Source organism: Periplaneta americana, chromosome 16 (genome assembly GCF_040183065.1).
Source record: "Periplaneta americana isolate PAMFEO1 chromosome 16, P.americana_PAMFEO1_priV1, whole genome shotgun sequence".
NCBI classification, from domain to species: domain Eukaryota; kingdom Metazoa; phylum Arthropoda; class Insecta; order Blattodea; family Blattidae; genus Periplaneta; species Periplaneta americana.
This window is the reverse complement of record NC_091132.1, coordinates 1,665,225-1,737,313: the sequence shown is the minus strand read 5'-3', so window position 1 is coordinate 1,737,313 and position 72,089 is coordinate 1,665,225. Positions and strand designations below refer to the sequence as shown.

Here is a 72,089-nt window from a genome sequence, read left to right as displayed (position 1 = left end):
CTCTTGTTTTTTAATATGTTGCAAGATTTCAGTTTGGTTCTTCATTTTGTTTACATTGCGATAGCCGTCTGGTACTTAGCCCTTCAGTTTCACCGTGCTTGTTGTCCAGGCATTGAAACTGACTATTCACATGTTCGATATCTCGGGAAATTGAACTACGTAGGATACAGTAAAATTCCCGTCAACCGGAAAGTGGTTTAACCGAAACGCGTAAATTAATTTTTATAAATGAATGTAAAATTTTACTACAGTACCGTAGTGGAAAATCAACATTTAGATTCGGTAAGACTGCACGCACCTACTGCACGCATTGTATCAACCTGTTTTGTTAAATACACGTGATGCTTTCATGTACACAACTTTACTTGTGAGTCAGTTTCTAACCTTTGAACTTTAAAAAGGGTTATACTATATATTTATTAACCGAAAATTGATCGGTCCCCTTTATTTTGATCAGCAGAGGTTTTGTGTAGCCTACTACTTTGTTTGTACTACATTTATTGAACTGTTGAGTGCTGTGATCTTTCTTGACGTCGGAAAATTTCATAGTGGGCGAAATTTCTTGCATTATTCTGTGGTTTATTTATTTTTTTTATTTTAGTAGGTTATTTTACGACGCTTTATCAACAGCTTAGGTTATTTAGCGTCCGAATGAGGTGAAGATGATAATGCCTGTGAAATGAGTCCGGGGTCCAACACCGAAAGTTACCCAGCATTTGCTTATATTGGGTTGAGGGAAAACCCCGGAAAAAACCTCAACCAGGTAACTTGCCCGGGCCACCTGGTTTCGCGGCTAGACGCGCTAACCGTTACTCCACAGTTGTGGACTATTTTGTGGATGAATATTTCTTTTTAGCGGAGTGAAGTCAGACGACTCTACCAGGGGAAGTCGAACACAGATCAGAAATCTGACGCGGGTGGAATACCGCTGCTATATTTTGTCTCAGTGAGGGATGGAATTCTGTGAAACTACTTGCTTTTGTTCCGATCCAACGGTAACAATGGTTATGTTGATTCCAAAGTTCCAAATCGTTCCTTCGTGTATTTGCATTGTCACAGTCGAGTCCAAAATGAGAAATATGGCTTTGGGAAAAAATACTATCCGTTTCCCCTGCCACACCTCACTAAATGATTCACTATTATTTTCTGGTGAGATTGGTGCATGAAATCTGACAAGTTTCTGATCCCGTCGCTGCATGGTCAGCAGCGGCAACGACTCGACTCCTCGAAGTAAGGACTGTTAGGAGGACGATGGAGCGATCAGTGCACTGAGCAAGGGTCGAACATTTATGGCGGTGCGCCAGAACTCAGGAATAACTTCAGTATTGAAAAAAAAATGTCAATAGATAAACAAATTGCGTCCAATCTCATTTATTTGCACTATCGTCGTAACAAAATAAACCTGTCTGTACATGTACAGTTAATTTATTCTCCGAAATACATATATTTTATTTCGAAAAATATAAAATATCCACAGATAACTACTTAAGGAAATTTAATCGAATCATTCTGGCAAACGAATTTAAGGAATTACAAGAACTTATTGTTTTTGTCAATGGAATAATAAGACCAATAATTGCTATTGGATTATAGTAAACAAATATTTATTATGGTTTGCACACTGATTGAGTCAACATTTATTAAACAATAGGCTTATATTATAACAACACCTTTGTTTTAATAAAACAATTCGTGACAATTTTTCTCTTCGCCTAGATTCAAGCAGGGTATCATACCAAATACTACTTTCATGGACAATTCGCACAGGAATACTCTAATATAAAACAATTTGTTTTTATCTCTTCGGACAGTATAAGAAGACCTACGTATCTTCAGAACTTATTCTCTGCAAGAAGGGGCTTTATTTTTTCCTCAATTGTTTTTACAATATCCGGATTAAGAGATTTCGATGCTGCAAGCCGTAAAACAGCTTTTAATTTGCATCGTTCATATTTGCTTCATACATTTCATTGTATCAGGATTTCTGACACCATCATTGCATCTAACAATCACTGTGCTTTGTTTCCACTTAACACTTTATTTGTTTAGTTAATTTTCCTCATCGTAGTTAATTTAAATAATGAATTATTTTTATATCAATTTTCAGTCTTAATGACTTGCCTAAAATAAAATATGAAAAAACGTAAATAAACTTACTATAAATTGAAATTGGACAAACGTTTTTGCCTTTCGGTATTATCAGGTTTACATAACATTTTCAATATTTAATACATAGTGTGAAAATATCTGAATCCATTTTACATGTAGGCTACACAGTTACATTTATAAAATGTCAGTACTAAAACAAGAATTGGTCCGTGTCTGACTGTGACGCCAATAGTTACGCACATTTAAATTGAACAATGTTGCTTTAGCTGTCATAAATGAGGTCGTTCAAACAGATTTATTTAAATCTTATAAATTCAGTTATTAATTAATATTTTGTTAAAATGCGAATAGGCATTACTTATAAAATAACCAAGTGATAGATGGTTGTACAAAGCATATGTTTAACCTATTATTAAGCTATAAACAATCTTTATCTTAAACGGATGTAACTATTACAATGCATTCTTTGTTATACTGGCATTAAATATTGGATAGACATTAGGTTATTTTGAGAAGATTAACTCCATATGTAGATGAAATTATTGGGGATCATCAGTGTGGTTTTAGGCTAATAGAACAACTATTGACCAGATATTTTGTATTCGACAGATAATGGAGAAAAAATGGGAACATAAGGGTACAGTGCATCAGTTATTCATAGATTTCAAAAAAGCATATGACTCGGTTAAGAGAGAAATTTTATATGATATTCTTATTGAATTTGAGATGGGCAGGACATGTAGCACGTATGGGCGAATCCAGAAATGCATATAGAGTGTTAGTTGGGAGGCCGGAGGGAAAAACACCTTTGGGGAGGCCGAGACATAGATGGGAAGATAATATTAAAATGGATTTGAGGGAGGTAGGATATGATGGTAGAGACTGGATTAATCTTGCTCAGGATAGGGACCAATGGCGGGCTTATGTGAGGGCGGCAATGAACCTACGGGTTCCTTAAAAGCCAGTAAGTAAGTCAGTATTCTTATTGAATTTGGTATTCCCAAGAAACCAGTTGGATTAATTAAAATATGTGTCACAGTGGAACGTACAGCAGAGTTCGTATAGGTCAGTTTCTGTCAGATGCGTTTCCAATTCACTGTGGGCTAAAGCAAGGAGATGCACTATCACCTTTACTTTTTAACTTTGCTCTAGAGTATGCCATTAGGAAAGTCTAGGATAACAGAGAGGGTTTGGAAATGAACGGGTTACATCAGCTGCTTGTCTATGCGGATGACGTGAATATGTTAGGAGAAAATCCACAAACGATTAGGGAAAACACGGAAATTTTACTGGAAGCAAGTAAAGAGATAGGTTTGGAAGTAAATCCCGAAAAGACAAAGTATATGATTATGTCTCGTGACAAGAATATGGTACGAAATGGAAATATAAAAATTGGAGATTTATCTTTCGAAGAGGTGGAAAAATTCAAATATCTTGGAGCAACAGTAACAAATATAAATGATACTCGGGAAAAAATTAAACACAGAATAAATATGGGAAATGCCTGTTATTATTCGGTTGAGAAGCTTTTATCATCCAGTCTGCTGTCAAAAAATCTGAAAGTTAGAATTTATAAAACAGTTATATTACTGGTTGTTCTTTATGGTTGTGAAACTTGGACTCTGACTTTGAGAGAGGAAAATAGGTTAAGAGTGTTTGAGAATAAGGTGCTTAGGAAAATATTTGGGGCTAAGAGGGATGAAGTTACAGGAGAATGGAGAAAGTTACACAACGCGGAACTGCACGCATTGTATTCGTCACCTGACAATTAGGAACATTAAATCCAGACGTTTGAGATGGGCAGGGCATGTAGCACGTATGGGCGAATTCAGAAATGCACATAGAGTGTTAGTTGGGAGGCCGGAGGGAAAAAGACCTTTACGGAGGCCGAGACGTAGATGGGAAGATAATATTAAAATGGATTTGAGGGAGGTGGGATATGATGGTAGAGAATGGATTAATCTTGCTCAGGATAGGGACCAATGGCGGGCTTATGTGAGGGCGGTAATGAACCTCCGGGTTCCTTAAAAGCCAGTGAGTAAGTAAGTAAGACGTTAGACTACATATTTAAATTTGGATAGTCATTCTATATTTTAAAAATAGGCCTTGTTTGACCACTGAACTGTACTTGGGGAACTTTCGTACAGGGCTATAATTTTACAACGTATTGAAAAGAGTTCCAAGTTATGAGATATTAATACATTTCGTACCATAGGTAGGCGTAGGCTACGGACTGCTTGCCACTAAGATATAGGCCTAAGTGAAGAATTTGCGTCCTAGAAGGCAGTAGAGATTCTTCTCAGTTCCAGAATGCATTTCATACTCTTTTGTGAGAGGTGTATAGCTTGAGATCAGTTTCTGCGGTTGGTAAACATTTACTTCTAGTGTTTCACCAGCTGTACCGTCGATGTGAATGTTCCTCCGATCGGCGAGTCACGAGGGGCGGCGAGAATCTAGGTCGAAAGAGAGACAACGGGTGAGTCGCTCTCTTTACTCAAGGCGTGCTCTTATCGGGCATCGAACGTCGGCCTCCAGCTGCAGCATTTGAAGCTCCTCTTAATTGCTAACCCACTTCATCTTCAAGGTTTTGGTTCTTTGGCCCCTTCTAGCCTCTTTAAAGCTTATGGACTAACATCGTGACGTGGTATCCATAATTGCAGTGACATGCTAACCATACGTTATCTCCATTCTGGCTATTCCATATGAAATCGATCAGTAGAAAACCTCGCATTTTTTATACACTAATTTTTTCCCTATTTATACAAGGTGCTGAGGAGAGTGCATTTTCAAAAATATACTATCGAAATTCAAACGGTTTTCGTATTATTGAGCGATAAATTTAGCGTATTTTATAAAAACAAGCCTCTTTCAGCGCTCAGAACTCTGGAACCATTTACTGCAGAACATTGAACGAGAGCTTATTTTGAAGCTGACATTTGGTAGGTTATGTTAAGAAGTAATCCTTATTTTTATTGTATACAGAGAGACAGATAATCTGATTTTACTTGCTTTTAGGCTTTTTGCTCATTTGTAAAAATGTAAAAAAAATACTGAGAAAAAACCTTGCATTATTAAGAGGAATTCGGCATTGTTTGCTTAGTGGTACGGCAATAAGTTTCGAGGGTATTAAATAGATTATTTTCACACGCCTAGACTTGAACGGCGCAGTACCGCACGCACTGGCAGAGGGATGATGATAAGCGAGCAGTGGGCGTCATTTTACTCCTGTGTTTATAAAAAAACCTGTGATAAAGCTAGCACAGCCATACGCTGCTAGACGACACATCACATGTTTGTCTCCTGGCCTTGTTTATCTCGGCTAGCTCCCGCCTCACAGTCAGCTGGTTAGTTCACGCGCGTACTATTTATTTTCTTTATTTGATATTTTCAATACTTTCTTATCAACGTGCCATCAGTAAAAAATATGTGTTTATTTGTACTTTCAATGCGGAATCTACCCATATATTTTAAAGATATTTTTTCGTGGGCAAGGGTGTCTTAATGAAGAAAAATCTCAATTTCTCCATTTCCATAAAAAGTAAGAAAAACTGTTTACATGTCAATATAAACTTTAATTTCTCAGCATCAAAATAAACCATGATTTTAATCATTGGGTGAAAGGGTTTCGGAGCCACAACAGTTTAAAGTTGCTAATTTTATGAAAATACGATAAATTTAAATATTTTTAATTTAAACACTATGAAGTTCTGATGCCTTAAACTTTGCACAAAGCATTGGATCACAGTTGTCTACGGACAGAAAACGTTTCATTGTATTTAAAAATTGCAATTTCAATTTTCTCTATATTTCGGTCGATTTGAAATGGAATAGCCCTTACTGGTTGAATGAGCGTTTATTACGTCTGCTGGTATATGCGGCTGTGAGGCCGGCAGAAGGCCATAGTCGCGTCGCTGTTTCCGGCGTGACTTTTCCTCTTTGCTTACGCCTTAGGAAGGAAGTGAAGGGCGAAGGCTGTATAAAGTCTAGGTAGGTAGTATCGTTCGCCATTTTTGTTCTTTCGTTGCCGAGCTGCCAGACGAGGAATCTATATGCCTCACCGTTAAACATCATGTCGTAGCTCCTATGATAATAAATCAAACACACTGTAATGTTTAGAATACATAGAAAAATGTCTAATGAAAACATAGAAAAAAAATTCTAAATCAAATCTTTTGTGGAAAGTGAGAAAGAAAATTATTAACTTCGAAGTGAGCCATCCAGAAAAGATATTGACATATTCAAAAGTTGATAAGCGACAAATTTTTCACGTTAGATAGGGGGTCAAAGCGAGGAAAAATGTTTAGACAGAATGGAAATTACTTTTAAAAGTGGCTTCTACTCAAAATCTTTACTGGTTTCAGAGCTACGGCAGTTAAAGGAAATGCGTTTTTTTTTCTGGCGGACTTTCGTATGTAGAGTGACAACTTGTCTCATTAATTGAGCAGTTTGAAGTTTTTCCATTGCTAATTGTCAAAATTATAACACAACGTTTCGAAGAGTGGATCTTTCTTCGTCTTCAGGTGAAAACCTACTGCGGGGATAATAATAATAATAATAATAATAATAATAATAATAATAATAATAATAATAATAATAATAATAATAATAATGATTACTGAAATATGAAATCGGTGATGTATGCATTGGAGGGGGAAAGGAACTGGCCACCCTACCCCATTATCTCCTGGCGTAGTTGCCTCATGAGTGATGCCTTATTGGTGTTAATTAAGAGGTTCAAACCTGTCTTCGGACAGTTGACTAAACAAACAATAATAATAATAATAATAATAATAATAATAATAATAATAATAATAATAATAATAGTGACAGTAATACCAAAAATAAATTTAAAGTCTACTAAGATATACTTTTCGTTTTTATCAATTTCGAAGTATGTCATACTAGTATTTAATCAGCGTAGATGTTATTTATGTACCGTACTAAAAAGATTTTAATTACATTTCAGAATTCACGATTAACTCCAAAACCTTAAGCAATGGAAATATTTTGAAAACAAATTTGAAATCAGAGCGATGATTTCTATCAGATCCGCAGTTCTAACAGATAAAAGTTGTCACTCTGCATACGAAAGTCCGCCAGGCAAAAAAATGCATTTCTTTAGCCTAAGTCGGCTTAACTCGCAAACCATTAGGAGCCATTTTTAAAAAGTAATTGCCATTCTTTCTAAACATTTCTCTCGCTTTGACCCGCTGTCTAATATGAAAAATAAAAACGTTTGTCGCTCATCAACTTCTGAGTGTGTCAATGTTGATTTTGAAATGGGTCACTTTGAAGTCAGTAATTTTTTTCTCACTTTCCAAAATAGATTTTGATTTAGAATTTTTTTCTATGCTTTCCTTCGACATTAAACTTACTTATTTCTTTCCTTCCTTCCTTACTTACTTACTTACTTACAAATGGTGTTTAAGGAACCCGAAGGTTCATTGCTGCCCTCACATAAGCCCACCATTGGTCTCTTTCATGTGCAATGGTAATCCTGCCTCTATCATCATATCCCACCTCCCTCTTCCATTTTAATATCATCCTCCTATCTACGTCCCGGCCTCCCCAAAGGTTAGACATTAAACTGTGAATCCTAAAAGTTACAGCGACGCGACTATAGTAGATTTTGACCCTCCAATGTGATAGCAGAAGAGTATTGTACAAGAAGGCGACTGTACATGTGATACAAAAACCATTAACGACACTCGCAGCGAAGTGCACAATTCATCACGAGTTCGACAACCGACCACGTGACCTCGCTGCCTCCCGGTCTGTTATTGCTTGTTTTATGTGAATCAGTAAGTACCTAAGTAAGTCCACTGTTGCGGAGTAATGGTCAGCACGTCTGGCTGTGAAACGAGCGGGCCGGCATCAAATACTGGTTGGGACAAATTTCCTGGTTGGCGATTTTTCCGGGGTTTTCTCTCAACCAACTGAAGCAGAATTTCTGGGCAACTTTCGGTCTTGGACCTCGGGTTCATTTCCCCATCATTAATTCACATATCATCATCATCATCCATTCAATAGTTCGGGTTAAGTTCACGGTACGTCGTGCTGTACTTGTACAAGAGCGCAGCTGTTTCGCTACCCAATCATTCAGAGAATAGAAGTGGTGAGCACAATAATCCTCAGGCTGCAGCGTAAGCTTTAGGGTCCCTCCTTCTTTCATTCATTCATTCATTATATTCCATAGATCTTACATGAGCAATGAAGCTTTAAGATGTGGAACAAGTCAAAATTTTACAATATTACAATTACAATTTTTACAAATTTTTACAGTTTTACAATTTAGTCATTTTCGACAATTTTTACAATTTTGTGCAATTTTTTACAATATTTTGGCGAGATGTAGTGAGATGAGGTGAGGTCCGAGGATTCGCCAAAATATTACCCGGCATTTGCCTTTTGGTTGGGGAAAACCTCGGAAAAACCCAACCAGGTAATCAACTCAAAGGGGTTGATGCCGAGGACTCGCCATAGACCATCCGGCTTCAGTCCCACGGCTGGGGAAAACCTCGGAAGGAACCAAAGACCAAAGGGGGATCCAACCCAAGCCCGAACGCAGCTCCGGATCAGCAGCCCAGCGAGTCTGCCGACTGAGCTACATCGATGGCTCTACTAAAAGTATACAATACATAGCCAATCAGATTATTAAATTTACAAACGCAAACGATCATTCATAAGTTGAGCTATATTATAATACAAAACAAGTAAGTTAATTAAATTTAAGGCATAAACAATTCAATCAGTTGTGATATACAGAAATTGATAATACATATCATGCAAACTACTTAAAATTACAAACACAAACAATTTATCAACAGAGCTGTACAGATTACTATTCAATTTAAAGCATATACAATTCATCGGCCAAAACTATACAAATATATACAATACAAAGTAATGAGATTAATTTAATTTACAAGCATACTTTCATTAAGCTATACAAATTTGTGCATTAATATAAAGTATATTACAAGAGAGAGAGAGAGAGAGAGAGAGAGAAAGTACTTCCGGTAAGTACGTAAGTAGTGTTTTCAATCTAGGCGCCCGACTTATTTCTTGATTAAGCCTTTAATGTTACAACGCATGTCTCAATAATTATTTCATCCTAGCCTGGTTAAAAATGTCCATGTTTCAGAACCGTGGACAATCTGAGTATTTGAACGTTTCTTTGGTATAAATTGAGGGAAAGAAGGCAGAGGACGGACACTGGAAAGTTTTCTTTTCTCAATCGTACTATCAGGGACTGGAATGCTTTACCTGCAGACTTACTAAAGGCTTTACCAACAACCAAAAATGTATTTAAAAATAGGCTTAAGGACCTTACTAATAGACGGTAATTATACACAGTATTTAAAGGGTGTAAATGATATGTTGTTATTGAAGTGTTGTATCAGTGAAGAATTATGTTGTGTCAGTGAAGTGTGTTGTATCAGTGAAGAAGTATGTCGTGTCAGTGAAGTGTGTTGTGTAAGTGAAACGTGTTCCTGTCAGTGAAGCTTTATAGTTTATAGTGGCAGTGCAAAGTATTTGAACAGTGAAATGTTTTTGAAGTGTTAGTGAAATCAGGATAGAATCAGTGAAATGTGTCGTAGTTCCATTGCAGTGAGTGAGTTGACAGCGAAATGAGTGTAATTTGAAAGGTACTTGTGCAGATATGAACATATCATACTCGTGGGTTCTAGTTCGATCTTAGTTTTAAGATACAAATTAGATTTATTTCAAATGTTATTTTAAGTGATCGTTTCATTTAACTTAGTATATTCCCTGTTGTTGTTGTTGTTGTTGTTATAAATTATTGTTAGTATTAATTATTAGTATTATTATTAATTGTATTTTTAATTAATAAGTTTATTATTGTCATTATTGAGTGTAATTAGTTACCACTGCCACCGGGTATATACCCATTGCAGTGTAAATAAATACATACACATACATGTTTCAGAACCGTGGACAATCTGAGTACTTGAACGTTTCTTTGGTATAAATTACTGGTATTACTACATTAAAAGTAATATCTCAGGAAAATATTTAGGTGAAACGCAAATATGACGCTAAACTTCACCCCCAAAATAAGTCGAACTTTGGTTAAACTATTTTGAAAATGGTTAAAAGAAAGAAACTGAGAGCAGCACGCACTTCAGTGACAACGAAGCATGGGGCGCGTTAGGCTGTAAGGTTGCGCACTTTTTAAGAAAAGTGATCGCTCGCGAGGTCCGTGAGCTGGGTCCCATGTCGGCGCTCAGCTGGCACGGGTCTCGCTCCGCTCCGCGCCGTGCAGGTAGCCGTTCCTGTACAACTTCCTTGATTGCGATCGGGTCTTGGCGACTGGAGCACGCGAAGCTCGTGCGCCCCGGGGGGCCAGGGGGCAGCGCGCCACGAGACCGGCGGACGACCGACCGGCCGACCGCTGCTCATTAAAATCTACAGCGACGGCCTCTTCGCAATGTGCTCAGCATCACGCCGGTTAATGACTGCATTATTATTATTATTATTATTATTATTATTATTATTATTATTATTATTATTATTATTATTATTATATAGCATATATTCCATATGTAGATGAAATTATTGGGGATCATCAGTGAGATTTTAGGCGTAATAAATCATCTATTGACCAGATATTTTGTATTCGACAGATAATGGAGAAAAAATGGGAGTATAAGGGTACAGTACATCAGTTATTCATAGATTTCAAAAAGGCTTATGATTCGGTTAAGAGAGTAGTTTTATATAATATTCTTATTGAATTTGGTATTCCCAAGAAACTAGTTCGATTAATTAAAATGTGTCTCAGTGAAGCGTACAGCAGAATCCGTATAGATCAGTTTCTGTCAGATGCGTTTCCAATTCACTGTGGGCTAAAGCAAGGAGATGTACTATCACCTTTACTTTTTAACTTCGCTCTAGAGTATGCCATTAGGAAAGTCCAGGATAACAGAGAGGGCTTGTAATTGAACGGGTTACATCAGCTGCTTGTCTGTGCGGATGACGTGAATATGTTAGGAGAAAATCCACAAACGATTAGGGAAAACACGGGAATTTTACTTGAAGCCAGTAAAGAGATAGGTTTGGAAGTAAATCCCGAAAAGACAAAGTATATCATTATGTCTCGTGACGAAATATTTTACGAAATGGAAATATAAAAATTGGAAATTTATCTTTTCAAGAGGTGGAGATGTTTAAATATCTTGGAGCAACAGTAACAAATAGAAATGATACTGGGGAGGAAATTAAAAGCAGAATAAATATGGGAAATGCCTGTTATTATTCGGTTGAGAAGCTTTTATCATCCAGTCTGCTGTGAAAAAATCTGAAAGTTAGAATTTATAAAACAGTTATATTACCGGTTGTTCTTTATGGTTGTGAAACTTGGACTCTGACTTTGAGAGAGGAAAATAGGTTAAGGGTGTTTGAGAATAAGGTGCTTAGGAAAATATTTGGGGCTAAGAGGGATGAAGTTACAGGAGAATGGAGAAAGTTACACAACACAGAACTGCACGCTTTGTATTCTTCACCTGACATAATTATGAACATTAAATCCAGACGTTTGAGATGGGCAGGGCATGTAGCACGTATGGGCGAATCCAGAAATGCATATAGAGTGTTAGTTGGGAGGCCGGAGGGAAAAATATCTTTGGGGAGGCCGAGACGTAGATCGGAAGATAATATTAAAATGGATTTGAGGGAGGTGGGATATGATGGTAGGGAATGGATTAATCCTGCTCAGGATAGGGACCAATGGCGGGCTTATGTGATGGCGGCAATGAACCTCCGGGTTCCTTAAAAGCCAGTAAGTAAGTAAATAAATATTACTATTATTATTATTATTATTATTATTATTATTATTATTATTATTATTATTATTATTATCATTATCATTTCTGTCGTTTCCTATATGATATTTTATAGCATTCAACCCTGTTAAAAGTTAGACTACAAGGCCGTCAGCAAAATATTGTCGAAATGTATGGTGCAATTCAAGCATTCATAACAAACATTGTCCGTCGTTGTGGAGTAATGGCATGTCTGAACGTAAAATGAGTGGGCCCGGGATCAAATTCTGGCTGGGAAAAGTTCCCTGGTTAACGTTTCTTGTGTGTAGTGGAGAGCCGATATAGTTGCCATTGACAAGATGAGTAGCACAGGCTCCATCATAGACCAGACGATGAGATTTGAAGTACCTGTCGGCCAGCTGGAAGCTGTTGACTTTCAGAAAATAACATATATGAATCAACGATAGCATACTTCCAACAAAAATACAACACTGACAATTTCTCCGTCATTGGGTTGACGATTGGAAGCCGTGACACCATTCCAAGGCAGTTTTTAATTTTCAAAAAAAATTTCGCCATCCCAAAGCAAATTTCTTTAAAAGTAGCCCTTCTTGCTTTGAACAGATATTGAAATATTAATTGAACAATAATTATTTATTTATTTATTTATTTATTTATTTATTTATTTATTTATTTATTCATTCATTTATTTATTTATTACGAACTGAAGATCAAATTATAGGTCTACAGTCCTATTTTATAATAATTTTAATGCTCGACCATGCCGAAATGTAGTAATTATAGACCTGGTAGCAGTCCTTTAATGGACCTCATTAAAGTACACCTATTCATTAAAGTTCAGGTGTTCAACCAATCAGAAAACACCATTGTTGCAATATGAAAGCGCAAGTATCGATTATTCTCGGATATGCAATCGAAAGACAACTATCAAAACGTCACGGAGGCTGGAAATCCAATACTGTCGCGGAAGGTTATGTTCTGTTACTATAATAATTAGCGTTATTTGTAAATAATATTCAAATAAATTCAATTTGTCATCTCGTTTTTCAATGTCTAAATCAATTTCAAGGTTATATCAAGATTAATATTTATTTTACTCTCTAGATTATATCAAGGTCAATGACATTTGTTTCTCGGAAAAAATCAATACTTTCGCGTCTGCGCACATCTCACAATTTACGAGATATTGCACAAGGTCAGTTCCGCTCCCCAGTCAGATAAGAATGACATGAATACTTCTGAATAATTTCAAGTTAGAAATATGGTCGAGCATAAAAAGTCGTATGAAACTTGCTTATAATGGTAATTAAGACGCTCGTATGAAAATTATGAAACTCGCTTCCGCTCGTTTCATAAACATGCTCGCGTCTCAATTACTACCATTATAGGCTCGTTGCATAATGTACTATTCTCATACTATCATCTATTAGCAAATTGGATCTTTGTTACTGTTACAACTATTGTATCAAGAAATTCAAAATTGTATAGTAGGCCTATTCTTTGTTATTTAGGCAGTCTGCTATGGCAGAAAGTGCTGGGTAACTTTCGGCGCTGGACTTTGGACTCATTTCACTGGCATTACCTTCTTCAGTTCACTCAGACGCTAGATAACCATAGGAGTTGATGAATCGTCGCAAAATAACCAAATTAAAAATATATCTTCATGGAATACTTAAAATACGCAATTACACTATTTTCCTTGCTTAAAATTCTCTTCGTAGCATACTTCCTAATAAATGAATGATTGTGTTGATATTATTGAAATTCTAAAAGATAAATTTTGTGAACACAGGCCTCCTGACTTAAGACTTGTGGACACGACATTTTTCGTATATTGATAATATCTCGGTAGACGTAAAGAAAAGGCTAGAATAGATCTTAAGAGAGAAATTACTGATTTAAAACAAGTTAGCCGCTGTAAGGAATGCTCAAGTTTTCAATAATTTGTGTAAAAACAAAAAATACCAAAACCTTCGCTCCTTAGGAAGCTATGTTCGCTACAACGCAAGTTCGTGAGCACCTGTTTAACGTAAAATCCAGATATAGATCCCGACTGATACACAATCATCTTTTGGATCAAGTGCTGCTTATGGAACTCCACATTTTCGGTCAATGATTTTCAGAGACCAAAATATATTAATATACATTGACGTTTTGTCGTGTGTAATGCTCAGTATAGAAGAAGAAAACCTATTAATATTGTCGTAATCTGAGAAATACTAATCAAGCATGCAAAAAGAAATTTATTAATGTCATTAGCTGAGTTGATTTGGAGAATAGTTGTGAACAGCTCGTAGACACTGGGTAATTTGTAACTTGCACATACAAGAATATCGGAAAATTAAGACATCCGTCACTGATACAGAACATTCCTGTTTGCAGCTTTACATCTCCTTCCCTACGGGTTTGTGTTCGAGTGAATCGGAGATCTTGTTTCATTATTTTTGCCACCGTTGCTATAAGTTATTTATTTATTTATTTATTTATTTATTTATTTGTTTATTTATTTATTTATTTATTTATTTATTTATTTATTTTATTTATTTATTTACTTATTTATTTATTTAGTTATTTATTTATTTAGTTATTTATTTATTTAGTTATTTATTTATTTACTTATTTATTTATTTATTTATTTATTTATTTATTTATTTATTTATTTATTTATTTATTTATTTATTTTATTAATTTATTTACTTATTTATTTATTTAGTTATTTATTTACTTATTTATTTATTTAGTTATTTATTTATTTAGTTATTTATTTATTTATTTACTTATTTATTTATTTATTTTATTTATTTATTTACTTATTTATTTAGTTATTTGTTTATTTAGTTATTTATTTAGTTATTTATTTATTTACTTATTTATTTATTTATTTATTTATTTATTTATTTATTTATTTATTTATTTATTTATTTATTTATTTATTTATTTATTTTCCACACAACAGTTATGGAAATATTGGGTATATGGGTTATGTATATACATGGATATCAAATGAAATACACTACAGTTATAATGTAGGCTTACATAGCTTCAAAACCTGCACCTAAGTAGCCTTCTTGTCAGGCTATCGGACACGTGTGCCTGAACCGCCCCTTGTTCCATCGGCTAGACTGCTAGAGCAAATTGTGTAAGCATTGTTTTGTACTTTTAAAATGCCGTTTACTATTGGGAAGACAATACAGCATAGCCTAATTATTGACACTTGTGTAGTTAAATTGTGACTAATGCATTACCAAACTGCGTCTGCTACAGTGACGCTTCTGGTTTGTCTTCGTTAACGGATATTAGACATGTTCTAGTGAAAACTTCTTCAAAATAAACATTTTACGCTATAGACATTTTGAACGCATTCACAGCCACGTTTCGTATGTCACTTGTTACCTGCGAAGAAACAAAATGTCCTACATCGGGAGCTAGCTGAGTTCTGACTGCAGAAGGATTGCAGGCAAACTTCCCGAAATCACCTGTCAGCATCGGAGCAGAGAGTGGCGGAGATTTCTATAGGGAAATTTGGAAACATCGCGGCTTGAACCAAGGCCGACATCTGAGTTGGTCATGTTGCCAGCGCCTGTGACTTCATCCTGACGGACATCAGGATGGCATTGATTCAAAGCAGTCGACTTAAAAAACAAAGGACCTTCGACATAACATTCAGGTAGTTTGTCACACCAAGTGAAGCATTTCTCCAGCCGCTCCTGTGCGTTTCGGCGAATACGATGACATCGGATGAAGGAGTGTGCTGCGTACTGAAAGTCATACGTCCGAAGGAAGTCAGCAGACTGTGAGCACAGGCCAAGATTGTACGGTACACCTTGTTTATAAAGCCAGTGTTTATTGCAGCGGTGGCGAAAATGTAATCGTGCGCCGAGCCACTGTGTAACCTGCAACGTGCGTAACACCTATGTAGGGAGGCGGACACTCGAAGGGGAAGCGAAGCAACTGTCTGACTTATTAACGGATTTTCATTTTCCTTACGTCAAGCACTTAAATATAATTTTATACAGTACAAGGCTACTAACAAATGTTTAGTACGTGTAACGAAGAAAGAAATGAACAATAAATGAACAATATCACAACCTAAAATTAACTGTCTTCAGAATGTCTCTGCGACAAAGTTTCAAAATCAGGAATTATGTCACTTACTGCCAGTCGTAGTTGATCACGCAGGTAGCTAGCTCGCTTATCCCCACCATAAGCTTCTTACTACCAGCTACAAATGCATTTGGTTTCACAAGATAACTAATGACCTGTAGTAGTGGTAGTGGTGGTGTAGTAACAGTTGTGGTAGTAGTTCATCTTATTTTTGACATATTATTATTATTATTATTATTATTATTATTATTATTATTATTATTATTGGGCGGCCGGGTAGCTCAGTTGGTAGAGCAGCTGGCTACGGACTGGAAGGTCCGGGGTTCGATCCCAGATGGTGACAAGATTTTTTCTCCTTGCCAAACTTTCAGAACGACCCCGCGGTTCACTCAGCCTGCTATAAAATTGAATACCGGGTCTTTCCCGGGGGTAACAGGCGGTCAGAGCGTGGTGCCGACCACACCACCTCATTCTAGTGCCGAGGTCATGGACAAGGTGCCCCCCAAGTGCCTTCATGGCATGTTACGGGGATACCTTTACCTTTATTATTATTATTATTATTATTATTATTATTATTATTATTATTATTATTAGGCATGGTAAAATTCTATATATTATTTTAATGTACCGAAGTACATATGATATTTCCATGCAGATATTCTGGTCATCATACGATGAAAGAGTAATGGAACGGAGAAAAATTCTCTCCGGCGCCGGGAGGAAACCCAAGAGTTGGAACTTAATCTGAGACGATTCTGTCCGGCGCCGGGGTGGGTATCCGGTGTGGCTTAGAGGATAAAGCATCAGCACGTACAGCTGAAAACCCGGGTACAAATCCCGGCGCCGGAGAGAATTTTTCTCCGTTCCATTACTCTTTCATGGTATGGTAAAATTCGGTACACTATATTACAGCGATGTAATAACCAATTGGGGGGATACTTCTTGTATGGCTAACGACGACGTAGTCAAGTAAGAAGTAACGTACGGTAATTTATTAATTAAGGGGTGGAAGAGTTTACTGGTAGGTTTCACGGAGTACTCTGCAATTCCCTATCCCTTTCTGTAAGTTATTTCCTCATTACCACCGCGTTAGGCAACGACCGTGAGGTTGGAGATGTCACTCAGAGGTTGTTAGGATGATCTCGTCGGCGTTGCCTGTGGTAATGACTGGTTTCAAAAGTTGTCACACATTCGTACACGCCCTGGCATACTTGATGTACGTCGGACGCGCCTGTCCGCTCGAGATGAAAGCGAAAGTGCTCCCGTACGTCATACAGAATAGAAATCTCTGCCAATACATAAAAAAGTTGTAACTGAAATATATTACTACAGAATTCCAATAAACCACTCTTGGCGATTCTACTTCACAAGAGCACTTGTTAAGGTTGTACAAACAGCAGCGCGTGTGTGTGTGTGGTGTAACACAGCACGTTTCATAGAAAGTTACTGCCCGGCTGGCTTTAACTAATACCTGACGATCGTTAATGGATGAGTTCACCTTCTGGTCGTTTTCCGTTCTCGTTATGCGAAAGTACAGTGTAAGTAATATGACTACTTAAAATGTGAAATAATGTATAAATTCGCCCTCGTGTCAGTTGATTTATTAACTTGCGAGTTTAATCTAGAGTAAAAAACACATCAACACTTCTAGCAATACCTAAAAAGCATTAAACAAGACAACATTTTCCAATTTAATTTTGAATTGTGATAAAGTCCGGCAGTCCCTGACATCAATAGGTAACGAATTCCAGAGACGTGGTATTTCTACAGTGTAGGAGGATGAGTATAAAGACTTTCTGTGATGAGGGATAGAAAGAAGTGCTTGATGTCGGTTTCGAAGAGTTGTAAGAAATTGAAAGCGCGATAACAGATAATTCTGAGTAGAAGTATGCATGATTCTAAATAGAAGAGACAGTGAATGTATTGTTGTTCGTTCCTTCAGACTCACCCATGAAAGTAACTGGAGGGAAGGTGTTATATTGTATACCTATAAATTCAAATTGCTGTTTGTACATACCTATAAATTCTCTCACTGTGCGATGTACACAGAAAGTACTACGAGGCATCACACTTGTATTGTCATCTGGAGGGTACAATAGCTTGCTGATACAAGTGAATGAATGAATGAATGAATGAATGAATGAATGAATGAATGTTAGCCATGATGTCCCATGTTGGGCACAGGCCTCCTATGATGGGGTTAGAACCCCCTCGACAGGGATGGCTCAAGTGTACTCGCTTGGTGAGCCAATCCAGGCGAGCTTGTCGTGTACACTACTTTTATGACATGGTTAATAACCCTGTTAGACTTCAACTAGTCTCAGCACTCTGTTCTTTGTTCATTTTTTCTTGCACTACACACATTATACTGACACCGGCACTTTGACAAACACTTATTGCTATTTACACTATTTACCTGACACTTTCTCAACACTGACTTTACTATTTACAAAACTTATCCTACACTTTCACTAATACTGACTTTACTATTTACAATATCTTAACATTGATTACGTCATCTATTTACAATGACCTTCCCTAGTTCTTTCCACAAAACTTTGTTCTTTGCTGCCCTCGACCATTGTTTCCCCACCTCTCTGGTAAACATGTCAGACCATCTGAGCCGTGGTCTTCCCTGTCCTCTCTTTCCGACGTAGGGGTCCCACATCGTGACTTCATGGGTCCATCTTGTCTGATGTAGTCTCGCCACATGTCCCCCCAGGTCCACTTCGTTGCCGTGGCTCGTTCTGCTGCGTCAGTAGTGTTCGTCAGTCTTTGTAGTGTTTCGTTTGTCATTCTGTTGATACAAATACCCCTCGTAAATGTCAGATGTTTGAAACATTCATGTAGGTCTAATGCCTCGGTACTAGTAAAAAGGTGAAGATGGCCCGTCACAGCGTATGGTTCATGGGACAAGAACGTAAGGCTCCCAATGTGCTTTCTCGCCTTCAGAATAACACGAAGGCGATGTGGACAGCATCATGCTGCGGCCGCCTTTTTACCCCGGAAGAAATCGGTGCTCAATGTGGCAGGAGGCCGAGTGCTTCGATTGGCTTCGTGGAATAAGCAGTGAAGTGCGTCATTGCTTCTGTTTGGATGCGAGGTGTGGTCTCTAAGGTCGCCGGACCTTGAGCAGAAGATGCCCTTCCTTAACGTTTGTAACAGTTATGCGTGAGAGAAGTACGAAGCAAGTTCTAAAATATTTCGAGAAGTAAACCATTCTTCATCGCCTATTTTCGTAGATAAAAAATAATGTCAGAAATTATTATAATAATTATAGGTACTTCATGCAATTTTGTGAAGATTGATCGCATAGCTGTTTAAGTCGCACATTCTGTAGATGGAATGGATTGCCTTACTACAGAACTTCTAGATTATGCTTTTTAAGGTGCAGTTCAGAAAAAAATTGTTTGTGCGAGATCGTGCGTATTTGCTTGGTTTCCGCACAAAACCAATCCGCAGTAAGTCTAAAATTCCACATTCAGTATTCCCAACCTAACACACATAACAATTTCCCTCTTCTTACCGCTTAAGTGACATATTGATTTTACTGCTTTAGGCTTTTAACATATTATTTTTAGAGATGTTCAATATAGTAATAATTATAAATTGGAAACTTACCACTGCACTTTCACCTAAATTGCACTGTTAATTATTGTTTTTAAATATTTGCAAAAATTAAGTAAACTCTACAACTCCACTAAAGTTACTGCATTCGTGATGCATGTAACATTAAGGAAGCCGTTTGTTTTAAGTTCGCATTTATAGACTGGGGGAAAAAAAGACAGACGTATATCACGGCCTGCTGGAGTATAGTAAACACAGAAAACATTTTAAAGCAATAATGTTGAAGATAGATATTTTTGTTTTGCAAATTTGCCGTCATTGAACAGAAACCAAGATGGAGATTTCATTGCAAATAATTATAAATTCCTCTTTCAGGTATGTAATAAACGATCTCCGCACAAAATAATGTACGATACACGAGCGGTATTTTTTTCTTTCAATTCTCGGAAATTAAAAAATCTCAACTACGTTTCGCTTTTTCAAACTTCTCCTCGAACATGAAAACTTCAACATACCGCTCTTGTAACGCATATTACAATTGTACCTTGTAATTTCTATGCCTATAGCCTATAGGCCTAAGTGTCTTTCCGTATGTACGTCATTTAAGACAGTGATTCTCAACCGAGGAATTACCACCCTTGGGGGGTTGAAACAACAACTAATGTGTGCCGTAAGCATAATAATAATAATAATAATAATAATAATAATAATAATAATAATAATAGTAATAATAATAATAATAATAACAATAATAATTTTTGAAAGTTGTATGACAGTTGATACATCCTATTATTTTGCGTTAAATAAAAACATAATTAAATTATTTTCTTCTTAAATTGATACCAAATTTCACATTACTACGTTCTGCATCTACTTTACACCTTAGATCAAGGGTCGCACTACAGTATATTATGATACAAGGTTGGAAAGTGATTTTTTACAAAATCGATGAAAAGTTTAAAAAACGAAGAGAGCGAGTTTCTCAATTTCCGAGATTTTGTAATACACTTCACAAACGTATATTGTACAACATTTTTTGCACGATCATATTTTTAATTTGCCAAATACAATATAATTTTCATTAAAAATTTAGAGCAATGTTATTCCAAAGCCTTCGCAAAACTGCACTGTAATGGTAGCTAAGCAACAATAAGTGCACTGTAATGGGTCTATTTCAATATAGTCTTATGTTATGATGAATGGTTTCCCTAGCAACAAGTTTCTGTGTCGGAATTCTAATTTTTAAAGTCTAACAACATTAACTCTAAATACAGCAAAAAACACGATCGTGAAAAAAAAAGTAATTTGAGATGGAGCTCTCATCATGGAAAAGGTTGAGCAACACTGTTTTAAATGACAGTTCACAAAATGTGATGAAATCCGCATGATACAGGGTCTGATTTGTTATGAAACGCGTAAAGCGTGTAATGAGATGTGTCATGTTCGTCGCACTATGGGTGTATTTTAATTTCATGAACTTTTTAGCACCCTGTATGTGATGCAATACTACAAGAGTGGACGACACAGATCGAGTCTATCTTAACAGTCGCCATCATCTTGTTAGCGTGTAACAGCTGGGCCTGCCCACTTTATCACTCTCATTGCATCCATTCACCGGGCAGGGGTGCACAGCCAAGCCACTGGAGACAATTGTGATCTACTTTGAAATTGGCAGTTAGTGGGCGCTCAGAATGCGTTCAGTTGAAAGGGACGAGGGTCTTTTATTAAGTACTTTAGTCGTTTAACTCAAGTAACTTATGTGTCTTTGAAATTAAAAACTGCGTCCACGCAGGCGTATAAAACATGCAGCAATTTACAAACAATGGACGTAAGGAGCAGCACGAGACGAGGAGCATGGCAGAGGATTAGAGGAACTGAACGTCAGGCAATAATTGTAGAAATAATGGAAGTTCCAGTTGTAATTTTCACGACCGATATTGTCAACAAAACATTGCGGGACATGTCGAAATGCCATAGCAGATACTCAAAGTATATCAAACTTATTCTAAGTTGAGTCGTGGTATTGTAACAAAATGATTCACCAAAAACCGCACTTAAATATACAGGATGGAAGTACAATTTTTTTTTCATATTCAGATTTAGATTTATTTAATAATAACATATACATAAAAACGTTACATTAGAGTACCCCGTAAGAGCAAAGCTCGTGTTCGGGGACAGTTCCGTTACATAGATATATATACTTTGTAGACAAAATACTTAAGGAAAAAGATCACATAAAGATGACAATAAAATTAGTAAATAATAATACTAGTAATAACTGAGTGAACAAAGAGACGATGTTGAGATTGGTGGATTAATATTAAATTATTATTAGTAGTATAATTAGTGCAGGTCATGTTGATATAGTAACCAAGATAAAATAGAAAAAATATACTTAGGATAGAAATAACCTTGTTTTACAATACATGGTACACAATATAAATACAGGAAAGTCTGTCATATAAATTTTTAAATTCTGGATCTGAAAATTGCATTGCTTAAAGTAGTCAATTCTGGATGAAATTTTATTATCGAATTATATAGACGTGGACCATAATTTGTACTGTGTAGTAAAGCAGCGGATGTGAAACATTTAGGTTCAACTAATTTAAGAATTTCATTTCGTCTTGTGTTATGATCATGTGGCTGAGCTACAAATTTCATTCTATTTTATGATAGAATTTCAATAAAGAATATTTATAAATTTGGTCAATTCTAAAATCATTCAATTCGGAATGGATCAAATTTGTTGGATAATCCAGTCGCCTTTTCAAACAAATTTTGATTATACGTTTTTGCAACATAATTAGAGGAAGAAGAGCAGTTTTTGTAATGCCTCCGCATCCAGTTATACCATACTGGATAACAGATTCAACTATAGCCAAATAAACCAAACGTAATACATGAGTAGGCAAGTAATGGCGAAGGTTTACAAATTTGTAAATTGTTTTACGGATCCTGTTACATAAAAAGGTGATTTGTCTATCCCATTTCAAGTGCTGATCAACAATAATTCCCAGGTATTTCACATCTACAGATTCTTTCAGGCAAGGGCTTTTACAGGTTGTACAGAGTTTACAAAATGAGTTGTGGATTTGCCTTGCAGATTTCCAGAGCGAATAGCTCATGTTGTGTGTGACAAAAAAACTATAACACCATATTGGTGGAAAGTTCATAATTTCTTTTCAGAAAAAAAAATATTTTTTTGCCAGATGTTTAACAACCTCTTATTCGGTAACTATTGCGAGTAGGATCTTGATTTTTGTCCATATCGATAAAAATTCTAATAAAGAGTAATTTTTATTACAATAGCGTGCGCGGTTTTCGTGTAAATTTAATTTTAGACACCCTTAATTTCAAGCCATTGCACGATGCGAGCAAGTGTCAACGTCTTGGCTGGTTGGCAGCTTACGTACCGAGACTCACGGAGTTCATTGACCTCTTACATCTGTATCACGAGAACAGTGTATTAGCGACGATGTTACCGGACTGCAGAAACTTCAAACTTAATTTTCTAATTAATCATGCATTTAATCATAAAACGTAATATAGGTTTTGTATTCATTTAAGTGTACCCTATTGTCCCTTTCAATCAGCTAGGTTATTTCACTTCCACCCTGTATATGCAGTCATGTGTCCGAATCCTTATCTGTTAATTCATTGACAGTCGCAGGGTGGGATGATTTCATTTCTTAATCTTTCTTCATGTGGTCGCGCATTGTTTTCGTGTTGATTTCATCGGAGTTCAATCCACTGGCTCCTCGCCGGCAGCACCAGTTTCGTGATGAGTGGAGGGTCTCCCACCCCACTCCTCGTCTTTAACACATCCCGTGTTGAAAGCTTTTCTCGCCCACTTCAACAAGTTATCTCTGCTTACCACTACCAGCCCTGGAATCCTGCATGATGTTACCCACGGGTTTTCTGATATTTGGCCGCTTATGGACAAACACAGACGCCGCAAGTCTCTCCTCCACATTAAAATCCTTCGCCTTCACCTCACCATCTTGTACTCCTGAAATGGCTGGAAATTTCAGTGTGTTATAGTTTCCCTCAGGTCCGCCAGATGTCTCCCGCCATGATCACACCTTGAAATTTGTCCGATAATGTCACACGAGTAAAGGCTGGTTCACAATAAACCGGAAGCGGAAACGATAACGAGAACGGAGGTATTGTTAAAATGTATTTAAATATGAGCATTCACAATTAACTTTCACGTTCCCGTTCCCGGACTCCGGCAAGCTTCTCGTTAATTATTATTGTAAATGCTCACATATTTATTTTAACAATATTCCCGTTATCGTTCCCGTTCCCGGTTTAGACCAACCTTAACTCGGATGCAATTTTCATGGTCAGATTCGTTTTTTAGAAAAGTAAACAAGTAGCTATAGTGGGAATTTTCTCGCACTCTGTACTGTACTATAAAGAGAATTGGCATTCATTGGCGATTCCATCTGTTTGACATCCAGCGATGGGTTTAGGTTAATTTTCCAGGCGAGTGAAATAGTAAGAGGGGCCGGCTGGAGATATGAAGCACAGGTTACATAAATAGTAATGTTTTCCGCTTCAGTTAGGCGCTAGCTAGCATGTATAATTAGTTCATATTAGGCCTATAGTATAAGTAAAGAGATAGGTTTGAAAGTAAATCCCGAAAAGACAAAGTATATGATTATGTCTCATGACCAGAATATTGTACGAAATGGAAATATAAAAATAGGAAATTTATCTTTTCAAGAGGTGGAAAAATTCAAATACCTGGAAGCAACAGTAACAAATATAAATGATACTCGGGAAGAAATTAAACACGGAATAAATATGGGAAATGCCTGTTATTATTCGTTTGAGAAGCTTTTATCATCCAGTCTGTTGTCAAAAAATCTGAAAGTTAGAATTTATAAAACAGTTATATTACCGGTTGTTCTGTATGGTTGTGAAACTTGGACTCTCACTTTGAGAGAGGAACATTCCTCACAGGGGACTTCATTTCCGGACGGTAATTCCCCCGGTATTCATTGCTGTGAAATTGGTCCGGCTTACAGTAATTGGATTGCTTTCCTGTCATAGAAGAATTCAGTACTATCGCACACAATCTATGGAAATGATTTAATTAGCTTGGAATAAAACATTCTGCTGTGCCTGCGTCATCCCATCAGGTAGACTTGGAATGAAAAGCATCACCTACGACAGACTGGCGTAACAACCAAATAATGACGTGTTGGAACTGAGGGCGTATTTGGAATATGAAATGAAAGCCGCTTGGATTTCAGCGTTTAGGAAATGTTCTACCCAAGGACATAACGGCACATAATTATAATCGGCGAAAGACACTACATGAACACTTCGATTTTTTAGGCAAAAGACATTGAAACAAGCTGGAAGGCTCTAAGGCTTACATAACAGATAGTTCTGACTCGTTATAATTTATCTAAAGAAAAGGATCCAATAACCGCAGTCTTGTACTAGCTTTCACTTCTGTTTGATATTCAGTGGCAGTAAAGTTTGATGTAATTACTGCTACTAAAATTCAGCGTACACATTCTGTATGTGTTAGTGCAGCTCAAAATCCGGCCTTCATCACCAAGAATAGCCTTCTCTTTCCGAAAAAATAATAAATAAATACTTAGTAAAAATATTAGGGTCATGTACACTGCTGAGGAATGTATTGTATATTGTTTGTACCTCACAAGTAACTAGTGAAGAGATCAGGATCATGTACCTCTGTCTCAAGTGCCATATAACATTAACCTCATCCAGAATCTGGTAACAAAGAGGATTTTTCCGTTCATTTATCCATGTCCATGTAATGAACGGGGAATTTGTAATGAATTAAAAGGGTAAATAACTACAGGTGGTCAATATCAATAGCACGAGACAAACGTCTGTGGAAAAATGCCCAGAGGAATAAAATAAAGAAGAAGTCTTCTGTAATAACAAATATCTATCTTCTATATATATATATAATTTGAACTGGTAATGGAAATTACGGGAAAACGGCTGAAAGGATTTTAATGAGCGACCCCTCATTTTCATGCCTGGCATCCAAAGTTTTTCAGAAAAGTAGTAGTTTTCAGTGAAATGTCAATTTTCCTACATAATTTTCCTATTTTCCAAAATCCATCTGTTGTCAGTTTTGAGAACTAATTTTATTGAATCACGGCCGACTTGATTCAATTTCAGAACAAAACACACATTACAATAAACAATAAGCTATTACACGAAGGCCATGACCTGCAGGATTGCCGACATATTTAGAGCTCAATTCAATTTATTATTAAAAACTGATTCTGCAGTGTATAATTTTCTGGGTACAGCTGTGTATTGGATATTCAAATCTACGAAACTTGAGGTGGTTTGATGACATTATTACCATTAGAAATTAAATATTATTATAGTTAATATCATGATGCATCTATTTTTCATTAATTGTACATAATATTGATGCTATATTGATGACATGAAAGTAAAACGTTTTATGGTTATGTAAGTAAATGTAGAGAATATCTTAATTTAGATCTTCATTTCTATAATTTACTGAGTGGCTGCTATATATAAGTACAAAACTTAAGATAATAATATTGTTATTAAAAATCAAATATTTTTTATACTTAGTGGGGTTGGGTCTTTTTCATATATTTAACGGCGGTGTAGTGCAGATATTGATATGTGTCATTGTCTTCAGTATTGGCTCGAGAGAGCGCAAAAATTACAGTTTCTAAGGAAAGATCAAAAGGTATTACTTACTGATAAAATAAGAGGCCTACAAAATTTTGTAGTCTCCAGATCATTTCAGATCTCTTAGTAGGATAAAATGATTTTAGGCTCTACATTTCAAGTTCTACATGCAGCAGCTATACGAAAATGCTATTGTTCAAAAGCTTAGCAAACCTGACATTTTTTTAACTTTTGCCTACAATCCACAATGACCTGAAATAGCTACTGCTATCGTCCTGACATTGATACTTGCATTTTCGCGTTGAAACTCAAAAATTGAAGTTGGATAGGTTCAAGAAAAAGTATCTGGCCTAAAAAAAATCCATTCAGAGGGAGTATGTTTCATTATTATGGAAGCAAATAACTATCAAAAAGACAAGTATTCTTCATTGAAAATAAATCTGAAAAATTTTTATTTGAACGTCTAACGAACTTAGTTTGCAGCAGCATTTGCTGCACAGGCCACTAGTAATAATTATTTCTCATCGTAAACCTTTTGTTCCCATTTGTATAGAATTTCACATCTTGTTGGCATAGAGCACTTTCCATTGATCTGGATATACTTCACTTGAAATTATAGTTTGTCATGTAGCTAAACATTCATCCCTGTAGTCCACACCTGTGGAGTAACGGTCAGCGCGTCTGGCTGCGAAACCAAGTGGCCCGGGTTCGAATCCCGGTTGGGGCAAGTCACCTGGTTGAGGTTTTTTCCGGAGTTTTCCCTCAACCCAATACGAGCAAATGCTGGGTAACTTTCGGTGCTGGACCCCGGACTCATTTCACCGGCATTATCACCTTCATATCATTCAGACGCTAAATAACCTAGATCTTGATACAGCGTCGTAAAATGACCCAATAAAATAAATAAATAAATAAATTCATCCCTGTAATTCCGCTTCTGGTAGATTTCTTGTTCATTACTCATATTTAAATTTGTTCACTGTATTCAAATCTGCGTTGTATTTTTTTCCTAATTGGTCCATTTTTCCAGATAATGGCCTTAAGTGGCATTTTAACAATTTACATACATACATGATAGACGGTCTCATTTGCTTATTTTCGGCGTTACTGGCTACAGAATGAAATACACAAGTGTCTGAACATCATCTTAGTCAAAGAAAAAATGACCGACTGCCATACGCCAAGTCGCCTTCGGACGACTTCTGATTTCCGGAGAGTTTAGGTTGGTTTACACGTGAACGTATTTCATGTGCAACACTCCGCCTTGTTTTTCCCTTGTTTTGTTTGTTTGTTTGTTGTTTTTTTCTGTCTGTTTATAGGTCAAATTTTATGAATATCTGTAATAAAGCTACATATCCAAGGAGTAAATTAGGTGCAAAGTAAACATCCTTTCCCTAGTCGTGTGAACCAGGCGCTGTCCGAAGTACACTTGGATAAATTCACGCTACAGGAGATCGATCATTTTTGTGTCTATGACTGAACATGCAAGCACTGTTTGTTTTAATATAGAGCCTTTAAAACTCGCAAAATAAAGCATACTGAGAACAAATATTTAAGAACTTCTGCAATGAATGTGAACACTTGTAATAACCATGAATATCGTACAAACACTTGAGGCAGTCAGTGAAGGCGGAAGACACGCTGTGAACGAGTAGGCTTGACACATTCTGCAGTAGCTACAAAGTCGTGGCGTCCAGCTGCTCCTTAATCGCCGCGTACAGAACGAATTTTGTTGTTTTACTGCATTTCGTAATACGCAGAATCGCGTGTCTTTCCAGGCCCTCGGGTTCCGAACTCATTATCTGCTACATCGTGCAGTACCGGAATGTGTGCTCCACCCCCGCACGCTGCCTCCGCGCCCCACACCGCCCCCGAGCTACTGGCGCACCCTGTACTTGGCACTGCTGCAGCTGGCGTCAAGTAGGCAACTAGGAACATGGATATAATAGACATACCACAGCTACTGCCGCTGTTTGGGTAGAGCTGCGGCCTTGTGGAATACGAAATTCTGATAGGCCCTATTGTACGGTAGAGTCCACACCTGTGGATTAACGGTCAGCGCGTCTGGCCGCGAAATCAGGTGGCCCGGGTTCGAATCCTGGTCGGGGCAAGTTACCTGGTTGAGGTTTTTTCCGGGGTTTTCCCTCAACCCAAAATACGAGCAAATGCTGGGTAACTTTCGGTGTTGGACCCCGGACTCATTTCACTGCCATTATCACCTTCATATCATTCAGACGCTAAATAACCTCAGATGTTGACACAGGGTCGTAAAATAACTCAATATACGGTAGAAATTATCGTAGAATTGATATTTTTTGTCAGAAAAGAGACTTGAATGCATGTGTAGGAATCGAACGATTTATTAATTTTTTTTTTTATTTAAAGATTATACCGCACAATAGTTGACTGGAACGGCTTACCTGTGGCAATCTTTCAGGGTGGTGCTTAGATAGAAAGGATAGAGACAGCTAGAATGATTGCCACTGCATGAACGTGCACTGTTGTAGACATAGAGCTTGCAATAATAATAGAGAAAACTATTATTATTATTATTATTATTATTATTATTATTATTATTATTATTAACTGGAAAATATTCTAAGGAAATTTATTTCATTATGTTCGCACCGATTCCTGCCTAATAACTCTGAGTATAACTATGATAAAAAAATGCGAGCACTTTAAATGTCGAAGCCTGTATGCCAGACGTCATGATCTCGATTACTTATTCTTATTTAAGGTCCTTAAAGGTGACATTAATTGTCAATCTTTCTTAAACAGTGTCAGCCTTCGTATTCCTATGAAGGACATGAGACATCACAAACTCTTCTATATTAGAAATTCTAAATCTTCCTCGCCGGTCTCCAGATGTATTAAACATGCTAACTTACATGTAGGCGATTTCGATCCATTCAATGTATAGAAGTATTAGAATATGGTAATGTCTTTGCTAATATTATCTGCATAATCCTTATACACAAATTGGTAGTATGAATCAACTCCTTTCCATAAAATATTATAGTATTAATTCTTGTAAATTAATCATTGTAATCTATGTTCCTTATTTTGTTGTTAACTCAAGTATTTAATTTGTACCATAGTTGTTCATTTTAATGTATGAATTGTATCACTGTGCTGGATTTTTATTGGCCAATGGCTGTTGTCCAGCACATGCATATCAATAAATAAGTAAATAAATAAATTATTATTAATCATAGTAATTAAACCGTTATGAGCCATTATTTTGTTTTCGAAAACGACCTTGAACGTCACAGACTTTTAGCCGCAAAGGGCTCCTCACGCGCCTCTATTACAAGCAATGAACATAAACCTCTTCCTCAAATGTGAGGCTTGATATGGTCGGCAAGATCTGCCTTTTAAAAATTATCGTGTTAATGTCCATTCTTTCTTTGGTCTGGTTCGTCGTACAGTTTTACACTAGTATTGTATTCATTTCGAATTTATAAATGTCTTCCTACTAGGATCTCCACACATTCATCCCGGTATTGCTTTCCCCTGGCAAATTTCTGCGTGTTGCTTATAAAATTCATAGTGGTAGTGTTTTGATTGCTGTAAGATTGACCAATATTTAAGAAACAAAAGAAGGAGAGACTTGCAATTAAAATGTATGGAGCGAAGTCAGAGCTTGTGAGCCTCGGACATGGGAAGTAGGGAGAGTAACAAATATGACACTCGGAAGAAAATTAAATACAGAAATGCCTGCTTTTATTCGGTTAAGAAGCTTCTGTCGTCCAGTCTGCTTAAAGAACTGAAAGTTAGAATTTATAAAAACAGTTACCTTTATTACCGGTTGTTCTGTACGGTTGTGAAACTTGTACTGTCACTTTGAGAGAGAAACAGAGGTTAAGGGTATTAGAGAATAAGGTGCTTAGGAAAATATTTGGGACTGAGAGAGATGAAGTTACAGGAGAATGGAGAAAGTTACACAATGCAGAACTTCACGCATTGCATTCTTCATTCGACATAATTAGAAAGTCTGCAAAGGAATTGTAGACAAATGTAAATTGAGTGTAATTAAATATAAGGAAGTATTGGGGAAAGTGACTTTTAACCCACTCTCTATATACTACTCGTACTAGAGTCAGAAAGTACCCGAACTTCGAGTGCAAACGCCATGGTCTGTAGGCAACTTCTCTGCCTCGTCTGTGTGGTATGTGGCCTACTTTCCAGGCGTATATACTCAGCGTGCTAACCTATCAAATGGAAAAGTAATGCTTGAATTCTTCTTCGATATCCAGGATCTCGAGTATACGATACCTGAGGGTCGCACTGCCAATAAGGAGATGTATGTGATGCAGTTCGGTGAAAAAGGCCCGATTTGTGGCAAGAGCAATCACGACAACACCCCAGCACATCGGTTGCTCTTGTGAGCGAATTCCTCTCACAACACAAAATACTTGTCCATCCATAGTCGCCACGTTCCTCAGATCTTATTCCAGGAGATTCGTACCTATTTCCAAAGGTCAAATCCTTACTCAAGGGACTGCGGTTTGCGTCAGCCGAAGAGGTGAACATTCATGCGACGAGCGCTCTTTGGGAACTGGCCAAAGGCGGACTGTAGAAATATTTGGTGAAGTGGCATGAACGCTGACAAGTGTGTCAGTTCCCAGGGGGCGTACTTTGAAGGGGTGTTGTGTAAATGGTTATTATATCATATGCAACAAAGGTACTTTTCGACTCTACTGGTATAATATTATTTGGTCTTACAGTTATGAATAGTTAAATAACACTACTCAACAAATTTTAACTTTTTTCGATAACCTCAGTTAAAATACGTGATTGAGGAATAATTTGAGCTCCTGAATTAGAATTAAGCACCTAAATTTCTCTGTATGGTTGCATTTCTGAGATTTGTTTATTTATTTATTTATTAGTTATTTATTTATTTATTCATTTATTTATGTATTTATTTATGCATGTATTTATTTATTTATATATGTATTTATTTATTTATGTATGTATTTATTTATTTATGTATTTATTTATATATTTATTTATGTATTTATTTATGTATTTATTTATTTATTCATTTATTTATGTATTTATTTATGTATGTATGTATTTATTTATGTACTTATTTATGTATTTATTTATTCATTTATTTATGTATTTATTTATGTATTTATTTATGTATTTATTTATTCATTTATTTATGTATTTATTTATGTATTTATTTATGCATTTATTTATTTATTCATTTATTTATGTATTTATTTATGTATGTATTTATTTATTTATGTATGTATTTATTTCTTTATTTTTTTATTTCTTTATGTATTTATTTATTTATGTATGTACTTATTTATCTATCTATCTATCTATCTATCTATCTATCTATCTATCTATCTATCTATCTATCTATCTATCTATCTATCTATCTATCTATCTATCTATCTATCTATCTATCTATCTATCTATCTATCTATCTATCTATCTATCTATCTATCTATCTATCTATCTATCTATTTATTTATTTATCTATTTATCTATCCATTTATTTATTTATTTATTTATGTATTTAATTATATATGTACTTATTTATTTATGTATGTATTTATTTATGTATTTATTTATTTATTCATTCATTTATTTATGTATTTATTTATGTATGTATTTATTTATTTATGTATTTATTTATTTATGTGTTTATGTATTTATGTATTTATTTATCTATTTATGTATTTATTTATTTATTTATCTATTTATTTATTTATTTATTTATTTATGTATTCATTTATTTATTTATTTATTTATTTATTCATTTATTTAAGTATTTATTTATATATGTTAGGAGAAAATACACAAACGATTAGGGAAAACACGGAAATTTTACTTGAAGCAAGTAGAGCGATCGGTTTGGAAGTAAATCCCGAAAAGACAAAGTATATGATTATGTCTCGGGACCAGAATATTGTACGAAATGGAAATATAAAAATTGGAGATTCATCCTTCGAAGAGGTGGAAAAATTCAAATATCTTGGAGCAACAGTAACAAATATAAATGACACTCGGGAGGAAATTAAACGCAGAATAAATATGGGAAATGCGTGTTATTATTCGGTTGAGAAGCTCTTATCATCCAGTTTGCTGTCCAAAAATCTGAAAGTTAGAATTTATAAAACAGTTATATTACCGGTTGTTCTGTATGGTTGTGAAACTTGGACTCTCACTCTGAGGGAGGAACATAGGTTAAGGGTGTTTGAGAATAAGGTGCTTAGAAAAATATTTGGGGCTAAGCGGGATGAAGTTACAGGAGAATGGAGAAAGTTACACAACACAGAACTGCACGCATTGTATTCTTCACCTGACATAATTAGGAACATTAAATCCAGACGTTTGAGATGGGCAGGGCATGTAGCACGTATGGGCGAATCCAGAAATGCATATAGAGTGTTAGTTGGGAGACCGGAGGGAAAAAGACCTTTAGGAAGACCGAGACGTAGATGGGAGGATAATATTAAAATGGATTTGAGGGAGGTTGGGTATGATGATAGAGACTGGATTAATCTTGCACAGGATAGGGACCGCTGGCGGGCTTATGTGAGGGCGGCAATGAACCTTCGGGTTCCTTAAAAGCCATTTGTAAGTAAGTAAGTTTATGTATGTATTTATTTATTTATTTATGCATGTATTTATTTATTTATGTATGTATTTATTTATGTATCTATTTATTTATGTACTTATTTATTTATTTATTTATTTATTTATTTATTTATGTATTTATGTATGTATTTATATATGCATTTACATATTTATTTATTTATGTATTTATTTATTTATGTATTTATTTATTTATCTAATTATTTATTTATTTATCTATTTACCTATTTGTTTATTTATCTATTTATTTATTTATCCATTTATCTATCCATTTGTTTATTTATTTATTTATTTCTCTGTTTATTTATTTCTCTATTTATTTATTTATTTAACCTCCTAGAGATTAGGGCATCAGGCCTTCTCTTCCCCTCTACCAGGGGATTACAACTACAATATTAAGAATACAATTACAATTATTGGTGTGTCTCAAGTAAAAATTTCGCATGTCCACAGGAAGAAGTCTTATGGAATAAGGTCGTGGTGGATACCTTACGCCTCTAACAGCTGTTCAGGACTGCAGCTGCCAGGTGGCAAGGGTTTCTTCCAACGTCTGCTGTGAAGGACGCTACAAGACGTACTGTATGTATGTAACTCAGATTCTCTTCGGTTTTGAACACATGCATATTAACTTTTTCCTTCAGTACGTTTTTGAGTGAATGTTTATTTGTCTCCAATGATTATTTTTGTAAGTAGGCTATACATGTGTTTAGTGCAGAAATTTTAAGTGACTGAAAGTAAGAACTTAACCTACCATTAATAGTAACAAAATGTGTAAATAAGTAGTATGGGAAGAAGATCTTAATTTTCATTCCACGGTGATACTGCAGCGTTAAATAAAATACTAAAAAAAAAAAAATAAAAAATAAAAACGAAACGAGACCATGCGCTGAAGAACGACTAAGAACTTCAAACTTCTGAAACAATTCCTGCAAACCTTCTTTGCTTTATCGGATGGCGCTTGTGAGTAATAGAATAACAAACATCCGCCATTTCATAGTAATGCATTCAAATCGCACGAACACAACGTAATAAATTCTCCCCCGTACTGATTGCCACACCCAGCAGCAAACTCAACTTCTTTCTTTAGATACTACGTGAGTAAAATTGCCTTGTGTTTTCCTTATGATATCTCTTGTCATGTCGGGCTTCATCTTAGCCGGTATAAAGTCCAGGCCTCGATACTCCATCCCTTTCTTGGTTTCGTCTCCCTCGATGTCTGTATATCCAAGTCTATTTCGGAAATCTGTTGCTGTTCAACCCATCGCTTCAGGAAACAATATTTTCCCTATTGACACTTTGTTCATTTCAGATTTGTATCAATAATCTCATCTCTTGAAGGCATGACTTACTTATTGATACAGCTAGAAAGTTAAAAACAACCCTAATGTATTAAAGCATTAATAAAGTTTACATACTTATACCAACAAAATAAGTGTATTAATAGTACATTACGCAACGAGCCTATAATGGTAGTAATTAAGACGCGAGTATGTTTATGAAACGAGCGCAAGCGAGTTTCATAATTTTCATACGAGCGTCTTAATTACCATTATAGTCAAGTTTCATATGACTTTTTATGCTCGACCATATTTCTACCTTGAAATTATTCATAAGTATTCATGTTATTCTTATCTGACTGAGGATTGGAACTGACCTTGTGCAATACCTCGTAAATTGTGAGATGTGCGCAGACATGAAAGTATTGATTTCGATAAATGTCGACATTGACCTTGATATAATCTAGAGAGTGAAATAAACATTAATCTTGATATAACTTTGAAATTGAATTAGACATTGAAAAACGAGATGACAAATTGAATTTATTTGAATATTATTTACAATTAACGCTAATTATTATAGTAACAGAACTGACTTTATTTCAAATATAGGTGATTTATTGTGCAATTGGCTAGTTGTCTTTCGATTGCATATCCGAGAATAATCGATACTTGCGCTTTCATATTGCTACAATGGTATTTTCTGATTGGTGGAACACCTGAACTTTAATGAATAGGTGTACTTTAATGAGGTCCATTAAAGGACTGCTACCAGGTGTATAATTACTACATTTCGGCATGGTCGAGCATAAAAATTTTTTCGCAATGCGCTTAATATTCAAGAGCACTACTGATGTTTACACGGTATATGTTTTTCCAAAGAAAAGTTTTAAGTTCATAATTTTACTTACGTTTCCCCAACTTTCATCAAAGATTTTACGCAGGTCCTTACCTCTTTTCTTAGTGTTGAATTCTGTCACACAAGAAAACGTTTACCCGATTCCTGCCGATGTCCGTATAACATTTCGTTCTTGTGCTGACTGTACGCTATGCAATTGGCCCTCAACAACAGGAGACTCTTGCTGAAGAACCCCGGGTAAGACCAGAAGGCATTTGTATTTTATAAATCATCTTTGACTGCCTGAAGAGGCTTTCAGTCCGTAACTGGTTTGGAATGTACTGCCATTTCTCATCACTTTAGAGATGGTTGCCATGCCAACTAAATGATGGGCAACTTAGTGACCGCCACACATGTGGCTATTAAAGACTCTCATCCGAGGTTCCTCTAGCACGGCAATATGTAATTACTAATTCCTTTACAATGCTTTGATAAGCCTGCAGACGTGGCTGTACCGGTCTTCACTGAATGGAGAAATGAATAAGTACTCCCGGACGGACTTGCTTTGTGCATACAGGCTTGCCTCCTTCCTCATTGTATGTGACGCTTTGATAGATATTAGGTGTTGGTACTTAGTAGGCTATCGGAATGCATTACGTAACGCACTGAAAAGTAAACAAAATGAACAGTACAGTACAGTATTGTGCGGATGACGTGAACATGTTAGGAGAAAATCCACAAACGATTAGGAAAAACACGGGAATTTTACTTGAAGGAAGTAAAGAGATAGGTTTGGAAGTAAATCCCGAAAAGACAAAGTATATGATTATGTCTCGTGACCAGAATATTGTACGAAATGGAAATATAAAAATCGGAAATTTATCTTTTGAATAGTTGGAGAAGTTCAAATATCTTGGAGCAACAGTAACAAATATAAATGATACTCGGGAGAAAATTAAACACAGAATAAATATGGGAAATGCCTGTTATTATTCGGTTGAGAAGCTTTTATCATCCAGTCTGCTGTCAAAAAATCTGAAAGTTAGAATTTATAAAACAGTTATATTACCGGTTGTTCTTTATGGTTGTGAAACTTGGACTCTCACTTTGAGAGAGAAACAGAGATTAAGGGTGTTTGAGAATAAGGTTCTTAGGAAAATATTTGGGGCTAAGAGGGATGAAGTTACAGGAGAATGGAGAAAGTTACACAACACAGAACTGCACGCATTGTATTTTTCACCTGACATAATTAGGAACATTAAATCCTGACGTTTGAGATGGGCAGGGCATGTAGCACGTATGGGCGAATCCAGAAATGCATATAGAGTGTTAGTTGGGAGCCCGGCGGGAAAAAGACCTTTAGGGAGGCCGAGACATAGATGGGAAGATAATATTAAAATGGATTTGAGGGTGGTGGGATATGGTGGTAGAGAATGGATTAATTTGCTCAGGACAGGGATCAATGGCGGGCTTATGTGAGGGCGTCAATGAACCTCCGGGTTCCTTAAAAGCCAGTAAGTAAGTGTTAGAGTTTGTATATAGTTTCACCATAACTGAAAAAAGCATGAAAAAATGTATAAGAATCCACATTATCTAAATTTGATCTGAAGGTCAGCTGTCAGCCTTTGATATTAAGCTACTCATATAACACCTATTTTGATAGTATTATAGCGATTTTAAAATATAGTGCATAAAAAACGTGAATGTAGTACGTAATAAGCACTAAATCATTTATCGTGTTTTAATTTTTTGAAGCTGCTTTGCACAATATCTGCAAGTGAGATGGTTACAGATAGAACAAATGCAATGTTAGACGATGTTCCCATATTTGTAGACGTCAAGATTTTTCATGAGTTCGTTGAGAAATTTGTGTCCATTCAAAATAAGACAGGAGAGCAAGAGTTGTGCGTGCATACGTCACACCTGTGTGTAGTGGTGCTTACCTTCAACGTAATTCATGTACAGCAACTGAATTCTATTTCGTAACAGATATTCATAATTCTGTGACCGGGAGGAAAAAGGTCTTAAGTCAATATTTTGTGAAAACGAGATTTTTATATATTCTGAATTCTTTACAATCTGGTAAAACGGCTAAAGTCAAATAAGACTCCTGACTGGATTTGTAGAGCGTTACCAAATGTCCTAAGTACTTTTTGAATCGAGCACACACAGAATAAAGGACTTAAGAATATTTAATACTTTATTCCTTACAAACCATCACATGTTTACTTTCCATGCTTCCCTATTAAAAAGGTCTGACTTGTATTTTAGCCATTTTATCACATACTGATGCCCTTTCCTTTTAAAACTTTAAGCACCAGGGTAAACAGTCCTACAATTGTTTAAGACCCATTTTGCATTCCTAATAATTTACATTTCTCATTTATTTTGACATGAAAAAGGTCTTATGTTTAATAGTCCCTTCTACTCAGTTTGGCTTCTAGTCTTAAAAGGGCTTAAGTGCGGCTGTTTTTGGAAATAATCAAGAAAATTGTTAAATGAGCAACACTACCTATTTTAGAAGAAATATAAACCAATAATATCCAGGAAAAACCTCTTAATTAAAAAAACTCTTATAATTGACACCAATTTCAATCTTTCTTCTCCTCTCCTGAAAAGTATAACATTTTTACTTAAGATCTTTTCCTCCCGGCCACAGAATTAATGGCCTCATTTCTTAACTTTTATAGTCGTAATATTTGTTGTGCATTCTAGAAATGCGAGTTATGCAAGGCGGCCAGCGAGAGCAGTGGGCTACAACCTACGCTCCTGGGCTGCAGTGAGGATGCGGGCGAGGTTGCCAGATTTCCTGTGACCACGGGGAAACACGGGCCGCGGGAGGACCGCCATGCTGCACTTTCTACTTATTTTAGGTAAGGGAGAAAACATAGCTAAGAGGACACTATGGTGATATAATAGGCCTAGTGAAAAATTAAGAAAATCCACATATTTTGTTTTTATGCTCGTAATTACTGTATATCCGAGTGTGTTTTAAATGATCTAGCCATGCAATCAAATGTTGTCAAACATACGGTGCGTGAGTGAATTTTTAATGCAGTGTTCTTGTTTTAAAATTGTAAGCAATTTATTGAATAAAAAATGTTCCTTTCACAACAGTTATTGTCAGATCGGTCTGAAACTTGTCACTGAGACCAATAAACTTTTGTATCCCTGTGTCAATTCAATTCAATTCAATTTATTTGGCCATTAGACATACAGTTTTAGGCTTCGTCAGAATACATTGAAAAGCATATAAATACATTTTTGAAAAACACTAATAAAAGAAACAGTAAAATTTAAATAATACAATGAAAACATGAAATAATTTGAAACTTTTAAATTAAAGAAAACTAACTAAATTGTAATTAAACTTATTTATTAAAACACAATTTCGTACAAATTTGTGTTGAAAAACTCAGCAACGGAATAAACAGGGTTATTTAATAACCAATTGTAAAATCTAGTTTTGAAACTATTGATTGGTAATTTATAATATTGACTTGGGAGCTTATTATATAATTTCATCCCCATAATTAAAAAGTTTGTGTTGCTCTTGTGTAATCTACAATATGGAATATTAATTTGTTCACTATTTCTAATTTCATGATCATGTATATCGGCCACTAATGAGTAATATATGGTTTTTGGTATCAAAATATACAACAGTTTGCCTGATGACATCAAATATACAAAAAATTCTCTGAAATTTAGGAATTATATAAAAACGAAATTAATAAAATTGTGTCCCTATAGTCTTGAGGATGCACGCATGGGCCCTTGAAATGAATAATGTTTTTTTTTTATTTTACATTAAATTATAATTGTATATATTTGACCATGTCTATGCATACATTATGCCATCGACAATAAAGTTAAAAAAATTGTCGATATTTTGTCGAGTGTAAAGTACTAGATCATATATATATATATATATATATATATATATATATATATATATATATATATATATATATATACAAATTTATGATTGTTGAAATCCGTGATTGTCTGAAAAGTGGGCGACAATGTTCCAGATAGTTTGATTTACATAAAATTATAATGGCTTTCTTTTGTAAAATCAAGACGCTTCCAATTTTGGTTCCATTTCCCCAGAAAATTAGGGCATATCAGATTATCGACTGAAAGAAAGAAAAGTAGGCACATCTTAAATAATTTTGAGAAACGGAAGTCGTTAATTTCTTTAACAAATATAAAACTCTTGATAGCTTTGTGCATATGTAGGCCTATTCGATGTGCTTGTCCCATGTTAAACTGCAGTCCTAGAAGTCTGCCGCCTGGGATCGGAGCCAGAGAGTGGCAGCCGTCTGTCGATTCCATGGTATGACAAATGTCTCAATTCCAGTGGGGAATATATTAAAGACTAACTCAACAGTTTTGCCTGTTCCAATAATTTTTTTCCAATGAAATTGTTTTTTTTTTCTTCCTGTAAGCGTCACAATGAAACATTTTTACGGCCCTCGTAATTGCGCTGAAGTAGCCAAAATTTGTGGGAGGACTTGTTTTGATATTAACGTGATGGAAGAAAAAATACTTTTTTACCTGCCCCCATGAGAATATTTGCTTGTTAGATTAAAATCAACCACTCAGACTCCTGCATCTCCTCACGAGGAGCATAGGGCATTCACAAAGTGCCTCCATCAGACTCTATTTGTAGCCAGCTTCTTCACTTCGCTCCATGTTTTCCCGTCCCTAGCAATTTCCTCCAAAACTGTTCTCTTCCATGTATTTTTTGGCCTTCCTCTTGTTCTACTACCCTGGGGGTTCCAATCCAAAGCCATTCTTTCTACTGCTCCATCTTCTTTCCTGATTGTGTGTCCTATCCAATTCCACTTTCGTCTTTTGCTTTCTATTGTGATTTCTTTCTCATTTGTTATCTTCCATAGTTCTGAGTTTGTGTGTTAGATTAAAATAAGTTGTAATAATTTGAAGCAATGGATTTAAGTAAAATGATTGTGACTCTCTATTTAGACTGAGCTCAAAAAGATAATATATTTTTATTACCATGACTATTTTCAAGTTTTTGAGCAAATAAGTAATAAAAATTTTGAAAACTTTGACGCAAGGAGCCTTTTTAGTGACGTCGATATAGGTTAAGATATATTTAAAAGTGTAATTCCGAAATTATTAGCCCTAATGGCACCAAAGTTCGTAAAAGTGATAGACTTGTAGACATGTTTATCCAGTTTAAAGTTCACATATTTTGGATGAAAATTGTGGAAGTTATAAAAATCACATAAGCGTCCCATTAAATACGAATAGTTATAACAGTGATCGCCAAAAGCTGCGTCGTGACACATGCCCCTGTCTCCACCCAAGCGTAACCATGACATCATACCCCCACCCTCTGTTTACAGCCATCACTTCGAGCGTATTCCGAATCTCACCGGTGAGCAATCCGATGGCATCACGGTGTTCCGAATTCCACCGATGACGTCATTGATGCTCCACCGGTGTCGCACCGGTGCCATCAGCTTGCAGAGGTGGTGGCAGTCTCCATCAGCCGCCATCAGTGAATCTGATTGGTTCTTGTATAGGGCGGGAATTAGCAGACGAATTACACCGTGCACTGTTGTGTCATGGCGGTGTGTTCTGCTGTATTGTTTGTAATGAGCACAACGTAAAAACAATATGTTAATGGCTTATGAGCGAACATGTCAACGGACCAGTTATTACTACCGGTTCGAGAAATAAATAGTTTATGCTATCTTTTCTTTGAACGAGATGGAAGTACGAAAATTTCGCAAAATTTTGCTAGCGTAGCACAGAAAACAACTTGTACAGTCGCCATGACAGCATCGATCCTTCCAGCAGTTTTGTTCCTTATTTCGCTGCAACGTGACGTCATTGATGCCACCGGACCGGTGAGATTCGGAATACGCTGTTCGATATAAGTAAAGACATTTATCAGCAGCGGGCGTACACATGTAATGTTACAACACTACTGAATAGTCATCGAATTACGTATTTTATTGTCAATCGGTAAAAACTTCATTCACTAATTTTGTTCATCACAAATGGCGTCGCTCTACCGTTGAGCTACTGGAAGCGTACAATACGTTGCACATCTTACATCCAGATATACATCCAGCACGCGCTCTACCTAATTCTTCCTCGGTCTATGAACCAACTTGTCCACCCACAGAGTCATTATTTTGCATTAACTTATCAATTCACTAATACATTAACGGTCTTACTAATAAAAACCCTATATACAGACGTTTAACTGTCTTATACTTATACAATGAGTAGCTCGTTTATAAGTCGTGTGTAAATTCCTTACTAATAATCACTACATACGTCGTGTGTAAATTCCTTACTAATAATCACTACATACGTCGTGTATAACTGTTACACAGCTACGTCATAGTTTCGTCATTACTTCGTTACGAAAGGTAATAGAATATCTGAGGTTCTCTATTGCATCCGGTAGAGCGCTCTAGTGTGCGGTGTTAAAATATCGATAGTACAACTGGCTCTGATCGATTACAACACTATATTTTGGCCAAAGAGTACAAGCTAAAGCAATATGATTCTACTTATTCTGTGCTCTTTGGTTACAAGGCATCCATCATCATAAAATGACAGTCGATACGAACAGCTGTTAGAGGGGCGGCCATTTTTTCTATATATACAACGCTTAAACAAGGGGTTTCATGTATATAACTACTGCAAAGCAATTCCCATTGTATAGTTACAGGCTGTTTATACATCCATCGCTTATTCACGGTTTATTAGTACCGTTTTCTGTCTCAACGCTGCATAAGTCTCGTATAAAAACTATGCACGGTTTATTAGTAAGACCGTAATTCTGTAGGCCTAGCATCTCAATATTGTCCTAACATATGTGATTGTTTGTGAGAGTCGTAACATGAATACAGCTCTCCCCCTGGTGTCAAGTTGTCTCCATGGATACCTGGAAGCATCACACCACTACTTTATGTTATTTATTTATTGTATGGCCTCAGTGTTGTGCTTCCTGGAATACGCGGTTCAGCTCCAAGCGCCACGCGTTTTTTGTTTTCGACTCCCGTTCCATTCCACGGTGATAATTAAACTTCTCATGATTATGATTTGAGTTTAATTAGCAGGCAACAGTAGCTGCTCACGCGATGGTCTCAAAACTGCTTTTACTGCCTCGATGTGCTTCATCACGCCTCGAAGCCACTTCAGACTTGCACAGAAGCTGTTAAATAAATCATGTGGACTAGTGGATCAGGACGGGGGGGGGGGTCGCAGTGACGCCTGCAAGCAACTTCCAGGGCGTCCCCGGGCCTCGAATCTTCCTGGTCACGTCTCGGTTTGTATTGTCGGACCTAACTCCTGACATCGTCGTCACGGCCTGAGTGTGATGAGCAGAATTATGGCGTAGAGTAGGCATGTCAATTGATGCCCACAGGAGAAAGCGCGCTTTAGAGCCCAGGAGAGCCTGAGCGCTTAACAGCGGAAAGGAAAGAGACAGACGAAAGAGGTGGTATATATATTCAGGGATGGCCAGCATTGATTCAATAGATAAAGGGAAGAGAACTTATTGAAACTGTATCCATGGTAATTTTTAGATTTGCCTGAGAAGTATAAGTGCATTATAAGAATGTAAGTTTTAATTTTAATGCTCATTTTTCACAAGTTTGATTGTTTTATTCAAAAGAAATATTTTCTCAACTTTTCGTATAGAAAAGTGAAATTTTCAGGTATAGGCCTATTTATTTAGTAGCCTTACAGAATGTTTTCGTAAATCTAATATACCGTATATACGTATTACTGAAGATAGTGTATTGAACATTTTGAAAATATTCTCATGGAAATTGTTTGTAAGGAAATGAATTAACAAAGCAACTACTGTTACATCATAAGCAAAAGATACGTGCCCACGTGTTGTAAAAATGTCAGCTCTATAGCTTCAGTAGATTTCGAGAAAATAATTTAATATTCTGATGATAGGAAGTTGCTCACAAATATCACCTTAAAAGCATAATGCGATAAGAGTTTTGTTATGTAATATTAGTTACACTTAAAACAGATACAGTACGTAGGTAACTTTGCTTTGTACTGTAATATTGCTTTGATTAGTTTATTGATTACTTTTGTAAGGCTAAAGATACCATCAATATAAATTCCCACTTATCATGTCATACTCAATCTCTTTCTTTGGAATATCACTTTCTTTATGAATGATGTGTTTCATCCACTTAATACAGTATAATATTATACTACTATGGAATTTAAGTGAATATTCCTTCTTAACTCTCTATTATGTTATTAAGATTTAAAACACAAGTGCAATATTAAGAAATCAGTGTTAGTACTTTTGTTTTACAGACAATATAGATAATATTAAACAGAAAGAAGCCATATAAAAATAACGACACGTTCAGTTTGAAGTTTGTGCACCACTGTTTTCTTAATCTAACAGGTTGCTTATTCATACATAACCCTCCTCTTTCCATACTTAGCGCTTACTGCCCGCGCACGACGTCAAGGTCAGAAAAATGCGCTTGCGTTGACATCACTGTCACAGTCTAATATATATACAGTCGCGCAACTTCAACACTATTTTTGCAAACATTCACGACACTAGCGCTCAAGCGGCAGGCAAGGCACTGGTCATAGGGTTGATACAGCCAGCACGTGCTTTAAAGGTATGCGAGATGTTATAATAACGTTTTAATCATGCGTCGGAGTAAAGGCAATGTGTGCAATGACGAAAATTGCAGTAACAACAAGTTTAAATCTCCGAATTTGTCGTTCTTCAGATTCCCTAAAGACCAAAAGAAAATCATAACTCAGTCAACCTATAATCCACGCTGTAGGTAGCCTACGTATTGTGTTCTATAAAACATTTATTAGTTATCAGTTACCTATTTGTATGTCAGGAAGGAGAGTTTAAATAAAAACAAAGTAAATACCTGTTACAGTATATTATTGTTTTGCAGAGATCATGTGTAAATGTGTAACCATTCCGATTTTTGATAATGTATCTACAGTTATTTAATGCAAGTAATTCCATAATTTTTGTATTCGTGTTTTTTTCTTTATATTTTCAAAAGTTGAATGTTATATTGCATTCAAGTAGGGATTATGGTGTTAATTTTTTTAAGAATTCATGGCGTATTATAATCCTTTTGCAAAATATTCACTTCTTGAATAAATCCAGACTGTGTCGATAAATTTCTGATGTGTTGGTGTAGATTCATGTGGCAGACGTATTAAGTTATCAAGAAATAAAAGAGCCTTTTTAAATTTAATAGAAAAAGCAATCTTTTCTGTAATAATTTGCATGACTGTTATTGGTGTTGATTTTACATTACCAGTGATTATTTGAGCCGTTCAGAGCAGAAGTGGTATAAGTCAAAATTAGGTAATGAGGTTTAAAGTAAAAATTCTGTAAAATACAGCGCAAAGTAACAATTAATATATCCTTCGTGCTATTCACTGACTACTAATAGTTTAAATAAATTCAATATTAACTGCTACTTTGCGCTGTATTTTACAGAATGTTTACTTTAACCCTCATTACCCATTTTTTACTTACACCACTTCTGCTCTGAAAATAAAATTAGGCCTACATTTTCTGAGTTAATTGAAGTTACAATTTTTTCAACAAAGTTGTGTATTCATTTGTTCTCACCTACGTCATAATAACAGTAAGTTCATGTAAATTACGTATTATATAGGTAGGGTAAGTTAAAATAAAGTTTATGTATGAAAACTGGAAATATAATGTAAAATGCGGTAAACTTTCCATAAAAATTTAAACCATAATATCAGCACTATTAGCAACTCAAAATAATAATAAAAAAATTGAAAAATAATGAACTTCATAAAACAATGTCTGTCAAATTAAGGTTTAAATCTTCCCCTTTTTTATTTTTAAGTTTACCTCAGCGGCCGAGTTTACTCCAATTTGCGGTATGGAAAATAGTTAATTTCTCAGGAAATAGGGAGAGGAGTTCACCACGCGATGTACCCTACGAGATATGCCCTACAATTTCGACTCTTCTCACAGGAAATATAGAGTTCCAATGGTTTATAAATATATTTAGGAATGAATTGAATTAACCGTCCACGTACGAACAATTATATTATTTCAAACCATGATACGTGATCAGGGCCATGATTCAGTTGTAAGGAGCAGAAGGAATTACGTTTATTCCCAGCTTCTGAAACTTGTAGATTAACTGCGTATGAAATTCTTCCAGGATTCTAAAGTAGAATTAGTAAGAACCATATACACTTATTGTATAGCATAAAAATATATAATGAATTACGCAAAACCCGTTTTCTGATGTGTTATCATATGTCGTGTGCACACTTTTAACTTGCCTGCCGCTAGAGGGCTACTGTCGCGCCAGCTGTCAAATGTTGGCATATTTCATACGTATGACTGTGTCACTGTGTTAAAAGGTAAAGGAATCTCGAAGAGCATTCCAACAGCTTGACAAATGTGGATATTACGTTGCTTTATTAACGAACGCCTAGCCGAGTGCTGCAGTGCTTTCCAAAGGCCAGTTCGACCTGAAAGTTCGCCTCAATGCAACGCAGTGGTCGCGGTTGCTGAGGACCCTCCTCCACAAATAATGAAAGTTTTCGACATGAAATTCTAACTGATTCGAACGACTTTCCATTGCCGCCAATTTGAATGCCTGTCTCTGGTTCGCTCGCCCAGAGGAGTGGATGATGCTGTCCCGAGAATTATTGTGGGAGGCGCCCACAATTAAACGCTAATCCGTCTCGCATTTTCCATCTAGTGAACCGCAGATAACAACAAACTGCATGACACATTAGGAGGCGGATGCTAGACACGCGTCCAGCTCCGGACACGTGGCTGAGAGAGTGGGACCTCTCCTGAAGACATGTGAAGGGCAGCTCCAAGGGTTCTTCCGGTTACATGTGTTGGAACGTTCGTCTTAATAATATACTTGTTTGCTTTCTTATTATTCCAAGTCTTGTATTATACCGAGTGTCCCAGAAGTTCTTACATTAAATTTAGTGTACGGTAGAAGAGGCCAAAATAAATGTTGAGAAATTTAATCCGAACAAATGAACTTTTCGCTCTGCAAAAGAATTCTACAATATTACACTTGTTCGGATCAAATTCTGCATGTTTAAAGGAATAAATTAAAATTATTTGAATCACTCATTATCAAAAAACACTGCTCTAAAATGATTTGAATCACTTATTATCAAAGAACGCTGCTCTCTTAAAGCAACTGAGCATATTGGGAATTAAATCAATGGCTTTCCCAAAACACGCTATGAAATGTTTCATATGTAACAATTTTTATCTCGAAAAGGAAGCAAAAACGAGCCAAATTGTATTAAGGGGAGGCAGAGGTGAAATTTTCGAACAAAATTGAAGAAAAAATGAAAATTTGGTTTTTTTCATTTTTATTATCTTTATTATGATATTCCGTTGTTAGTTTTTGACTTTGTTTCCTTAAAAGTATGAAATTAAAACCAAGATAACTGTATCGCTATATTATTCCCATAATAAACTAATACTTATCATTATTTATATACCTACTCTGAACATATAAATAAAAAGAAATATTGAAAATTTCTTACAATATGGTGCATGGAGCATTTTATATCAAACGATATAAAGTTTTATAAAATTATTAATACTTACAGAACTATTGTACTTAGAAAGTTGAAACTTGGTATGTCCATTACTAATAACATACTTAGTATCCATGATCAATTTCAAACAAATCGGATAAATGTTGTGGATTTTGAAATATTCACCTCTGCCTCCCCTTAAACCTTTTCTTTTTAATATCTCAAAGAATAACCCCCTGAAATTAATGACATTACTTACGGTTCACTCTGTATAGCAAAGATGTGAGGATAGTAGGACAGTGAGTCGACTCTGGGACCTAAGTACGAGCCCCTGCAATGAGGCTAGCACCCAAAAATTAGTAAATTATTTTGCGTAGGAAGGGGGATATATATCGTATTTTCAACAAAGACAAATGACTATTTTCGTGAAAATTACATCATTTTTCTATTTCTACCTTGTTTCTTCTCAGCTCGAGTGCGTGGTCAGACCTGAAGCCCCAACAACCCGGCGCAGAATTCCTTAAGAAGACGAATTTTCGGGATTACGGCAACAGAAGGGGAGCAGTGCCAGTCTGCAGCAGTTGTTGGCAGCCCTGCAGTCCCTAATGGCCGTCCGTCACTCGTAAGGCTGTTACCTTCATTTCTTTATTATGGTGACTTGATTCTACCTTCACTTATTCCATCTTGAGAAAACAAATAGTAAAATTTTCCTTTCTGCCCCGACACAATTGGGCTTTGTTCTCTTGCTCAATGGGATTCCTTGGCGTGAGGAATGTCTTCATAGACTTCAGTCGATTCCGCTGAGTCACGGCCCAGTGAGTGGAGTGCGCGCGCGTTTTATCCGATAAAAAACCTTTTAAATATGAGAGGAACCGAGTGGCACACGCAGTGGCGGGCACTGATTCCCTCGCCTGCCTGTAATTTCCCCTCTCTGTTTCTAGCTCGTTCTTTATCGCTTTCATTAGAAATTTTGTGTTGGATTTCGCTAAGTAGAAAATAATATGCTGAAATGCATTTTTTTTTTTTTCATATTCAGTACCGTCAAGTCAATTCAACTGGAAATTCTACATCATCATCATCATCATCATCCTCGCATGTATTGGGCCTAGTGGCCCGTTACGGTCTCTTGCCAACGCTTGAACGGTCTGCCCAAGGATCTCTTGCCCACAGGATGGTAATTTAAAATCTGGCGTGGAATTCTACATAATACTTACTTACTGGCTTTGAAGGAACCCGGAGGTTCATTGCCGCCCTCACATAAGCCCGCCATCGGTCCCTATCCTGAGCAAGATTAATCCAGTCTCTATCATCATATCCCACCTCCCTCAAATCCATTTTAATATTATCTTCCCATCTACGTCTCGGCCTCCGGAATTCTACATAATATGTAATATAATCATCGTCACTAAAAGATTAACGACTTTCTATTTGAAAAGCATGAAGTTAAATTGACGATTTTCTGGGGAAACAATATAATTATTTTTTCTTACTCACCCAAAATATAACGGAAGTATTACGATGCAAAAAATTGTCCGAATGTTGACGAAAATACACTTTTTGACATATATTGTTCTGAAAATGTGGTTTTGGGTCTGCTATTCCTTTGTCTGTCTATTTGGAGCTATTTCTGCTAAATATTTTATGGGTCTGGTTGATATTCAGTAGCCACGAGTAAACCAATCCTGGGAATACTGCTCGTGAAACATAACTTATAGTGCGTAAATCATTAATCCGTCATTATTTGAAATCAGAAGTGCAAATTAGCTATGAACTCTCGAAAACTCTTGCATGAGCCACCGCTGTGGAGTAACGGTTTCCTGACCGTGAAACGAGCGGGCCCGGGTTCGAATCCTGGTTTGGGAAAATTACCTGGTTGAAGTTTCTTTCCTGGTTTTTTCCCCCAACTCATTAAGAGCAAATGTTGGACAACTTTCGGCGCTGGACTCTGGACTCGTTTCGCTAGCATTGCCACCTTCGTCTTACTCAGACGCTAGCTAACCATAATAACTGATAAAACGTTGTAAAATAATCGATCAAAAAATTCTTGCTTGAGATGAAGACATAATGAAGTGGCTGTCCCCAGACCGCTATGTTCCCGAGAAATTAATATTATTATATCTACTCGATCACAGAAGGCCTGACTGTGTTAACTTTCTCTCCCTTGTCATTTTTCTATACATTTTATCATCTTTATTCTTTTATTGGTATTATTGTTATTTTTTCTGATATTCATTAGGCCTATTATTATTATTATTATTATTATTATTATTATTATTATTATTATTATTATTATTATTATTATTATTACTATTGGTTCACTCTTGTTGTAATGAAAAGTATGCCTGTGTAATGCAGAACTCAAGTGTTTATCTTATTTCGGACATTTCGGTGCACAGTAAATGGTTTATTTACGCAAGGACTTACGACTTTTAATGAGAATTCAACACAATAAACTATTATGAACAGTGATAAGGAATGAAGGAATTGAGCGAATCACATAAGTACAGATGTGTGTGATCTCAGTTCTCTTGACCGCATCTGATTTTGTGAATCTGGGAAGACAGTGGCAACATTTTGAAACATCACAGTCATTGTTTCAGACTATCGGCCAGCATATCTGCACGGCGCACCACAACCGCCACTGAACAGGAGTAAATTTCAAGACTGAAATAAAACAAGCAGCCAGTCAAGAATAATAGTGAGTCAGCGCCCCGAAAACTTGTGTAAGTCTGGGTTCAAATACCGTTATTCAACACAATTGCCTTTCTAATTACCGCCGACAGCACGTCATCCCTTGATTTTCTCGAATATGGTTCGAAGCGGGAGAGAGCTGGGCCACATTCTAAAAACACTTTCACAAAAGAGGCAATAATAATAATAATAATAATAATAATAATAATAATAATAATAATAATAATAATAATAATAATAATGGCTTTATTTAACCTGGCAGAGTTAAGGTCGTAAGGCCTTCTCTTACACTCAACCAGGATTAAAACTTGCTTACACAGTTGAACATAAAACTGGATCGGAATTAAGTAATTACATACTGATACAATTTAGGTACATAATGAGATCAAAAGAGGTAGTTACATAAAATTTACCTCATAATATAAAATAAACATAGTGAAATACATATTAGTGTTGTTAGAATCAAATACGAATCACATAAAAACAGACGCCGATAATTTAATAAAAAAATGTACACAGTAAAAATAAAAATATACCCATGATTAGTATTAGATTACAGTTAAGTAGGATTTACATAATTAAACCAGAAACCGACAATTGAATAAAATGTACACAAAAAATAGATTAATAAAAAAACAACAACACAGTGATAAACAAACACGATTTAGATAATAAAAATAAGAAACAAAAAAAAATAAAAATAAATACAGTGGAACACATTCCATTAAATATTTGCAACGCGTTAGGTCTGGCAACTCATCATAAGATATTTTTCTAATTTACATTTAAAGAATATTGTAGTTCGGCAGCCCTTGACTTCAGGCAATGGCGCTGGGGAGTTCCTATTTTCTTTGAAATTATTTCCTCCTTCTTAAAGCTTTTATTAGTAAACTGCGTCCAGTTCACTGACGGTCTCATGTTGGCGAAGTGATCAAAATAATTGTATAAGAATGGGGAACGTAACATGGGGTGTGCAGAATTGACGGCGCAGGATTTCCCACTATCTTCAATAGATGAATTACACACCCGTGGCCATATTATTTGCAACTGACTATTAACATCCTAAATAACCTTTTATCATAGTTCGAAGAAGTCCAGTTTCTTACAAAATGCATTCCTGCTCTGTAGTGAACCATTGAAGTCCTGCGGATAATATCATGTATTGTGGGTCCCTATCACCACGGCATGGCGCGTCCTCAGGTTGCGGATAGAGGAGACGGCCTCCAGATATGGAGGGTAGATGCGAATATATTGAATAAGCAGTCGTCGACAGCCGATGAGGGGTGGTCCTCCAGCTTGGGGGGTTGGGTGAAGCGCTAACATCCCATTACCGTAAAAATAGCTTGTTACTAAACCCCAAAATAAGCCTCGGAATGGGACTGATTCTCTGGCACGACCACAGCAAAGGAATATGTTTATGAGATTTGGCACTTGGAACGTAACTAGTAGTCTTTATAGAACAGGAGGGGTAACATTAGTAGCAAAAGAACTAGCTAGATATAGAATAGACTTCGTGGGAGTACAGGAGGTTGGGTTAGATGGGAACGGCATAACACAAATAGGATATTACTTGTTGTATTATGGGGAAGGAAACGATCATCAATTAGGAACAAGATTCTTGATCCATAAAAGAATAAAATCAGCAGTAAGAAATGTCGAATTTATCAGTGACGGGTTATCGTATTTAGTAGGCCTACTTAAGGGTAGATAGTGCGATATCGAACTTACAAACGCTCACGCCCATACAGAAGAGAAAGAGGACCATATAAAGGACAGTTTCTGTGAGGAATTGAAATTTGATTACGAAAATATTTGGTGCTAGGAGGGATGAACTTACACAACGCAGAACTGCACGCATTGTATTCTTCACCTGACATAATTAGGAACATTAAATCCAGACGTTTGAGATGGGCAGGACATGTAGCACGTATGGGCGAATCCAGAAATGCATATAGAGTGTTAGTTGGGAGGTCGGAGGGAAAAAGACCTTTAGGGAGGCCGAGACGTAGATGGGAGGATAATATTAAAATGTATTTGAGGGAGATGGGATATCATGGTAGGAACTGCATTAATCCTGCTAAGGCTAGGGACCGATGGCGAGCTTATGTGAAGACGGCAATGAACCTCCGAGTCGGCCTGGTTGGCGCAGTTTGTATAGCTTTGGCCTTCTGTTCCCGAGGTTGCGGGTTCGATCCCGGGCCAGGTCGTTGGCAGTTGCGAGCGTCGTTAAATAAACCATAATTTTTTTTAACCTCCGGGTTCTCTAAAAAGCCAGTAAGTAAGGCTGCTATAGCACCTACACACAACCCCCAAACTGTCTGTCATTAGTTAGCGGGTCCTTATGGCCTAGCCGGGAGGATGCCAGACAACTCCACCGACCATTCCCCTCTCCACGACTTAGGAGAATCTTAAGTTATGCAGGTCAGCATGCAGAATTGGCATTTCCTCTATTTTTGATGGAAGAGCACACCGCTGTCACTCGGTCCACAGAGCCTCGTCTGTTAAAAACAGGTTGCACCACGGGAAGGTGAGGATGGGGTTTCAGTAGGAATATGTTCAATTATAAACTAGCATAAAAGGGAACGTGTTCGGGTTCAATGGCAATGGACGCTTGCATACTAATTTGAACCCTAAAGTTATAATAAATCTATCTTTATTAAGCTATATCTCTGTGTCATTTCCCAATGATTCTTCATTTCTTGTTATTATTATTATTATTATTATTATTATTATTATTATTATTATTATTATTATTATTATTATTATTGTTGTTGTTGCTGTTATTCCTTGCTTGCTTGCTTTCTTACTTACTTACTTACTGGCTTTTAAGGAACCCGGAGGTTCATTGACGCCCTCACATAAGCCCGCCATCGGTCCCTATCCTGAGCAAGATTAATCCAGTCTCTACCATCATATCCCACCTCCCTCAAATCCATTTTAATATTATCTTCCCATCTACGTCTCGGTCTCCCCAAAGGTCTTTTTCCCTCAGGCCTCCCAACTAACACTTTATGTGCATTTCTGTCCCATTCCGAGGCTTATTTGAAGGTTTCGTAACAAGCTGTTTTTTATGGTGATGGGTTATAGTTATTATTATTATTATTATTATTATTATTATTATTATTATTATTATTATTATTATTATTATTATTATGTTATGACAATGTCCATAGCAAACCATGTTCTTTCATGACAAAGAAGAATCTTGAATCTGGATGATAATATGAGAAACAGAAGTGATGAAGTCAGTTGCCAGAACAAATGTCAAACTTTCTGTAGCATTTGAAATATTTGTACTCTTTTAATTGCATAATTTTAAATGTAGCTTCTTCATGAAAATGCCCTAACTTTTCAAGTATGTGTAACAGTTCTTATAATTATATTTTGAAAATTTCTTTTTTAATTTTCTGTGGATTGTTCGAATTGCAGGTCATGAATATAGTAAGTTGCAGACCACAACGCAGACTTCAGACCTCTGCTGCAGACCAAGCAGACCCATTGCTCTGGCACGGACTGGAAGCAACTGAAGAGCCGAAGCATGCATGGGAGAAACTATTAATCATGAAGGAAAAGAAGAAAGTAATTAATTGAATCCGATGTCAGAGTGGATTGAGTTTTGTGACATGACGTAAGGAAAGCGAACAGAAACGTAATCAGGGATTGTCAAAATGAAGGCTGGAAACTGCTTAAACCAAAACAAGAGAATCTGAAGAGCTGAAATGCAAAATAAGTTACTGTATATCTCAGAAACATAATCTCAGAAATGAGGAAAATGCTCCACGCAGTACATTTACAGTGTATTTCATGAGTGTTTTATTTCATCCAATTCTATCAATAATAACAGGGAGCATCCTAAATTAAATGAAGCACGATTACTTAAAATAACATTTAAAGTAAATCTAATTTGTACCTTAACTCTAAAGGCTCATTCACAATGAAAATTAAACATAACGTAAGCGTTAACTTAACGTTACAGTAAAATCAAGAAGTCATACCATCATTCACGATGGGAACATAAACATAACAGCAAACATACTTGGTAACCAGGGAAACATAACGACGCCAATTCCTCATATTCTGTCGTATACTTCAGCGCTCCATGATTGTGTTCTGTTTGCAAATCACTTAAGCATAAGCATGGAGTTTGCAAACTTTCATGTTAACGTCTTACGGTAATGTTAATGTCAATGCTTATGTGAATCATTGTGAATGATCCCATTTGGTAGCCTGGGCGCAAACTTCTGTGTTTATGTTACGGTTATGTTTAATTTTCATTGTGAATGGGCCTTAAGTTCTAACTAAAACCCACGAGTATGAAATGTTCATATCTGCACAAGTACCTTTCAACACTACACTCATTTCGCTGTCAACTCACTCACTGCACTGGAACTACGACACATTTCATTGATTCTGTCTGATTTCACTAACACTTCAAAAACATTTCACTGATTCTGTCTGATTTCACTAACACTTCAAAACCATTTCACTGATTCTATTCTGATTTCACTAACACTTCAAAACCATTTCACTGTTCAAATACTTTGCACTGCCACTATAAACTATAAAGCCTCACTGACAGAAACACACTTCACTTACACTTCACACTTCTTCACTGAACAATTTAGTAAAAGTGATACGTCTCACTTCTGAAGTGAACAAGGTATTAAAATATATGGTATTCAAATTGGTTGTCAGATATTACATTTTATTATCGTGTGTGTTTATAGAGCGCTAATATATTTAAAAAATGTATATCCAACTCAGATTCATTAATGAAAAAACTTCACAATTTCATATTATGTGGTTTGTAATCTGTGGTGACATAAACATAGATTACTTACCAAAAATGTTCCGTAATATTCATTAAACTCACTTCTTGCAACATACTGTACGACTAGGTTGCAAGTTTCCCAACCAGAATAAAAGCTGGAAGTAAAATTGTTGTAGATAGAAGTAGATTGAATTGGCATTTGACAGAACCTTTAATCAGTGGCCTGTCTGATCATTCAGTGTTCTGCCCAAGGGCAGGTCTTTCACTGCACACTCAGCATTCTCCAATCTTTCTTATTGTCTACCTTCCTCTTTGTCTCCTCGTATGATCCACATATCTTAATGTCTTGTATCATCTGATCATGATATGTAAATTCTAAGTGTCAACAATGTCCCTAAAAATTCCGAGACATCAATTTAAAAACTAAGAGAATCTTAAAATATTCAGTCTTTCAAAAGGCCTAATTGACTTGCATATCAACAAAATTAAACTTGGAAACGTGTACATAGTATCTGTGGCATTGATATTAATGGTAGATTTAATGTATTTAACAATATTTACAAATTATTTCACGGAGTGTTTTCCAGTCGAAGTTCTGAAAAAATGCAAAAGCAAACTTATGCGGTTTTCTGAGACAATTAAAACATCACGCATCACAACAAGAAATCAGTATATTTTAATAATTAACAACCAGGCTTGTTCAAGTCTTTTGATGCAAGGTGTAAGCCATCTTCGTATCAGTTCCTTACTTTGCCGCTTTGCGGTCGGAGTGTACTAGCTGGGCTCCTATATAATGATGAAAACAAACTGTTACAAGTTAGCCAAACTGACAGTTTTAACAGATTTTATAAATATCCATACATTTTATTACATTCCATTTTGTTATATTCTTCCTTACGTTTTCCATATCAACTACTCGTATTTGTACTTAAATGAGTTGCTTTTACTATATTCTTTTTTTCTATTATGGTATTATTTTCATGCTGTTTAGTGTCGATTTTATTATGCTATTATTTTTTTTGTAATATGTTGGTATTCTGTTCTTTAAATTTTTGTTAAATTTTAACTGCTTGTATACTTTGTGACCTGGTAGAGTGTAAGAGAAGGCCCTATGGCCTTAACTCTGCTAGTATAAATAAAGAATTATTATTATTATTATTATTATTATTATTATTATTATTATTATTATTATTATTATTATTAATATTATTACTACTACTATTATTATTACTATCATCATCATCATCATCATCATCATTTAAACTGCCATAAGAAATACTACACAATTTTATCAAAAGTTATAAAAGAGGCAAAAATTGCATTGAATAAAAAATACAAAATGCAGGTAATAAAATCAAAACTGTTCACAATATTATTAGAATTGCAATGGGTTTATGTTCAAAAACGAAAATATTTATTTATTATAATAATGATCATTATGTGAAGGATTCAAATTCTGTTGTAAATTCCTTTAACTACCTGCATGTGAATACCTATCACTGACAATTTGAACACTCAGTATAGTGTACAAGGCACTCCAATTGGCTATACAACAGATACACCAACATATTCTTCTTCTTCATTTTCCTGACAAGTTACAAATCCTGCATAGAATTTTCACGCCATTGTTTTGTAGATCTGCCTATGGATGTTTTTTCTCTCGCTGTATAGTTCTGGGGACCCATGTTAACTCATTCCTTGAAGGTGGGATCTCCAGTTCTTTGGATGTCAGCTTTGAGTGCATTTGAAATATCAAGATTCCTCATTTCAGAGGCTTCATCACGCCCGTGCGTCACTACCACAGCTCAATACTGTCCTGCTAAGGTGTTGAGCATGCTATTCCAACGTGCTTTTGATATATTAAATACTTAATTTCCAGGTCCCAAATTTATTCCCGCTACCGGATATAGAAATTATGTCTGCCATAAACAATCTGAAACAAAACGTTTCTCTGGTTATGATGAAATTTCAATTAGAGTAAGCCCTGGAAGCAATTTCTCCTTGTTTAAGCTATTTATAAACTCAAGTATGGTACTCAATAGTGAATTGAAAATACAAAAAGAAAATAAATCTACCCTTGTAATTATATATCCACATCATTATTAACATTTTAAAAATATTTGGGAAAGTTATTTACAAGAGACTATATCATTATTTGGTATATACATATGTAATGGTTGTAGAGTAGTTTGAATATACGTAGAATATGAACACTATAAACTGTAATCGCTTGCTATTGACGAAGGTGAACATCAACCTGAAACAGTACCGTGCGATACCCAAGGTACAATACTTACTTACAAATGGCTTTCAAGGAACCCGGAGGTTAATTGCCGCCCTCACATAAGCCCGCCATCGGTTCCTATCCTGGGCAAGATTAATCCAGTCTCTATCATCATATCCCACCTCCCTCAAATCCATCTTTATATTATCCTCCAATCTACGTCACGGCCTCCCCAAAGATCTTTTTCCCTCTGGCTTCCCAACTAACACTCTATACGCATTTCTGGATTTGTCCATACGTGCTACATGCCCTGCCCATCTCAAACGTCTGGCTTTAATATTCCTAATTATGTCAAGTGAAGAATCTTTTTAAATACAATTTAAACACTTTCAAATGTTATATGTTTTTATATTTTAAGAATGAGTGTTACAAAGTTAACTTCAAGGAGAATGGATGGGGAGAACAAAACTTGACAGAGAATGCAGCTTTTAGGTTGCTGCATGAAGTACTGTGTCTTTGAATTCGAAAGTTCAGTTTAGGGTGATAATTTGTGACTGTGCAAATCACTATACACAGTGTCTCTCTATTCAAATACTACTTAATCTTTAGTCAATGTTTGATGACTCATACGGTGCCCAGGTTTTTATTTGGACTATTCTTGCACATGGCATCTGAGTCATCAAGTGGGACTATGAAAGTGGGACTTACTTTAGAAACACGGTGTATATAATAATAAATATCAAAGTTGTGTGGCATTAAACATGAGACATACTTAACAAATACTGTGGAAAATAAAAAGCGGAACTTACACCAAATAATGACGAAGTTATCATTCGTAATTTATGAATGAAGTTTCTCGGGGAACAATTTTAGGTTCATTATTAATTATAGTTTATATTAAAGATGTAGCAACTGTAATCGATTTATACTAGGTAATCTTATTTTCAGATGATATAAATGTGATAATCTCAAGTAAAGAATATCGTCAGTTTATAACCACTTGTAAATGCAGTGTTAAGTCAAATGAATGATTGGTTTAATACAACTGTTGATGAAAATATGTAATTACATTTGTTACACGTAGTAGTGCTCAGTTTTCTTACAATATTAGATTAAGTGGAATTCATGTAAAAACTCTTGGTATAGAATTGAATATTCACTTGAACTGACAAGGGAAGGGTTTCGGCTCGAACAGGAATTTTTGGTTAAAAATTTGTACATAGGCTTACCTCACAAAGTTGATGAAGACCGTAAAAGCATTCATTTGAGTAACTCTCCGTTTGGTTGGTATTGGTCAATACACTTCTTTAAAAATGTACGTGAGGATCCTCTATACAATGCATGAAACAGCATGGAGCAGAGCAATAAGCACAACACGCAGAAGCAACACCTGAACAATCTGCTGAACCACACTCCAGTGCTGAACAATCAAATGCTACCTGAATTACATTTTTGAAGCCCGAGACTGAAGCATAGGGTGGTATACTGGAGCAGACAACTGGTTATGAATAACAGAGTGCATTTTCATTATAAACACTCGATTCCCAAGTTAAGTTCTGGATTCTCAGCAAGAGTCCTTATGCAATCTGTTATCCTCCGAGCATATATTTTGTGTTGTATAAGGAAATAGATATTCAGAGGCTGGAAATATTTATTTTTTTAGGTGGAATGATCATACATTCCAGTCTTAGCCTTGGAATGATTCATTTATTAAGCTTATGTCCTTGTGCGTATTCAATGACTCCCACAACAGTCTACATTTTTGATTGGCTGCAATATTTTCAGACAGAACGTTGGAGAAAAATGTTCTTAAATGGGCTCTAGACATTTTACCACTCGCACTAGCTTCTAGGCTAGGCTAGGCTTACGGGTAAGGTGTCCCATCCCCTTAACTAGTGCAGTGCTCTCCCCACCCCTCAACTTGTACAGTGCTCTAACAGACAAACCACACATTACACAAACGAATGCTTTTGGGAGCTTTACAGAGATGTAAAGATGGGCCTGTATACAAATTTTGGATACGAAATTCCTGTTCGAGCCGAAATCCTTCCCTTGTGAATACACACATAAAAGAAAACATTTATTCCAAATTCAGCTCTGACTGTTATGCATTAAGATCATTATCTTTCATTGATAATTAAAAGTTCTCGAAGTGGCAAAATTGAGATACTTCCATCCTCTACCACAACATAGTTTAATAATTGGTGTAAGTAATATGTACACAAATACATTATTGTTTTACTAAACAAATCCTTAATAACGACAGTGAGATCTAAGAAATAACTTCATATTATAGTCTACTGTAGAAAGATTTTTCCAAAAATTAAAATTTGGCCTTTACTTGTGAATATGACTTACAATATTTCCCCGATTATGTAGTGTTGAAAATCAAGATACATTATTGTTACCAATCACAAATATTCATGTTTTATATACAAGACACGCAACATATCCCCAGTAGCAAGCAATTGTTAGTTTCAGCTGCTATAAAAATGGAGTTCACTATTCATGTATTTACAGTTTTCCATGCACAAGACAAAATTGTAGATAAGAATTTAAAAATGACTCACATTCATACATCCAACACAACTAGTGAACTGTTTATGTTTGCCAATTGAATTAATCCGCTTAATATGTATTATAAGTACTGTATATACACTTTTGTATGAGTTTGTAAATGAGGAATAATGTGGTGAATGATACAGTAAATAAGCTGTTGAATGAGGAATGAGCAGAATAAACTGGTGAATGCTGAATGAGGTGGTGAATGGGGAGTAATGTGATGAATGTTAAATAAGTTGTTAAGTGAGGAATAAGCAGAATAAACTGGTGAATGCTGAATGAGGTGGTGAATGAGGAGTAATGTAATGAATGTTAAATAAGTTGTTAAGTGAGGAATAAGCAGAATAAAGTGGTGAATGCTGAATGAGGTGGTGAATGAGGAGTAATGTGATGAATGTTAAATAAGTTGTTAAGTGAGGAATAAGCAGAATAAACTGGTGAATGCAGAATGAGGTGGTGAATGAGGAGTAATGTAATGAATGTTAAATAAGTTGTTAAGTGAGGAATAAGCAGAATAAACTGGTGAATGCAGATTGAGGTGGTGAATGAGGAGTAATATGATGAATGTTAAATTAGCTGTTAAAAGAGGAATAAGCAGAATCAACTGGAGAATGCAGATTGAGGTGGTGAATGAGGAGTAATGTGATGAATGTTAAATTAGCTGTTGAATGAGGAATAAGCAGAATCAAATGGTGAATGCAGAATGAGGTGGTGAATGAGGAGTAATGTAATGAATGTTAAATAAGTTGTTAAGTGAGGAATAAGCAGAATAAACTGGTGAATGCAGATTGAGGTGGTGAATGAGGAGTAATGTGATGAATGTTAAATAAGTTGTTAAGTGAGGAATAAGAAGAATAAACTGGTGAATGCAGAATGAGGTGGTGAATGAGGAGTAATGTAATGAATGTTAAATAAGTTGTTAAGTGAGGAATAAGCAGAATAAACTGGTGAATGCAGATTGAGGTGGTGAATGAGGAGTAATGTGATGAATGATAAATAAGCTGTTAAAAGAGTAATAAGCAGAATCAACTGGTGAATGCAGATTGAGGTGGTGAATGAGGAGTAATGTGATGAATGATAAATAAGCTGTTAAAAGAGTAATAAGCAGAATCAACTGGTGAATGCAGATTGAGGTGGTGAATGAGGAATAATGTGATGAATGATAAATAAGCTGTTAAAAGAGGAATAAGCAGAATCAACTGGTGAATGCAGAATGAGTTGGTGAATGAGGAGTAATGTGATGAATGTTAAATAAGTTGTTAAGTGAGGAATAAGCAGAATAAACTGGTGAATGCAGATTGATGTGGTGAATGAGGAGTAATATGATGAATGTTAAATTAGCTGTTAAAAGAGGAATAAGCAGAATCAACTGGAGAATGCAGATTGAGGTGGTGAATGAGGAGTAATGTGATGAATGTTAAATTAGCTGTTGAATGAGGAATAAGCAGAATCAAATGGTGAATGCAGAATGAGGTGGTGAATGAGGAGTAATGTAATGAATGTTAAATAAGTTGTTAAGTGAGGAATAAGCAGAATAAACTGGTGAATGCAGATTGAGGTGGTGAATGAGGAGTAATGTGATGAATGTTAAATAAGTTCTTAAGTGAGGAATAAGAAGAATAAACTGGTGAATGCAGAATGAGGTGGTGAATGAGGAGTAATGTAATGAATGTTAAATAAGTTGTTAAGTGAGGAATAAGCAGAATAAACTGGTGAATGCAGATTGAGGTGGTGAATGAGGAGTAATGTGATGAATGATAAATAAGCTGTTAAAAGAGTAATAAGCAGAATCAACTGGTGAATGCAGATTGAGGTGGTGAATGAGGAGTAATGTGATGAATGATAAATAAGCTGTTAAAAGAGTAATAAGCAGAATCAACTGGTAAATGCAGATTGAGGTGGTGAATGAGGAGTAATGTGATGAATGATAAATAAGCTGTTAAAAGAGGAATAAGCAAAATCAACTTGTGAATGCAGAATGAGGTGGTGAATGAGGAGTAATGTGATGAATGTTAAATAAGTTAAGTGAGGAATAAGCAGAATAAACTGGTGAATGCAGATTGATGTGGTGAATGAGGAGTAATGTGATGAATGTTATATTAGCTGTTAAAAGAGGAATAAGCAGAATCAACTGGTGAATGCAGATTGAGGTGGTGAATGAGGAGTAATGTGATGAATGTTAAATAAGCTGTTGAATGAGGAATAAGCAGAATCAACTGGTGAATGCAGAATGAGGTGGTGAATGAAGAGTAATGTGATGAATGATAAATAAGTTGTTAAGTGAGGAATAAGCAGAATAAACTGGTGAATGCAGATTGATGTGGTGAATGAGGAGTAATGTGATGAATGTTAAATTAGCTGTTGAATGAGGAATAAGCAGAATCAACTGGTGAATGCAGAATGAGGTGGTGAATGAAGAGTAATGTGATGAATGATAAATAAGATGTTGAATGAGGAATAAACAGAATCAACTGGTGAATGCAGAATGAGGTGGTGAATGAGGAGTAATGTGATGAATGTTAAATAAGTTGTTAAGTGAGGAATAAGCAGAATAAACTGGTGAATGCAGAATGAGGTGGTGAATCAGGAGTAATGTAATGAATGTTAAATAAGTTGTTAAGTGAGGAATAAGCAGAATAAACTGGTGAATGCAGAATGAGGTGGTGAATGAGGAGTAATGTAATGAATGTTAAATAAGTTGTTAAGTGAGGAATAAGCAGAATAAACTGGTGAATGCACATTGAGGTGGTGAATGAGGAGTAATTTGATGAATGTTAAATAAGTTGTTAAGTGAGGATTAAGCAGAATCAACTGGTGAATGCAGAATGAGGTGGTGAATGAGGAGTAATGTAATGAATGTTAAATAAGTTGTTAAGTGAGGAATAAGCAGAATCAACTGGTGAATGCAGAATGAGGTGGTGAATGACGAGTAATGTGATGAATGTTAAATTAGCTGTTGACTGAGGAATAAGCAGAATCAACTGGTGAATTCAGATTGAGGTGGTGAATGAGGAGTAATGTAATGAATGTTAAATAAGTTGTTAAGTGAGGAATAAGCAGAATAAACTGGTGAATGCAGATTGAGGTGGTGAATGAGGAGTAATGTGATGAATGATAAATAAGCTGTTAAAAGAGGAATAAACAGAATCAACTGGTGAATGCAGATTGAGGTGGTGAATGAGGAGTAATGTGATGAATGATAAATAAGCTGTTAAAAGAGGAATAAGCAGAATCAACTGGTGAATGCAGAATAAGATTGTGAATGAGGAGTAATGTGATGAATGATAAATAAGCTGTTAAAAGAGGAATAAGCAGAGTCAACTGGTGAATGCAGAATAAGGTGGTGATTAAGGAGTAATGTGATGAATGATAAATAAGCTGTTAAAAGAGGAATAAGCAGAATCAACTGGTGAATGCAGATTGAGGTGGTGAATGAGGAGTAATGTGATGAATGATAAATAAGCTGTTAAAAGAGGAATAAGCAGAATCAACTGGTGAATGCAGAATAAGATTGTGAATGAGGAGTAATGTGATGAATGATAAATAAGCTGTTAAAAGAGGAATAAGCAGAGTCAACTGGTGAATGCAGAATAAGGTGGTGATTAAGGAGTAATATGATGAATGATAAATAAGCTGTTAAAAGGGGAATAAGCAGAATCTACTGGTGAATGCAGATTGATGTGTTGAATGAGGAGTAATGTGATGAATGATAAATAAGCTGTTAAAAGAGGAATAAGCAGAATCAACTGGTGAATGAGGAGTAATGTGATGAATGATAAATAAGCTGTTAAAAGAGGAATAAGCAGAATCAACTGGTGAATGCAGAATAAGATGGTGAATGAGGAGTAATGTGATGAATGATAAATAAGCTGTTAAAAGAGGAATAAGCAGAATCAACTGGTGAATGCAGAATAAGATGGTGAATGAGGAGTAATGTGATGAATGATAAATAAGCTGTTGAATGAGGAATAAGCAGAATCAACTGGTGAATGCAGATTGAGGTGGTGAATGAGGAGTAATGTGATGAATGATAAATAAGCTGTTAAAAGAGGAATAAGCAGAATCAACTGGTGAATGCAAAATAAGATGGTGAATGAGGAGTAATGTGATGAATGATAAATAAGCTGTTAAAAGAGGAATAAGCAGAATCAACTGGTGAATGCAGATTGATGTGGTGAATGAGGAGTAATGTGATGAATGATAAATAAGCTGTTAAAAGAGGAATAAGCAGAATCAACTGGTGAATGCAGAATAAGATGGTGAATGAGGAGTAATGTGATGAATGATAAATAAGCTGTTGAATGAGGAATAAGCAGAATCAACTGGTGAATGCAGATTGAGGTGGTGAATGAGGAGTAATGTGATGAATGATAAATAAGCTGTTAAAAGAGGAATAAGCTGATTAAACTGGTGAATGCAGAATGAAGTGATGAATGAGGGAAAATGTGGGAATGAGAAATAATTCATTGACGACTTTTTGGTTTGGGTTACTGTGGTGTGCCCTTCCAAGAGTTATAGAGATCTATAGAAAATTATCGTTATTTTCCTTTATATCTACAGTGTTGTGAATGTTGCAGCATTAGTTTAGTAGAAGCCGGTTATTTCCTTGCAGCCACTTAATACTTACCGGAACACTGTCTTGTTGGGCGAGAATCAAACTGGCACTTCGTGGTACCCGAAATCGTTTGTGGTTTTAAGCTAAAGGTCATAGAAAGCGTGGTAAACTGGCTTGTGCCATGTGCCTTTAATGGACATAGTGTTTACACTTAAAGCAGTGAATGAATTCTGGACGTTTAGCTTTAGTAACTGACTGTCGTGTTTTCGTTTACTTCTTAGTTGCTGTAGTTTTTAACTTCGGTTGTTCACCGCTCATCAAATCGTCCCTTAAAGCAGCAACGCTTCTAGACTTAGACCACTTCGTTGCCATGGCAGATAAGTATGATACAGTGTAGTCATTAGCTGTGTAGAATTCTGTATGTTTCAATTGTAGTAGAGACATTCGAAGTTTCGGCAACCTCAAGCTGGACATACAGATCTGAAGAATAGTTCTGGGTAGCAGACCAAACAGATAGGTGGCTCTGTTATTACTCTCCTGGGTCCGTTACTAGAGCTGCAGCTGTGTATAGACAACGTCATCTTAGTGGAAAGGCTTAATATGATTCTGTACATCATGTGGATTTATTTTACTTAACATCTATAGTTGTACGATGAAAGAGTAATGGAACGGAGAAAAATTCTCTCCGGGGCCGGGATTTGAACCCGGGTTTTCAGCTCTACGTGCTGATGCTTTATCCACTAAGCCACACCGGATACAACCCCGGCGTCGGATAGAATCGTCTCAGATTAAGCTCCAACTCTTGGGTTCCCTCTAGTGGCCGCCCTCTGCACTACTTCATAGATGTCTATGAACGTAGGACCGAAGTCCACACATGTGCTGAGGTGCACTCGTTATGAGTGACTAGTTGGCCGGGATCCGACGGAATGAGCGCCGTCTTAAATCACGAAGTGATTTACGCATAAAAAAATATATATATGATATGCGTAAATCACTTTGTGATTTAAGACGGCGCTTATTCCGTCGGATCCTGGCCAACTAGTCACTCATAACGAGTGCACCTCAGCACATGTGTGGACTTCGGTCCTACGTTCATAGACATCTATGACGTAGTGCAGAGAGCGGCCACTAGAGGGAACCCAATAGTTGGAGCTTAATCTGAGACGATTCTGTCCGACGCCGGGGTGGTATCCGGTGTGGCTTAGTGGATAAAGCATCAGCACGTAGAGCTGAAAACCCGGGTTTAAATCCCGGCGCCGGAGAGAATTTTTCTCCGTTCCATTACTCTTTCATCGTATGATGACGCAGAATATCTGCATGGAAATATCATATGTACTTCGGTACATTAAAATAAAATAATAAAATAAAATAAAAAAATAATATCTATAGTTGTACATTTTTGTCACGTGGTAGATAATTTGATACCGGTTGTGCCTTGCTAGTACTGTACATTTATATAGCTGCTAATGTTTGCGGACAAAAATGAATATTATAACATGTCTGATGAATAGGGCTAGGATTTTGATGACCCATAAATCATGAAAAAAAAGTCCTAAAAACAATGCATTTATTAACTAAAAATCTCTCAAAAATTCTCTTAAAAATGCCCTAAAAATTGATCTTACATAATTGCCTTAGTAGGAAAAGAGGTTTTGTACTACTTAATATTTAGACTAGTAATTACATTAAATTTTACATAATTTTTTTCTAAGTAGTATACTTTAATTATTTTATCTGATGTAGTTTCAATGTATGATCGTTCACCTCTGCGTCGGCATGTGGACGTGATTTCAGCAGTCGACTGGTCGGTCTTGGCCCTTCATGGGCTGTAGCACCATGGATTTACTTTACTTTTAGTTTCCGTGTAGTCTACCATAAGGCCACTCTTATCTGTAATTAGCAGGTATGGAGGAGTCTATATTGAAGGGGTGGTTGGACTGATCCATTACATGGGGTGTACTACGTTAAAACGGCAATATTTGTGTAGAAAAACAATTAAAATATTATACAAAATAATGAGTATTAATGAACAAAATATGTAAAGAAAGTATCAAGGGAAATAGGCATTATTTTACATTAATAATGGGGATATATAGCCAAAATTAAGTGAAAATGCCTAAAAAAAATAACCGAATAAAACAAAAGATGCTCTTATGAGTTGAAACAGGCAAAAAATGTAAAAAAAAAAATCCCTAACAAATATGTCTTAAAACGCTCAGTTTATCACATAACACATAAATACTAAAGCAGCTATGTTTCTGGCTTAATAGAAAAAATATGCAATTTCATCAAAATCCTAGCCCTAATAATGAATGGATGTATCTCGTTAATATTCCGTCCTTTGTGTTTCTTCAGGCCTGCTGACCCTGGCTAGGGGAGACCCACAATGTGTCGATGTTAAATGTCTATAATATCGTCCCCTTGCCTACAACAGAGGAGTTCATATGACCACTAAATAAATATACAATAAAATTACAAATCGAAAAAGCTCCTTAATAGGCACTGTACATGCTAAGATGATGATGATAATATTAATAATAATAATAATAATAATAATAATAATAATAATAATAATAATAATAATAAAAGGTGAGGGTATCCCCGTAACATGCCATGAAGGCACTTGGAGGCAGAGCCCCATGCTTTCCATGACCTCGGCACTAGAATGAGGTGGTGTGGTCGGCACCACGCTCTGACCGCCTTTTACCCCCGGGAAAGACCCGGTACTCAATTTTATAGGAGGCTGAGTGAACCTCGGGGCCGTTCTGAAAATTTGGCAACGAGAAAAAATCCTGCCAACACCTGGGATTGAACCCCGGACCTTTTAGTCCGTAGCCAGCTGCTCTACCAACTGAGCTACCCGACTGTAGGGTTTACACATAAATAATTAATTTGTATGCATCCCTATTAGAATCATAATAATAGTGATTATTTATTTTTTTCGGAATTTATAACTCTATAACTTTATTTATGAAATTCTAATTTTACATTTCACTGTAGGTCTTTGTAATTAATTTTAAGTAGTTCATTACAGTATTTGGAAGAAAACAGTTTTAATTCTGCATTGCTCGGGAAAAGTGACATAAGTCAGTTTCCACAAACCTTTTTTGATAATTTATTGACAACTTACACTGGATTATCTCGATTTGATTTTTTTCTGTATGAATTATTGTAATGGGAGGAATACCTATGTATTTTTTTTTCCAAACGAGCAGATGTTCCGTAAGTTGTCAATAAATTATCAAAAAAGGTTTGTGCAAACTGACTTGTGTCACTTTTCCCAGGCACTGCAGAATTATTGTAAATGATTTGTTTCTGCATATTGAAATATGAAATTACGTTTTTCATTCATGTATTTATCCACTAATTAAGTAAGAATAGGTGATCAACTTCATGTTGAACGGTAGTAATGTATTATTGCCGTATAAATTAGTGCAAAAATGTATTACTATATTATACAGACAGACATTATCGTGTTTTCATCATTGTTCGTAAAAACGTCGTTCTGAAATGGTTAATTAACACGTTTTTCATTATACTTTGTCGGGACTCATGTTTGGGTCGCGACCCACAGGTTAAGAACACCTGAACTAGATATTCCACGTTACCATTTCCGTAACCGGAAGTGATGCAGAACGGAGGGAACCTGAGTAGTCGGCTAATCCCCCCATGTTCACTCAGCTTAATTTATTTACAACAAATGCTTAATGAACAGTTAATTCGACGTCTGATCCTTAATTTTGACGAAGCTCGCATCTTACGTTCCGAGCGTTATGCATTCCGTAGAGTGCACAATCTGTATTTTCCGAAGTTACGAAATATTTCTTATTATTGTGGGGGTTGCGAGCGCGTCTTGGAACAGCCACATGCTAGATGAATTTGAATGAATATTCGAGTACCGGAAGCGAAGTTCGGAGGTTCGTTCTCAGGTTGGGTAGTTTTTTATGCGTTGAAGTGTTTCGTATTAGAATAGTTTTGTGAAAAATCTGAATAATTTGGACAGGAATGGTTAATACAATTATTGCGGCGTGACTAGAGAAGTATTGTGGTTTTATACGGTTTGTGAGTTCTTGTAGTTTGGTAGTCTAGTTTGCACAAGGTCCACGTTCTCGATGACTCGAATAGATAATGGCAGTAGCGGACATCACAAGTAGAATGATTTATAATAGCGCAGGGAAGACGGTACTTGCAGTAACAAAGAATACGTGAGGTATTCGTGTGTTAGTGACTTTAAAGTCATGCTATTACTATAACTTATAGTGATATTAATGCTATTACGATTACTAACACTACTACGAATAATAATAGGCTACTGATACCGATATCACTACAAATAATTAAAATAATAATAATAATAATAATAATAATAATAATAATAATAATTTGCTACCGATGTTGGTACCATTACAAATAATAATAATAATAATAATAATAATAATAATAATAATAATAATAATAATAATATAATTCTGCTACAGATGTTGGTACCATAACTACTTATTTATTTAATTCATTTACTTTATTTAATTAATTAATTTTATTTATTTATTTACTTACTTACAAATGGCTTTTAAGGAACCCGAAGGTTCATTGCCGCCCTCACATAAGCCCGCCATCGGTCCCTATCCTGTGCAAGATTAAGCCAGTCTCTATCATCATACCCCACCTTTACTTATTTTATTTATTTAATTTATTGATTTATTTAATTTATTTTATTTATTAATTTATTTACTTTATTTAATTAATTAACTTATATATTATATTTATTCATTTAATTTATTTAATTAATTTATTTGTTAATTTAATTTATTTTATTTATTTATTTTATTTAATTAATTAATTTTATTTATTTATTTGTTTATTTATTTCTATCATTTATTTTATTTATTTTATTTATTTATTTACTTTATTTAATTAATGTATTTATTTTATTCATTTTATTTATTTATGTAATTAATTTATTTTATTTATTTACTTTATTTATTTAATTTAATTTGTTTATTTATTCTATTTATTTATTTAATTTATTTATTCATTTTATTTATTTATTTATCTATTTTATTTATTTAATTTATTTTATTTATTTATTTACTTTATTTAATTAATTAACATATATATTTATTCATTTAATTTATTTATTTTATTTATTTTATTTATTTATTTATTTATTTTATTCATTTTATTTATTTATGTAATTAATTTATTTTATTTATTTACTTTATTTAATTAATTAATTTAATTTGTTTATTTATTCTATTTATTTATTTAATTTATTTATTTATTTTATTTATTTATCTATCTATTTTATTTATTTAATTTATTTACTTTACTTAATTAATTAATTAATTTATTTAATTAATTTCTTTATTTATTTTATTTATTTATTTAAGCCCGCCATTGGTCCCTATCCTGAGCAAGATTACTCCAGTCTCTACCATCATATCCCACCTTCCTCAAATCCATTTTAATATTATCTTCCCATCTACGTCTCGGTCTCCCCAAAGGTCTTTTTCCCACCGGCCTCCCAACTAACACTCTATATGCATTTCTGGATTCGCCCATACGTGCTACATGCCCTGCCCATCTCAAAATGATTCATAATTACAGACATAAAATTATATTTTTATTTTCAATGAATTTTAAGAACAGTTATTATTACTAAATGAATCTTGTATGATTTGAGGCTTTCCCGGCGTTTGATGTAGAATAACTCTTCTCGGGTTCTCAGCCAGGTGAGTTGGAGATTAGCTTCCAAGCTTTCGACGGCTAGCTCTGCCATCTTCTTCAGGGACGAAGAAGATGGCAGAGCTAGCCGTCGAAAGCTTGGAAGCTAATCTCCAACTCACCTGGCTGAGAACCCGAGAAGAGTTATTCTAAATGAATCTTGATTGCTTGCCCTGTTTCGGAAGCCACGCTACGCCACTGGTATTGTACCACACATACTGTATGTTGAAATTTATACAGCTTGTAAGACCATTCTTCCTCTCTTATGATACATCACAACCAAGATACGAACGGTATCGCTAAAGTAAATACGTACGACTACTTTCATACTTAGTGGACATTATAAATGGAAATAGTGACTAGTACAGGCCTAAATTTAAAATGTTCGTATTCGAGGGTAGGAGACTGTTTCAGACTACATCTTGTAGGTCCGTTTATAATTTGTGTGAATATTTCGGAGTGAACATTACGAAAAATGTATTATTGCCGTTTTACATAAAAGTGATTGAAGTTATGTGGTGTGATGCGGAATGGAGCAGAACGTCAGGACTTGTACTGAACTAAGGTAAGGCAGTTCGTATTATTTGTATTTTCATCATCCTTTGCTTTTTCAGTGAAACTACGGGAGATTATTTATTGAGAAATGAAATCTTGTTGCCTCCTGTATAGTTCTTACCAACTGTGTTAAGAAGAGAGAATGGTTTAATTTCATTGTTTTCTTAACTGATGCATTATTCTTCATTTTTTGTATGTTGAAATATCATTTCCATAACAACATATTTGAATTTAAGTTTTTGAAAAAAAAAAATGAGTGCCCGAATTTTTAAAATGTACCAGGATACAGAAATTCACTAAAATATAAGTTAGTTAAGCAATTTTTAAAAGTAAACTCAAAATTTCTATCGCGTTTTATTCCTAAGAGTTTTTTTAAATATTTGTAACATAATTCTGATACTGGCTTTCAAAATTATAAGATAAATAGGCCTAATTACATTTTGAGAATTATGTAATAATTGTAGAGATACTTTTATAAAAATGTGGAGGCATATTTTTCAAATGCAACAAAATGAACTTCTATTCCAGAGAAAAGTCTTTCCTAATAACCTAAAGAGTGTTTTACAAAATATCATGTATGTAGCATTAATGTTTCCAAACATATAAGTTATTAGGGAAGTAACTTACTGTATGAGATAATATAAAAGATTAAAGTTACGGGAAATTGTATCAGTGTCATGTATATAAAACTCTATGCACTAGAGGCTTAAAAATGTAACATATTTTTCTCAGTTTAAAGGACTTGGAACTCATAAAAATTTATAAACACGTTTGTTAATGCACCCTCTATATATATACGACATGCTTTGGCGACATCGTTAAAAACTTTAAATTGGGAGATTCATGAGGAAGTGCATTGTGTATCATCAGATGGTTCTTTCAGACGGGCAGACATTATTGCTATGAACGGACGCTTAAAACGGGCTCTTGTTCTTGACCCTACTATCCGTTTCGAAAGAAACCTAAATCAGGCCACCGAGGTTGATATTGAGAAGTACATATATGAACCTTGTCTTCCGTATCTTTCTCAAAAGTACAACGTCTCTCTTGAACAATGGTCTGTCATTGGTTTGCTGTTTGGCAGTAGAGGTTCTATCACAAAATTCACATGGAATTATCTTAAGGAACTTCACATTCCTTTTGATTATGTAATGTCTGTCCTTATAAATATTATCAAGGATTCTCTTCGAATATTACATCATCATCTCTATTTCAATTAATCCATTTATTTTGCCTTCAACAATTAACTTCCTTTTTTCTTTAATGTATCACATCACATTATATTGTACATGTTTACTGTATTCAGGACCCTTGTGGTCACTCAAATTCTTTGAGCTGATGTCTATAAGTTAGAATTTATATATTACAATAGAGGACAATTGTGGCAACCGTGTACAAGTGCCGGAGAATAAACCCATATGCTTAGGGCTCCATACTATTCGTAGTACGCAATGTTGCCTCCGTCCGTCTCATTCCTCTGTATAATTGGCCTTTTTTTCTTCGCCCGACTTCATTCTGCGTGTCAGTCTGTCCTGCGATTACTCTAGACTCCAAGAGTAGGAAGGGCTGCGAGGATACTGGCGGCAATGTCAAATATTTGTGACGTCACACTCCACTCTGACTCGCATTGCGGTGGTCGAAACGAGATACTGTAGCTACATGTCTTTACATGTTTGTAGGGGAAATGACTATAATGGTACACCATTTCGTAGTACGTTTGGATAACGCTAAGGAACTGTTAATATTTCATATTCTTTCCAGATGTTTCATTACTTATTCTACCTATTAAGAAAAGTATTAGAATTCTTCTCTTACTGTTCCAATCGTTTTCATATTTGAAGAAGGGATACAATTAGAACTCAGCCCCATTTGCTCCCTAACTATTCCTTGGTGCACGTGTGCAGGTTGGCTTGTGATTACCTAGTTTAGTTGTCTATACATTACACAATTACACTGCATATCTGAACGCAGAGTTTGTCATACTCCTATTTGTGCGTTTCGTGCTATAGTATTTACCCCGTTCACGTACGTGTACAGCTTGATGGAACTAATGTCAAAACCTGTTCCTGAAATATTTCGATTGGCCTACTGATTGTGATCCGTAGGAAAGCGACATTATGAGGGAAGAAGTCGGTCTTCGCTCAAGGTCAATTACGCTCAGGGTTGGCTGCATAAAACACGATACATATTTCACATAACGTCGCCTACAAGAACTAATATTTTATGCGATTTTCTATGCGTGGCAATAAATTATTTTCAGAAAGTAAACTTTCTTTAGTATGGATTTGTAGACACTGTGTTGCAGAATGTTTGATAATTTATTATTATTATTATTATTATTATTATTATTATTATTATTTATTTGGGAAAAGGAAATTGTACCAGAACAGTAGAAGGAGTCCATAATTGTACCTATTTTTAAAAAGGGGGACAAAA

The 72,089-nt window shown here is 35.6% G+C and overlaps 1 long non-coding RNA gene across 1 annotated transcript; it reads left to right on the top strand.

Moving 5' to 3' along the window:
- The first annotated feature begins 37,715 nt into the window (after positions 1-37,715).
- Positions 37,716-53,595, top strand: LOC138716540 (uncharacterized). The gene is made up of 4 exons (XR_011336679.1): positions 37,716-37,867; positions 47,042-47,193; positions 49,172-49,294; positions 52,692-53,595. It is a non-coding gene; the product is annotated as an uncharacterized lncRNA (long non-coding RNA).
- Positions 53,596-72,089: the final 18,494 nt, after the last annotated feature.